Source organism: Perognathus longimembris, chromosome 1 (assembly GCF_023159225.1).
Source record: "Perognathus longimembris pacificus isolate PPM17 chromosome 1, ASM2315922v1, whole genome shotgun sequence".
Classification (NCBI taxonomy): domain Eukaryota; kingdom Metazoa; phylum Chordata; class Mammalia; order Rodentia; family Heteromyidae; genus Perognathus; species Perognathus longimembris.
The window spans coordinates 79,293,783-79,363,777 of record NC_063161.1 but is presented as its reverse complement, the minus strand read 5'-3'; the positions used below and the strand labels follow the sequence as shown (position 1 = coordinate 79,363,777).

Sequence of the window (69,995 nt, the reverse complement as noted above, 5' to 3'; positions counted from 1 at the left end):
TCAGAATTGATCAATTCCCTCCTGGATATCTGAGCCATCTTGGTTCAAGATAGCCCTGGCTGGGCAATAGAGACAGGCAGGCCTGTCCTGACATCTGTTTCCTTTCTAGGTCATTCCACCCAAGGGGCCCAGGATGCCCCCTTCGGGAGGCTCTGAAACCCAGGGAGTGGTCACAAGGAGAAAGAGGGAAGTGAAGGCTAAAGCCGGTGGCTGCCTGTATGTGAAAAGGCTCCATTTCCACGTCAAGCTTGGCCCCACCTGGTGGCTACCTAAGGCACATGTGTGTACCTCTGAAGGCCTGGGCTGGGCTTAGGGGACTCCTGCACCCAGAAAGATGCAGGACTGGCCAGGGGCTTCTCCGGGGTCTTCTTGGTGCAGGTGTTGGTGGCTGAGGGTGGGTAGGGCAAGTTCTGAGCTTGTTCCGGGATCTGCTCCACTTTTTCCCACCCCAAAGCTACATTTCCAGCATAGGTGAACCCTACTTTCCTTCCAAGACCCCAGTTCCTATTCATATGGGGGTCTGGGAACCAGGGGCCTTGGGAACCTGGCTCCTTGCCCAGCTTTCCCTCCACTGAGCCTTCCTGTAGGACTCCTACACATTCTTCAGGATCCTCTTCCTATTCCCCCATGCTTGCAAGTGCTCCTTGGTGGGGGCCCAGCACTGGGCCAGCTAGCTAGCTAGCTTCCTGCTGGTCAGAGAGCCTTGAGGGGTGGGAATGGCTCTTCCCTATCGCCCTCTGCCCCCCCCCCCCGACCAGGCAGTCCACCATGGGTCCAGGGTCCTGCACAAAACTGGACCTCAGTATAAGCTCTGGTGGGATCCTCATCTCCCACAGCTGGCCCCTTGCCTCTGAATATGTGCATATCTCTGTGCCTACTTGCTGTCTGGGGTGTGCCCTCAAGGTTTCCTGCTTCCACCCCTTGCTTGGTTCATGGAGGTCCAGCTGTTGGGGCCTCTGGTCACCTTGTAACTCCCATGGAATGTCAGTTTGGAGAAATGACCTTTTGTCCCAACCAAATGAGATTGTGGAGAGCCACCCACCTGCCACTTCCTGCTGTTGTGGCATTTGTGGGGACAGAAGTCACAGAAGCAGCCAGAGCCTGCAGTCTCCCCCTGGGGGGGGGGGTGCGGAGAGGTCACTCTGAGTAGGCGTGGAGAGCTCAGTTCCAGTTCTTCCTCAGAACGGGCCATGTGCCACACTCTTAGCCTGGTAACTCAGCTGTAACAGGATTTCTGACTTCCACCAGGACCTAGGCATGGCAAGCGCTCCCACTGGGCCATCACTGCAGTGCCCTGAAGTGCTGGCCCAGCAGGGGGATGGCCTGGCCAGTGGGACCCTTCCACCTTGGTGTTGCTCTCATCTGCAGGGTGTCAGATCCCAGCTACAGAAGATTGGAGCTCCAGCTATCCCTGAATCCTGTCCGGGGGGGGGGGGGTTGGGGGCTAGCTTTTACCCTGGGACCCCTCTCTGGGGTCCACACAAAGTGTCTGACATTGTGCTGGGCACCAGTGGTTTGTGCCTATAACCCTAGCTCCTCAGGAGGCTGAGATTTGAGGGCCATGGTTCAAAGTCACCCTGGAAAGACAAATCCAAGAGATGCCTATCTCCAGTTAGCCAGCAAAAAGCCATAAGTAGAGCTGTGGCTCAAGAGGTAGAACACCAGCCTTGAGAGAGAAAGCTAAGGGGCAGTGCCCAAGTTCAAGTCCCAGTATGGATACATACATACACATATAAAAACAAGTGACTACTGATTGTCAGCTGTCTGTGGGTGCTGAGGTACAAGGTGACCCCAGGGCCTGTCACCTCTTTGTGTGATGAACCTTGATGACCCTAGGAGAAGGCAGCCAACAACATGACCTGGATCACCATGGAGGCTGGCCTTCAAGGAGGGGATGGACAGGGGATACAGCCTTCCTTTGTAAAGGAGGAGCCTTTGTAAAGGAGGAACCCTGTGGGGTTTCTGCCCATTGTTCAAATCCACTGTGGTACTGTCTCCCCAACTCATGCTCCTGTGGATCCCTACTTCTCCCCAGCCCTCCGGGACCCTGGCACCCTCTCTCTCTTTCTCAATACCTTGTATCAAGGTAGACCCTGCCTGCACCTAGCACTGCCACGCTGGCCAAGCAACAGAGGGACAGGCTGAGTTCTCAGGGCACATGGTCTGGGCTGAGAAGGAGTCACAGCTGCTAGGTGCAGAGTGAGGCTGTTTCAGGGAGTCAGGGCTAAGGAAAGATGGCTTCTTGCAGCCCCTGACAAAGTGGAGAGAAGATGTTAGAAGTGCTGCTGGAGCGAAGTACCAAACCAGGAGCTTGTGCCTTTCATACTAACTTCTCAGAAAACTGACATCTGAGGATCCTGTTTCAAAGCCAGCCAGGCAGGGCTGTTCATCTGCAATTAACCAGCAAAGAAAAGCCAGAAGTAGAGTAGGCTTGAGTGAAAAGGACAATACACAGGCCCTGAGTTCAAGTCCCAGTACTGGCGCGCGCGCACACACACACACACACACACACACACACACACACACACACGTGATATTTGGGTTGTCAATCAGCTGTGGGATCTCAGGTAGGGCCACTCTGTGAGTTGGTCACTAGCACACTGAGGGGAGGGGACAATGCTAAGTGTGTCCATCACAGAAGCACTGTGATAGCCGGGGGCGGCCAGTATGAGCCACAGTGTTGGCCACTTGGGCCTCCAGCGCCATCACGCAGGCCTGGGTGGCCTGATGGTCTGTGATGGAGACCAGAATGCCTGCTTCCTGCCCTGGTGATGCCCCAGAGGAACAAGGCCCAGGACTCTGTATGCCACCTAATTCCTGGATGTTCCGGGGTGGGTTCTTCCCAGCCCTGGGCTTATCTCTCCCCATTCTGCCCCTCCCCATGAGGGTCACTCACTCTTGTGCACAGGGTGGTGTATGCAGCTTCTAGCAGAGCATGCTACACAAAGAAGCAGAGCGTGTCCAAACCTCTGGCCTGCAGCCTTCCCCCTGTCCTCTAGTCCCCTCTCTCCCTGACCCATATGGCTGCTGGGTTTCTACTGGCTGTCACATGCGTCTCTGTGTGGGGGGCCACCTGGAGGCTGCACAAGGCGGGTGCAGATCTGAGCTCTGATTATCCTGAGCACAAAGGAGGCTGGCGGCCATCCAGCCAGTGTCAAGTGAGCAGAAAGCAGGGACTGCCACCTCCACTGCCCATGCAGATCTGATGGGGGCAAGCTCAGGCTTTTGCCAAAGGAGAACTTTACTTCTCCTCCTCCTCCTCCTCCTCCTCCTCCTCCTCCTCCTCCTCCTCCTCCTCCTCCTCCTCCTCCTCCTCCTCCTCCTCCTCCTCCTTCTTTTAGGCCAGTCCTGGGGCTTGAACTCAGGGCTTGAGCACTGTCCCTGGCTTCTTTTTGCTCAAGGCTAGCACTCTACCACTTGAGCCACAGTGCCACTTCTGGCCGTTTTCTATATATGTGGTGCTGGGGAATTGAACCCAGGGCTACATGCATGCTTGGTAAGCACTGTACCAATAAGCCACATTCCCAGTCACTTTACTTATCTTCTAGTAAAGGTATAAAGTGTGACTGAGAAGCTCACACCTGTCATCCTAGCAACTCAGGAGGCTGAGATCTGAGGATCCTTGTTCAAAGCCATCTGGGGCAGGAAAGTCTGTGAGACACTTTTCTTCAATTAACCACTAAAAAGCTGGAAGTGGAGCTGTGGCTCAAGTGGTAGAGCACCAACCTTGAAGAAAAAAAATGCTAAGGGACAGTGCCTAGGCCCTGAGTTCAAGTCCCAGTAATGCGCACATGCACATACAGACACACATACACAGACACACACACACACAGAGCAGCTCTAAATGGGCACTCCCTTCCCTGCACCCCTTTGCCCACTTGGGCTCTGCTCATTGGGCTGCCCAGTCCCATTACCTTGAGTGATGGAGCAAGGTGTGTTAAAAACCATCTGTTATTCACACAGTGCCAAGTTGCTTTCCTACAAAGCCATAAGTCACCCTGGGGCTGAGCCACGAAATGGCCTATAAAATCCTAAGTAATGACCTCAGTGTAGGCTCTTTCCAACATAGCAAAGCTTCCTGGCAGCTGTTTCCAGGATTTATTTGTGTGCAATAATTTGACACTCATCATTATTTCTGTGTCAGTGTCTGGTCCCCTCTTGCTTTGGCACTAAAGTGTCTGTGACATGCTGGTGGGCTCTGGGATCTGCTCTCTGGAGACAAGCGACCCATTGTGCTCAAGGAGGCCTTTAATATCAGACCAGTGCAGGTGGCCAGGAGGTCCCGCCCACCCTCTGGGTGCCAGAGAGGATAATCTCTGTTGTTGAGCTGCTTTTTTTCTTCCCTTTCCTATTCTTTATTTCCCTCCCCTTCCCTTCCATTTCCTTTCATTTCCTTCTTATATCAGTCCTAGGGCTTGAACTTAGGATCTAGGTGCTGCCCCCTGAGATTTTTCACTCAAGGCCAGCTCTCTACCACTTGAGCCCCAGCACCACTTCTTGGTTTTCTGGTGGTTAATCGGAAATAAGAGTCTCATGGACTTTCATGCCCAGGCCGGCTTTGAACCTTGATCCTCAGATCACAACCTGCCAAGTAGCTAGGATTATAGGTGTGACCACCAGTGCCCAGCTGAGCTCCTTTGTTTCTATGGGGGAAGGTTGGCAGTGGCAGGTTTACTCAGGCTCCAAGAGCAGTGTCCTATGCTCTACAACAGCAGCTCTGTCAGAGGGTCCCTCTGCTTATAACCTCTGGGCCCAGGCAGAGGGTGGTATGCAGGAGCTTAGTGTGGAGGAGCAGGCCGGTCCACCTAGACTCACCCCACCCCAAGAAGATGGTGCAACTTTGGTGGTTTGGCAGAAGAGGAAACTAGGCAGGGTGGTTGGCTGGCTGGATGGTGCCTGTCCTCTCACTCCCAGCCCCACTCAGCACGGCCACTCCTGGGGTGAGGGGAGCAGAGCCTGAGGCTCCTATTCTAGACCCCCTCAAATTGAGAGCTGGAATCCATTTCCCTATAAGCTATTCTTTCACTTGGCTTTTGCACCAGTCTCTTAAATATCTCATCTTAATTTATCTGGTATTTGCATGCTCATCTATAGTCATCTAACCTGTGGGTGGCGTTTCTGCAGGATGTAATATGGATTAAATGCCTTTGAATTTGCCTCAATGTCTTCTCCTGAAGTGTCTCCCCAGGCCCTGAAAAGAAGGGAAAGATGTCACTGGCAACTGAGAAGTGAAAGTACTACAAAAGTTTCAGCCAGGCCGGGAGCTGCTGGCTCACACCTGTAATCCCAGCTACACAAGAGGCTGAGATCTGAGGATCACAGCTCTAAGTGACCCAGGCAGGAAAGTCTGTGAGACCCTTATCTCCAGTGAACCACAAGAAAAGCTGGAAGTAGAGCTGTGGCTCAAAAGCTAGTGTATCAGCTCAGGGACAGTACCCAGACCCTGAGTTCAAGCCCCATGACCAGCACCAAAAAAAAAAAAAAAAAAAAAAAAAGTAAGAAAAAGAAAAAAGTCTCAACCACTCACTGGTGGCTCAAATCTATAATCCCAGCTACTCAAGAGGCTGAAATCTGGAGTAATGCAGTTCAAAGCTAGATAGGGCAGAAAAGTCCAAGAGACTCCATCTTCAAGCAACCAACAAAATGCCAGTTTGGAAGCATGGCTCAAGTGGTAAAGCACCATCCATGAATGATAGAGCTGAATACCTAAATTCAAGCACTGGTACTGGCATGTGCACGCACGCACACACACACACACACACACACACACACACACACACACAGTAGTTTGCACATTCTAATAGTTCTGGGGGTTTTTAGTTGATGTTGTTTGGTTTTAGGCTTGTTTTTTGTTTGTTTGTTTTTGGTCAGTCATGGGACTTGAACTCTGAGCATGGGCATTGCCCCTGATCTCTTCAGCTCAATGCTAGCACCCTACCACTTGAGCCACAGTGCCTCTTCCTGTTTCCTGATGGCTAATTGGAGATAAGTGTCTCACATACTTTCCTGCCAAGGCTGGCTTTGAACCGTGATCCGCAGATCTCAGCCTTCTGAGTAGCTAGGATGACAGGTGTGAGCCGCCAACTCCCGGCTGGTTTTAGTTTTTGAGATAAGGTCTTGTATGGTCCGTGCTAGCCTTGAATTTCTGCTCCTTGGGCCTCAGTCTCCTGAGCACTGGGATTACAGGTGTGCACCACCACACGTGGCCAAATCCTACCCATTTTGCTTCTGCACTGCCACTGTTGAAGACTTCAAGATCATATTGTTACTATTGAGGGAGACCGTTTAAGCAATGACATCTTCCATCTCTGTCTGTCGTCCTCCAAGTTCCCTCTGTGTTCTGTAGCCACAGAAGCAACATCCTCACTGCCCTCCCAAATACTCCTCACACACCTTTGTATTTGCAACTGGAGGTGCTTTCCCATAAACATCCATGTGTTCATAAGAAAGCATACACTCCAGAGCAAAGACCAGACTCCAGACAGCACTGGGAGCCAGGGCAACTGCCAGAGACAGTGTGGCTGATGGTGTCCATGAGGCACTCTGCACCCCAACTGCCCAGTGATAAGGCAGGTGCAGAAGAGACGGGCATCCTGGCATCTCCCAGGTAGGATATGCAGGAGGAGGAGGGAGCCTGGCACCTCCCATGCCAGCCCTGCCCCTGGTCAGGGGTGGGGAGACCTAGCCAGAGAGCTGGGCTGAGTGATTTATCCTGGTTCAACTTCACTTAGCTGGCAAGGAAGGAAGCTAGCCCTCCCCCAGGTGTGCTGGACCCCTGAGACTGTCCCAGGGGCTTCCTCATGACCACAGGGAAGGGTTACACCTTGTCTGGGCTGTCCACATACACTGCCATCTCCTTGTCCACCTGTACCTCTGTCAGCCCACAGGAGGCTGTTCTTGGTGGAAACCCACCTGCTTCTCCAACAAGCATTAAACCAAGCATAGGGCTGTGGCCCTGAAGCTGGTCCTGGCTCCCTTCTTCCTGGGAGGCCCCTGGCCTGCCTCTCTATCATTCTGGTCAGTCCAGACCCACCCAGTTTGCCCTGCCTCCTCTCAGAGGGCTTCCTGGTGTAGACTGGGAGATCTAGTCTATTCCAGCAAGCCAAGAGGAGGGGTGCCGGCTGGTGAGCTGACCTTTATCTCAAATGTTTTGTAAAGGGTGAATTCCCCCTCTGAGAACTCTAACCAGCCCAGAGACACTCATATCTGTCCATTCATTCGATGAGTGTTGAGTGAGCCTGGCTCTATGCCAGGTGGGCACTCTTCTAGGTTTGAGGGGGTCATCCGTGTTGGAATTCACCTCCAATGGAGAGTGAAGCTTCCAGGAGCCACAAGGAAGGTCACCAGGACTGGGAGGCCAGGAGCCTGAGGCCAGCTGGTCCTCCTGGCCACTCTGAACTCCATGGTTCCTCCCTTTGAGCCCAGCCCCCTTCTCCAGGAATAGCGCCCACAGACTGGGCCTTGCACAGGAATGGCCCACAGGGGCCCCAGTTTCCCGACAGCTCCTGGGCCCCATGGTTGGCAATGAAGCCAGTGCGTTGCTGGGCTATGCTGGCAAAGCCAAACTGGGGGCCACAGCCCCTGCCCTGAGCACCTGCCACAATAGCTCTGCCATCCGGGCAGTCCAGGCATCGGTGTGGGACTTTGTGCCCACTGCTTCCATCTTAGCCGGCTGAGGTCATTTTGTTTAACCTGCCAGTCAGCAAGCAGTCATATTTTTACCCCTTTGACCTATATTTAATATTCCTGTGGTGTGTGTGTGTGCGCGCGCGCACGTGTGCACACACACACATGTGCCAGTCCTGGGGTTTGAACTCAGTGCATGGACACTGTTTCTGAGCTTTTGTGCTCAAGACTGGCACTCTACAACTTTAATCACAGCTCTTTTTGTGTGCTTCATTGACAAGAAGACTCTTACTGACTTTTCTGCCAAGGCTGTCTTAGAACCGCGATCCTCAGGTCTCAGCCTACTGAATAGCTTGGACTATAGCCATGAGCCACTGGCGTCCAGCAGCAACTTCTTTGTATATGTGTATGCAGGCACCAGGACTTGAACTCAGGGCCTCATGCTCTTGCTTAGCCTCCTTGCACACAGTGTTCTGCTACTTGAACCAATGTCAACCATCCAGATTTCTACTAGTTAATTGGAGATGGAGTCCCAGGGACTTTTCTCCCCAGGCTGGCTTCAAATCTTGATCCTCAGATCTCCGTCTCCTGAGTAAGCAGGGATTACAGGTGTGAGTCACAGCACTGGTTTTTAATGACTCATTTTAAAGACCTAGATATTGTCTGAAATATGAATTCCCTTTCCATGTAAAGGAGGGCCGCGGCCCATGTGATCCTGTGATCAAGGCCCACTGCTCTACTCTTCTTAAAGATTGTTTCCTTTCTCCATTAAGCAGAGTGGTTATTTTGTGGCTTCTAGGACACCATTTTAGTACACCAAATTTCAAATTCACTTTCCTCCATGACAGAGAGGAAACATAGTATCGAAGCTGGCCTCTCAGAAAGGCTGAAATCTACCCATTCTGTGCAGGGTGGATCCTGGAAAACTGGAGTGCTCATAAGCTCTGCTCAGTGCTCCTGCATGGAGTTGGATGCAATGATAAATATATATAAATAGATCAAACCAGGCATGGTGGCTCACACCTGTAATCTCAGCTTGAGAGGCTAAATCAGGAAGAGTTCAAGGCAGCCTGGACTACAGACACAACTCTAGGCCAGGCTGGAATTCAGTCTCTATACAGCCTGACCCTGTCTCAAAACAAACACCTCAGGCTCCTGCCTTCCTACCTGTTCCTGCTACCTCCTTTCCTCCCTGTGGGCACCATGTTCTGTTAAATCGAAAGTAGAGTACCCCAACTGTGGCTTTCCCTGTGGCAGGCAGGCTGAGAAAGCTCAGGTTTCTGTGATGCCCCAGCTGGGAGCAAGAGTGCAGCTGTACTTCTTCATACTAAGGTGGGAGCCATGCTTTAAAAATGGTGTTCATGTGCTGGTGCTAGTGGCTCATGCCTGTAAGCCTAGCTACTGAGGAGGCTGAGGCCTGGAGGATTGCAATTCGAGGCTAGCCTGGACAAAAAGGTCTGAGAGATTTCATCTCCAATCAACCAGCACAATGCTTGCTTAGTGGTGTGACTCAAGTGGTAGATCACCATCCATAACACCAAGTGAGATCTTGAGCCCCTGAATCCAAACTGCAGAAGAAAAAGAAAGAAAGAAAATGGTGGGGTGTTAGGGGCTCATGCCTGTAATCCTACCTACTTGGGAGGCTAAGATCTGAGGACTGCAGTTCAAAGCCAGCCCAGGCAGGAAAGTCTGTGAGTTTCTTACCTCCAATTAACCACAAAAAGCTGGAAGTAGAGCTGTGGCTCAAGTGGCAGAACACTAGCTTTGAGCTATAGGACAGTACTCAAGCTCTGAGTTCAAACCCCAGGACCAGCACATGAGAGAGAGAGAGAGAGAGAGAGAGAGAGAGAGAGAGAGAGAGAGAGAACACAAGGGAGGGCAGAAGCAAGCAAGCAAGGAAGGGAAAAAAGAAAATGATGTTAGTGGAATATGTCAGTTCTGGGGTCCGTGATATCATGGTTGGGGCCTAAGTAATTCCACACAGAATTAATACTGGGAGATTTCAGTCTTGGACACAAGGGTGTAGCTTATCAGTCATGTAACCAAAGTTCTGAGGCTCATAGGAGGTCTACCTTGACACAAAAATGTGGGGTGCTCAATTCACAAACCATATCAGCTAGGACAAGGGGCGCCAATGGGGGGGCCAGGGAGATAGAGCTGGTTTTCCCAGGGGCAGGAGGTGGTGAAAGAAGTGAGCAAAGAGCTTCTAAAGGAGGTTTAAGGACCAGCAAACAAGCCTTAAGGAAAATCAGGAGCAGGGTTGCTCCCCTGTAATCCCAGCTCTCAGGAAGTTGAGACAAGAGGATTATGAGTTCCAGGCCAGCCTGGGCTACATAACAAAACGTCTATCTCCACAAAATATTTTTAAATGAGGTGTGGTGGCTCACATCCATCCCAGCTATGAAGGTGGTGGAAATTGGAGGACCACAGTTGGAGGCTAGTCTGCACAAAAAGTTCATGAAGTATCCCTCTCAACCACCAAGCAGGGCATGATGGTGCACATGAGTCATCTCAGCCACAAGGCAGGCAGAGGTAGGATCTCAGCTTAAGGCTGCCCCCTGTCGAATGCAGATGAGCCTGAGGTGTAGCTCAAATACAGCAGGTACAGTACATACTTAGCGAGCATGAGGCTGTAAGTTCAAATCCCAGTATCATCAATTTGTATCTGTGTGTGTGTCCATGTGAGTGTGAGACTGGCACCTACTACTTGAGCCACAGCACCACTCTGGGCCTTTTGGTGACTGATTGGAGATAAGAGTCTTATGGACTTTCCTGCCAGGCTGGATTAAAACCCTGACCCTCATATCTCAGCTTCCTGAATAGCGAGGATTGCAGGTGTGAGTTGTCCAGTACCTGGTGAAGTTCCGCCTTTTCGTTGTTATATCTGTATAGTTTTTGGCTCCTTGACCTATTGCTTCTACCAAAAGCAGAGCATCTCTGCCAGTGGTGGCCATGTTGGTCCCCAGTATGCACCCCCCTCCCCCCGCCAAGCTGTCTCCTATGGGCCCCTCAGATTCAGCCCACCAGTCTCAGCTCATGTCAGCTTCCTTTCCCTTGAGCACTATGTCACTTGCAGAGTGAATCTCAATAACCAGGAAAGGTAAGTGTTGGGGGATGGGGTGCCTCTGTCTTGTTCCCCCAGGGTAAGATCACTGGGACATTAGAGTACATGAGACCACACAGGGCACTAGGCAGAGGTGGCACCATGCTGCCCTCCCTGCTGCTGCCTGGGCACCAGCCCTGCCCACTGCAGCCAGCTGCCCACTCCCAGCTCCCAGAATAGTCTGTGGCCAGCGCTGGCCTGTGGTCAGCAGCTCTGGAGCCTCCTGGGGCTCGTGGGCGAGGAAACCTCAGAAAAAAACACCACAGATCCGGACAGGACAGCAGCCAGCAAGAGCCTGGGATGGGGGGGTGCCTTCTCCACCCAGCCCTGCCTCCCAGGCTGAGCAGCTCTCAGCCTAGCTGGGGTGGCAGAGCACAGGGACTCTCAACCACACTGCTTTGGTCTCACACCCAGGAAGGAAGTGGTGAGCCCTTCTGGAATGTTCCTCAGCCATTGAGGCAGGAAAGCTGAGCTTAGGGGGACAGGAGATAGGCAAAGTCCCTGTGTGCCTATGAACCATTTTCTCTTTAACATGTAGCTCCAGGAAGCCTTCCTCTAGATCCTTCCATACCCCCCCCCCATGTACCCTCAACATCCCCTCAAGTCTCCTTCCTATCTTGTTACACCCTCGGGTTCAGCTCTCTTCCACTCAACCTGGATACAGCCATCCACAAACAAGCTCCTCTCCCCGCCCCCCCCCCCCCCCGCCTCCTCTCTCTCTTATTGCTGTGTGTGTGTCCCTGTCCACCTTGTTATTGAGGTCAGAGTGGTTCTTAGCCAAGGCTAGCTGAGGCTTCACACATGCAGGGGCTCTCACCTTGAGTCTCTCTTGCTTCAGCCATGACATGAAAGAGCAATGGAACTGGGCACCAGTGGCTCACACCTATAATCCTAGCTACTCAGAAGGCTGAGATCTGAGGATCATAGTTCAAAGCCAGTCCAGGCAGGAAAGACTGTGAGACTCTTACTTCCAATTACTAGAAGTGGCACTGTGGCTCAAAGTGGTAAAACGCTACCTTTAAGCACAAAGAAGCTAAGGGACAGCACCCAGGCCCTGAGTTCAAGCCCCAAGACCAGCAAAAGAGAGAGAGAGACAGAGACAGAGACAGAGAGAGAAAGAAAGAAAGAAAGAAAGAGAGAGAGAGGGAAGGAAGGAGGGAAGGAAGGAGGGAAGGAAGGAAGGAAGAGAAAGAAGGAAAGAAAGGAAGAAAGAAAGAAAGAAAGAGAGAGAGAGAGGGAGGGAAGGAGGGAAGGAAGGAGGGAAGGAAGGAAGGAAGAGAAAGAAGGAAAGAAAGGAAGGAAGGAAGAAAGAAAGAAAGAAAGAAAGAAAGAAAGAAAGAAAGAAAGAAAGAAAGAAAGAAAGAAAAGAAGGAAGGAAGGGCGAACAATGGGCAGAACTGGGTAGATGACTTCTCATCACCAGCCCATGCTGCCACCCCCAGCTGCCCACAGTCCAGGGGAAGGGGTGTTCCTCATTAGCCCCACATTTCTCCATGATCTGGTCACCTTCCTGTTCCTAAGGGCCACTTCTCAGCCCAGTGAGGTGGACCCCCATCCCTAGGTGGGTCCCTTCACAGGAGCTGACAGTGAAATCAGGATCTTCAGAGAACTTGGGCCAGCCCCCACTTCCCATACACCTTCCGGAACTGAAGGCCCACACTGCCCCTGCCCTGCCCCCAGCCTCCTCCTGGCTCCCTCCCCGCTCTCACATCCCAGAGATCAGAAGTCTCTAAATGTGAGCACAGGAGTCCCAGATGTTTCCCTCAAATGTAACTGCAAATGGCCAAAGTATGTTTGCAAAGGTGCACTCTCCACACAGGCAGATTGTTTTGAGGGGTTCATTGTTGAAGCAGGAGCCATCTGCAAAGTTTTGAAAGCCATAGGAATCTGAGCTCTAGCAAGGAGAGTTACATCTTTCAAAAGAAGTAGAAAAAAAAAAAAGAGCCAGGCACTGGTGTGGCCCCTGGGGTCTAAATAACACCATCCAGGTGGGCGAGGGTCTCCCATGAGCTTCAGGATGACCAAAGACCTCACAGGATGAACCCAAGAAGGCCAAACACAGCCGGATGCTGGGGGCTCATGCGTGTCATCCTAGCTACTCAGGGAGCTGAGATCTGAGGTTCACAGTTTGAAGCCAACCTGGACAGGAAAAGTCTGTGAGACTTATCTTCAGTACAGTTGGAGCTGTGGCTCCAAGTGGTAGAGTGCTAGCCTTGAGCAAAAGAGCTCAATGACAGCACCCAGGCCCTAAGGACAGCCTTCTCTAGCTGTGGTTCCTCCTCCATGACACTGCATGGGGATCTGCAATCAAGTTCACCTCCTCACCTCCCTGTGTCTTCTGTCCTGGACAATATTTACAGCTGAAAGCAGCAGCCAGCCCGGCATCCTCAGTGCCCTGAATGGTGCCCTGACGTGTCCATATTAAATATCTCATTACTAGCTTTGCTTTGGGGTCACTCCCAGCAGACTGAAGAGAGGTTAAGGAATTTAATCCCATTGCTCCACAGCCTCCCATTCAATGCTCCCCATTCATCTCCAGACTCTCAGCTCTCCTCAAGCTTCCTGGAATAGCTCTCAAATTCTGCCCCAAGGCCTTTACACCTATATCTCCTGCCTGGACCATTTCTGGAACTCCCAGAAGTACCCATAGTTTTCATTAAAATGTCACTCGGGTCATCCCTGACCATCCAGCAGAAGTGTCATCCCTCTGCTGAGTCCCAAACTCCTGTCATTCCCTGTTCTACAAGGGCTTACTGGAACTCAGGCTTTGGTGACAAAAGCCACAGAGCCATCCTGCAGTCTCTGATGAAGTAAGTGTCACCAGCAGGTATCTGTATTCTTCCCTTGGATATTGGTGGTATGTCTAATTCGTGTCTGTGTGGACCTCGGTGTGTGTATCTGTGTGTGTGTGTGTCTTTGTGTCCTGTGTGTACATGGCCTGTATCTACATCCTCCTGTTTCTCCTGCCTGTGATTCCCATGAAAGGATTAAATCACATCAAGACACTCCAGATCAAAACAGAAAGAAAGCAGGGCCTTTGTTGCTCTGTTGGCATCTGACCTGATTAGATGTGGCCCCATTCATGAGCACCCGGTCTGACTCAAGCTCCTTTCCCTCCAGCCAAGTGAAGTCAGGAGGAACCTTGTGGAGGCCTTCCTGGGGGACCCGACCCTTCCCTGGAGGGGTGCATCCATATGGGAGGAGAGGAGGAGAACCCATGGTCCTCCAGTGTGGGGGTGAGCGTGTCTGGGAAAACTAGACAGACTAGGCAGGGAGGAAGGGGCTCCCCATTGCCTGGCTATCAAAGTATTCCTAGGGTGGGAACTATGGAGGCAAGAACTACACAAGGGAGCCATCCAGTGGTGGCCAGGAGGCATGATGGCACCCTGAGACTCCAGCAAGTCCCAGAGTGCAGCCCCATTCCTCCTCAGGACCAGCGGCCCCAGGTGTCTGCCATAGCTCTAAGGTTCCAGAACCGGGAGGCTGTGGAAGGCATGAAGCTGAGGGAGAGGCTAGCTAGTTGGGGGGGGGGGGGGGGTGTTAGCTCCTACCCCTGCTCATCCTGCCACAGGATACTTGTCTCTGCTCACCCCCCCCCCCAGGCCTGGAAGGTCAATCTCCCCGCCCCCCCCCCCCCACGGCCACCTCAGTGTTAACCTGGCTTTCTGGAATCTTTGAGCACACAAATGCACTCTGTGTGGCTGGAAGGACACTTCCTCCCTGACCGGTGACTTCCCAAGGATCCCCCCTCCAGGCTCCACCTACCTTCACCCTGGGGGTGGCAGATTCCTTCCCCAATAGAACCTCCAGCTCCTGCTCCAGGGAGGCTGAATTTGGGGCCCCCTTTCCCTTTCCAAATGACCTAAGAGACAGGTCAAACTGACCAGCCCCTCACCTTCTCATTCAGCAAAAAGCTAGTGGACGCCGGGCTCCAGACTCGGTGGGAAATAAACAGAAAGAACTGCTCAATGTGCTTGATTCAAGTGAGAAAAATCAGTCCCAAAGAGAGCAACACGAGGCCCAAGTGGCACAGATAAGGGCTCCATAACAAAGAGAGGGCTCCCCCTCCCCACCCCCAGACTTTCCATCCCTCCATCCCACTAAGAGAGGCTACTGAGCAGACTCCTTCTGAGACCTGCGTGGGAAATCTGCAGGTGCACGGGGGAAGGAGGGCTCTCGCTTGGTGGTGGAGCTGTGCCTCTCCTCCACTTACCTTCCTACAATTAGGGGCGCAAAGGCATATTGATTCCTAATCCCTACGGGGGCGCCCTGGGGCAGCCAGGGAGGCCCCGATGTAGAAGCAGAGTTTCTTTCCCAGGGTGTGTGCATCCCGACTTGGCACGGGGAAAGGAGGAAAGGCGCACCCAGCCCGCCCCCACTCCCGCCCCAGCAAGGACCGCCCGCCTCCCGCACGTCGGCGCGGGGGAGCCCGGCAGGGCGCGGCGCCGTCGGGGTTAAGGCGCAGGCGTGGCCCCTCGGGGCGGGGTGGGCCCGGCCTCGGCGCGTTCCGGGCATCCATCGCCTAAGCCTGGGGCCCAGCGCGCTCTCCGCCTTCCTCTCTGTCTGCGGCGTGGCGGCCTCGTCGTCCCTTCGTCCTCCTCCTCGCAGACCCAGGCGCAAGGCACAAGGTCGCTGCCCGGCGGGGAGCTCGTCCGGCGGCGCAGACGCCCAGCGGCCCCGGGGAGGGACTTGGCCTGCGCGCGGCCCCGGCTCTTCTGGGAGGAGTCCGGGAGGCTGCAGCCGGCGCCGGGCGCCGGGCTCGGCGGCGGGTGGAGGTCCCGGAGAGGTGGCCAGGCCGAGAGCCCGCTGGACTGGGCAGCTGCCGGAGCCCAGGCCACCCCCTCTCCAAGCCGGGCCCCACGGAGGAAGGCGGCCTCTCTCTCTTCGGTGGCCCCGAGAGCCGTGGCGGCATCGCTGGGCGCGGCCGAGGGGAGGAGAAAGCGGCCGAGCGAGCGCGCAGCTGGGCCCAGCCGTGCCTCGCGGGGCTGCGGCTCCGCCAATCTGCGGGCGCTGACGCGGGGGGCGGCTCCGGGCCGCTCGGATATCAGCCGGCCGGGCGTGGGGCGCCGGGAGCTTGGTCGAAGCGGGCGGGCTGCGCTCCCTGGGACCAAGCTGCACCTGCCCGGCCCCGCCGCCGTCCTGTACAACCCTCTCCCGCCCCTGCCCCGAGGCCTGGATCTCCGGGACCGCGCGGCCTGTGCAAAACTGAGCAAAACCAAGCCGTGCGCCAAGCACCCGCGCGTTCTGGCGCGCTGCGCCTAGCGTGGCCCAGCGGGAGAACCGTGTGGTGGAACGGATCGCCGGGTCCCAGCCGGGCTGGGCAGCTGCATCGCGGCCCTGAGGGTCAGATGAGTACCGGCTGCACCCCCTGCCATCCGCCGCTGGGCGCTCCCGAGAGACCAAAAGGGACCAGCCCGGAGATGGCCCGGAGAACCGGTGCATTGGCGGCGGGTCCTCTCTCTCCACGTCGTCCTTGCCTGGGAACAACCCGGGAGCTGGTAGCTTAGCTGCACTGGCTCCGGATGGACCTTGACCTGCCAGGCGGCGCCGCATTTGTGCCCAGCTCCAGCTGAGGGGAGAAGGGGGGAGCGCGACTCTCGGTGGCGGGGAGAGGGGGCTCCCAGAGTCCTAGACCCCCCGCTTTCCCAAAGCGCGTCCGGCCATGAAGATGATACTGGTGCGCAGGTTCCGCGTGCTCATCCTGATGGTTTTTCTGCTGGCCTGCGCGCTGCACATCGTGCTGGACCTGCTGCCCAAGCTGGAGAGGCGCGCCGCGCGGCCCTCCGGGGAGCCCGGCTGCTCCTGCGCACAGCCCGGGGCCGAGGCAGCGGCGCCCGGCTGGGCCCCAGCACGGGGAAGCCGGGCCGGGGAGCCTCCGGCTGCCGCCTCGGCTGCCGGCGATGCAGGCTGGCCGAACAAGCACACGCTACGCATCCTACAGGACTTCAGCTCCGACCCGGCCTCCAACCTCACGTCCCACTCGTTGGAGAAGCTGCCACCCGCAGCCGAGGCGGCCGAGCGCACCCCACGGGGCGGGCAGGAGCCTGGCGCCCCGCGACCCCGCGACCCTGCGCACAGGCCACTGCTGCGAGACCCGGGCATCCGGAGGCCCGCGCCGACCCTCTCCCCCAGCGCTGAAGGCTCGCTCCTGGCCAGGCTGTTTGAGCATCCGCTCTACCAGGGGGCCATCCCACCCCTGACGGAGGACGACGTCCTGTTTAATGTGAACAGCGACCTCAGGTTCAACCCCAAGGCAGCAGAGAACCAGGACTGGTGAGCATGGTTTTGGGAGGTGGGCAGGGATGGGCTAGAGCCTCTAGAAGGATCAGGCACACCCTTCCACAGTAGAGGTGTTCCACCTTCTGGGCACTGGCATTGTGTACGCATGTTGGGGCACCCCTTGGAAAGGTCTCCCCATAGAGACATTGGGTGGGCGGGGCAGAGGTGCCTCTACTCTTTGTCTAGAGTGCCCATGGTGACTTCTTGCTGGAGAAGGGCTGCTGGCTTGGGCTCTGGTGTGAGAGGCAGGCTGTACCCCCAGGGTCCCCAGAGCTCCTCATTAAAAAAATTTTTTTGAGTGCCAGTACTGGGGCATGAACTCAGGGCCTGGACACTGTCCCTTAGCGTTTCCTCTCAAGGCTGGTGCTCTGTCACTAAAGCCACACCTCCACTTTTAGCTTTTTGGTGGTCAGTTGAAGATAAGAGCCTCCTGGCCTTTCCTTCTTGGGTTGGCTTCAAACTTCCATTTTCAGATCTTAGCCTCCTGCGTAGCTGAAATGACAGGCATGAGCCACCAACTCCAGGTGAGCTTGGCCAACCCTGGCCTGGGAGGTCAATAGTAAATGCATTCATTGGAGAGCCTAGAGCTAGCCAAGGAGAAAGGGAGTTGGAGCCATCTTCCCAGGACAGGAGCTGGGCCATCAGCTTTGAGAGACACCGTGAGTTGTTCCTGGGTAGCACTTTCAGAAGGCTTGGATGCACCTATTAGTCATGAGAACTCACTCACAGAACATGAACTCACATACATCTTTCCAGCAGCCCTGCTTCAAAACCCACCCCCCCTCCCAGGTCCTTCTCTCTCAGTCACTCAGATCCAAATAAGCAGATGCTCGGGCCCAGGGCAGTGAAATATTAACTACCAGCAAGGCCAGAACAAATAACTACCTGCAAAGGTTACCCAGCCACAGAGAGAAGGCCAGGATTCTGAAAACATCCACAAAACCCTTTCTCCTCTCAAATCCGATGGGGGTGAATGCTCTGCTGTACCTGAGGCCATTTAGTAGCCTCTGAGCTTTGCTGGCCAGAGTCGAGAAAATGCTTAGAAATCTAGGTCAGAACAGGAGATCCATGCATGGGGAATGGAACAGTCCAGCCCAGGTCCAGGGGTCAAGGCACAGCTCTGGGGGAGGGAAAGCATCCAGCCTGCCCTTTCTATCCATGATAGGACAGGATTTGAGCAAGAAATTGCTCACCTACCAGTTGAATCTGTTAAGCAAGTTCCTCTTTTTCCTCTTGCTCAGTGAGCAGACAGACAGAAAGGCTGTCAGACTGTCCCAGGACCACAGAAGAGAAGGACAGGCCATGTGGCTGGCAGGGTCTGCTTTTGAAGCCTGAGTTGGAGTGAAGGACTGCCTCCATTGTTGGTTCCTCACCTAAGACTGCTTTCATTAAAATCCAGTGTAGCTCTGCCTCTGGCTCTTGGAACAGAAGCAGTGACCTGGAGAGATTGCTGGCAAACTACAGGATGTCTGTGACTTTCAGGCTGTCTGATTCAGAGATCCTCCCGACCTCTGCTCTGGGGAAGGGCTAACATTTCAGCTGTACCCCCCCCCTCGCCCCACCATCTCCCTCCCAACACCTGACAGGCACTTTCTGTAACCCCAGGAAGACTCGACACAGATAGCGCTGACGGCTTGTTGTAGTCTAGGCTTGCTGTCTGTGGTGTCTCTTACGGATGAATAGGAATTACAGGCCTTCAGGTCTATGATTAGGGGGTAGAACCTTAGGTCTGGACGAAAGTGCAAACTCTGCAGGCCCCCTTTTTGAGCAGAACCCTTTCACAAACCTGCACTTTGAACCCCGGCTCCCAACTCTGGCATCCACACCAGGTCCTTGGACATTTTTTTAAAATTTGACTCTGATGCATTTCTCTTCCTTCTAGGCCCCATGAAGGTGCTCAAGGTGCAGAATTTCTACCCACCGGGGATGGGGCAGTGGATTTCTACCCCAACTGGCTCAAATTCCACATCGGTATTAACCGATACGAGCTATACTCCAGACACAACCCAGCCATAGAGTCCCTACTGCAGGATCTCGGCTCCCAGAAGATCACCAGTGTGGGTAAGTCACCTACCTATGTGTTGGGGACACACATGGGACCGACTAGCTGGGACGTGGTAGAGTTGCACAGGGCCAGCTTCCTGGACAGATCTGGACAGTCCTGCTCCCTGGCTATCAAGCCACACTTAGGGGAAGTGCCTTTGAGGTCTGATGGGGGTGCCCTGGATGCTTCTAGCAATGCAGGCTGTAAGGTGCGACTACAAGAGGGGCATTCACAGCCCTCAGCAAGGGCCTGGTCACACCTCACCCACAGGAAAGATCCAAGGGGACATCCCCAGTGGCCATGGCTGGCCTCTCCTCCAGGACTCTCTGCTTTTCTTCTGATTGGTACCAGGTATAATTTGGTTAGAGCCTGGTGGTTCTGAGTTCTACTCTTCTCATAGCACAAATACACAGGGGTCTCCCATTGATGGGGAACCATGGAGCCCGGATCTCCAGGATGTAGCTATGGTGACATGGCTAAGGGCTTTGCAATCTGATTGGTCCAAAAAAGAAAAAAAGAAAAGAAAAAGGGAAAATAAAAATAACAGCATCCAGTTTCTGATTTCAGGAAAATGTGTCAGGGGTGGTTTCTGAGAACAAAGTTTGGTCTCAGCTGGGCTTTGGGCGATTGTTTGTTTGTTCTGGTCCTGTGAGTCACCCATGCTGGAGAGGCTTGTTGTGGGGAGCCAGCTGAGGGCCTGGGCTCTGCATTGCACTCGGGACAAGCCTCCATCCGTGCCTGGACACGGCCCGAAGCCTATCTTCTTTCAGGTGTCTGCATCCAGGTTCTGCACAAAAGGCTCTCTCCTGTTGCGGGCTTAGATCTAGCTGCTGACACAGAGTGCTTAGGAGCAGCCTGAAGGTCCGCAATGTTTCTTTCGAGGTGTCTGTGGTTCCGCTGAGCTATTTACAGGATGTCACTGGGCTGAGGAAGTTCAGATAGGAGGCTTCCTGCGCCCCCCCCCCAACCCCAGGGTGGATCAGAACATGGCCTGAAAGCTCTCTTCCTCTCACCACGCTCACTGGCAGGGGACATTTGCATGCTGCCAGCCAGGTCCCCTCCTGCCCCTTGAGGGGAAGAATAGAGGCTCTGGGCTGAGAGGGAGAAGATTCTGTGGATGTGGGGACTGTGTCACAGACAGTCCCCAGAGGGTGTCCCTTTTACTGCGTGTGTGTGTGCATGTGCGTGCGTGTGTGTACATATGAGTGTGTATGTGTGCATGCATGCCAGTATTGGAGATTGAACTCATAGCCTGAATTCACAGCACATTCTTCATCATTTTTACTCATGGATGGCACTCTACCACTTGAGTCACAGCTCTACTCCCAGGGTGTTTTTTGCTGGTTAATTGGAGATAGGTGTCTCACAGACTTTCCTGCCCAGGCCAGGTTCACACTGTGATCCTCAGAGCTCAGCCTCCTGAGTAGCTAGGATGATGGGTGTGAGCCACCAATGTGGCCTCCCCCTTCCACTCTCAAGTATGTAGACATGGATCCCTAAGAAATATCAAGTCAAGGATATCGAGCGACTTTGTGATTTTTTTTCCCCAGAAGATTTTGTTGGGTACTTCCTGTATCGCAAACACCTTGAGAAAAGCCTGGGTGGCCTCAGACATGTGCAGAGGCAGGCTAAGTGGGAAGGAGGGAAGCTGCATGACCCCCAAGGCCACTCGGCTCCTGGTGGGTACTGCCACCCACCATGGCCCTTCCGCCATGGGCACTTGCTGGGTTGTAATGTGGGGATTCGTCTCAGGAGCTCAAAAAGCAGGAGAGATGGGGGCCTCCAGGACCTCATTGGCCCCACTGAGGGGCTCTCTACTCCTCTTGACAGGCCTGGCTTTGGGGCCCCTATTGGATCTGACTCTCTGGGGAGGGCAGTGGGTACTTGACATCACAGCACAGTGGACGGCACCCCTTGTCTATGGCCAGAAAATCTCAGCTATGCCTCAGCCTCCAGTTCAGTGCTCCTAGGGTCAGTCCAGTACCAGTACCCATCTCTGCCTGAGCAGGTGCCACACCGCTCCCTGGATCATTGTGGTCCCCTGGTTCTAATCCCTCCCTTCTGGGTAGGGGCCCATCCCTGCACAGGCAGGGGCCTTCATTATGCAGATGCCCAGGAGGTGTTGGGAAGTGGATTTTTAGATAGGCCAGGCAGCCGTGCCAGCTCTATCTACCCAGCTGCTGGCCAAGGTGACTTCAGGCAGCCCAATGCCTCTGGCTGTCACCTGCAGAGGGAACAATGATAATCTAATCTCTACCTGCCACCCACCAGAAGCCCAGACCCACACAACAGCAAATCTTGGCCCAACCTAGATGCCTCTGGGAGCCTTAGTGACTGGCTCTGGCCCTTGTTGCTAGGGCAATACATGTGCACAAGGCAAACCTCCAAATACCACTGGGTCTGAAGACATGTCCCTGTGACCCCTACCAAAGGGACCCCTAGATCCTTGGTTGAGTAAACACATCTGAGGGGTGAGGGCAGAACCTGCCGGATAGTCTCCGTGTAGCATCTGCATTTTGGGGCAGGCCGAGCCCCCTGATCCCAGGAGCCAGGCTGCAGCAGATGTCTCAGTCTTCCCAGGGCTTGCCTCAGCCTGCTACTGTGGGGCCTGATGACCGCAGAATTGAGTTCACACTCGTGGAAATCCTTTCCACCTAAGGAAGCAAGAGAGAGACCCCAGGGGCATAGCAGACCACAGCAGCCGTGCTGGGTACCCAGACCCAGCTGTCTTTGCTCTGCAGGGCTGTCTCCCAGCCACACCACAGTGTCCCAGAGAGCGCACCCCCTTCTGGAGGTGCCCATGTCCCCCTTCTCAGCTGCCTGTGCTGACTAACTCAGCCCCAGGCAGAGGCCTTGGATGGACGCTTAAAATACAATTGCCTTTGGCCGGTCACCGATGGCTCACCCCTGTTGTAACCCTGGCTACTCAGGAGGCTGAGATTTGAGGAGCACAGTATCAAAGCCAGCCTGGGTAGAAAAGTCCATGAGATTATCATCTCCAATAAAACCACCATAAAGCTGGAAGTGGAGCTGTGTAGAGTGCCAGCCTTGAGTGAAAATACTAAGGGACAGCATCCAGGCTGTGACTCAAGCCCTGGTACTGGCAACACACATACACACACACACACACACACACACACACACACACAGACACACTCACATGGTCTTCATCCACAGTCAGCTGGTGGTACTGGGGCATCACACCAGCAACCCTCTTGACAAAGCCTGCCTACTGCCCAGATCCTACACAACTGTGACCCACACAGAGTGAAAACTTTGAAGGCTAACCCTGCCTTCCAACCCCCAAGCCACAGCTAGCTAAACTGAGGCCCCAGGAGAGAGGAGATTCGCCCACTTCTTTGCTTCTAGCCTGTGGGTGATGACTTTAATCTTCAAGTTATTCATCTCGATATTAAACCTGAGCCTGGAAAATGTAGTAATGTAACCCGAGAGATTCTGAGTGCTCTCTCTCTCTCTCTCTCTCTGTCTCTCTCTCTCTCTCTCAATAGTTCCATTAAATCTCCCCTGTTCAGAACCACTCGATCCAATTCACGAGGCTCTGTGTGGCCTACAGCACAGCTGGCTTCTGTAACAGAGATTTATTTATAGCCAGGCTGCAGACTGCCTGGTAACCGGCCTCGGCCGCCTTTAAAGAGGCTCCACACTCTCTCCACCTCGGCTCAGCTTGAAGGCAGGCCTGACAGTGGCTTCTGCTAGAGCCGGTGAGAATTCCACCGCTATCATGCACAATTAACAACGCGAAAGAAGAAATGATGCAATTAGCGGCTCAGCACTTCCGAATTTACTTTGAACCAGAAGGAGGAGGAGGAGAAAGGAGAAGGAATCCCACCGTGCAACCTCTAGCCAGAGGGTCAAAATTCAGAATTGTTCCCTTCGGGTCAGGAGGAAAAGTGTATCTGAGAGAAAGGCGAACAAAAGGGGGCATGTGATGACTCCACAGGACAAAAGAACCAACTAGGCTGGAATCTAGGATAACTGGCCAGGAACCTTCAAAGAAATAGAGTCCTTGGCTAGGGGCAGCCCAGGGAGGCAGTGCCAGAGGGTGGGGCATGGTGCCCCATCTTATTCTTGGAAGCAGACAATGAGATAGGAGCTAGAACAGGCCCCTCCCTCCATGCTCCCCCCTCCACAACTCCCGCCCTCCATGCTCCCCCCTGACCCAGACAGGGAGAAAGAAACCCAAATGCTGGACCCCCAGGGGCCTGGTCTCCTCCAGGACTCCAGCGCAGGCCAGCTGCAGGGTGTCAGGACCCGCCAGTCTATCGATGAGCCTCAGAGGCAGCAGTGATGGGGGACACTTGGAATGCACCTCGAGGAAGGGGCCGCTGGTGTTCCTGTTCTCGCTGCGGGGGGGTGGGGGGGGTGACAGGGCTCTACCAGACCTGAGCCATGCTGGGAGCATCTGGTAACTGCCACTCTCAAAATAAAAGTGAGCCGCCTGGCAGACAGGGACATAAATAATCCCAGGCTGCCCCTCCACCTGCAGGGCTGGAGGCCTCCCGGGGGGCGGGGGTGTCTCACAGCAGGTTGGGGTGGAAGACTCCCCTCCTCCCTTTCTAGAGCAGACAGTGGAGATGCCCACAGCTCCAGCCTGTGGGGTGCCTGTCCCTTGGGTATGGGCCACTGGCAGGTGGACACACCCCATGCCCTCTTCTGTGAGCTGCGGGTCAGTGGGCATAGGGACTGTGTGTGTCTGCATCACCTAGCCTAACATGAGCCCCCCCTAAGGGAGGCCCTCCACGCCCACACCAACACCTGCTCCCATTCATCCCCCTCAACAAGCTTCACGCAGACCCTTAAAAAAAAAAAAGACATTGGAGGCTGTGTGTGGTAGCACACACCTATAACCCCAGCTACTCAGGAGGATTGTGGGACCGTGGACCTATGCCAGCCCCAGGCCAAAAACAAAAACAAAAACAAAAACACAAGATACATTCCAAAAAATAACAGCAAAAAAAAAAAAAAAAAAAAAAAAGAGCTAGGGGCATCGTTCCAAAACATGAGACTCTTGAGTTCAAATCCAAGTATCAAATCCAAAATATTTCCTCAAAGTTTGTGCCTACACTCATAGCCAAGGCAGTAGTGTACAAGGCCCTTTGGGATGTGTGTGTGTGTGTGTGTGTGTGTGTGTGTGTGTGTATTGGTAGTGGGACTTGAACTCAGGACCTGAGTGGTATCCCTTAGGTTTTCATTCAAGGTTAACTTTCTACCACTTGAGCCACAACTCCACTTCAGCTTTTTTTTTTTCCTGGTAAATTGGAAATAAGAGTCTTCCTAGCTTTTCTGCCCAAGGTTGGCTTTGAACCCCAACCTCAGATCTTTGCCTCCTGAGGATTACAGGCGTGAGCCACCAGTGGCTGGCTAGCCCACAGGTCTTTAAAAATAAAAAGGAATTTATTTACATAAAAATGCCTCTCCTGTTCCATGGCCTCCTTCTCCCCACCCTCCCCCCCCCAAGTGGCAGGGCTAGGACCCTAGCCCTGCCCACATTGTTCTCCTTCAAGTGCTCACCTCTCCTCCCACAGGTGCCTTGCTTTCTAGGAGTCCCTGGTAGGTTGCCAGAGCTTTCTAGAAGCCTCCCAAGGCTCTTTACTGTGTAAGAAATATTTCCTCACTTTGTGCTGTGTTTTGGGGGACCGAGATGGGCAAAGCCCATCTCTGATAAAGGTTATGAGATGATAAAGATATCGCTCTGTTGTTTAAAAACACGGTAAACTTTTGAGAGACAATCCGTGTTCATGAACAGCCTCTATTGGCGCATGTCTGGGCTGCAGTGGGTACGGCGGTGCGGTCCTGGTGGCTTTGGAGTCGATGGGGTTGGTCAGTGGGAGGGGGCTGGGTACGGGGCCTGGCTGTGGAGGCCCAGTGGGGTCTGCTTTGGATGATGGGATGGTGAGCTGGGAAATGGCCACAGATGGAGGTGGTTTAGAAGGCGGGAGGCAGAGTCAAGCAAGACGGGTTTGGGGTACCGCAGTTCCATGAGGTTGTTGTAACATCTTTTGTTGGTTTCTCTTGTGATGGTACTGGGATTTGAACTCAGGACCTTGTGCTCTGGCTTAGCTTTTTCCACACAGAAGTGTGGCTTTGCTACTTTAGCTACTTCTGGCTTCCCCCCCCCCCCCCCGCCCCAGGTTTATTGAAGATAAGTGTCTCTGAGTTGTTTTCCTAGGCCTTGGATCTCAGCTTCTAAAATAGCTAGGGTTATAGGCATGAGCAGCTGGTGCCCAGCTCTGCTTGGTAATATTGCATCTCTTGTTTGCCCCATGGGGAGGGTCAGAGAAGCAATGAGAATCTACTTAGAACAAGAATGATTGGACTACAGGCATGGTGGCTCATGACTGTGATCCCTGATAGGAGGCAGAGGTGAGAAGATTTGTAGTGGAAGGCCAGACTGAGCAAAACCTTAGCAAGACCCCATCTCAACTAATAAGCTGGGCTTGGTGGTGCTTTCTGTGATTCTGCAGGAAGGTTGCAGGCTGAGGCTGGCCCCTGCCCTTCCCCCCCCCCAAAAAAAACAAGAAAAACGTAAGACACCATGTGAAAAAATAACGTATAAGAGCCTAGAAAACGCCAGGCTCTGCGTGCTTACCCAGTACCACCCATAAATGATTACACTGACCAGATTTGAATCATAGTGTGCCATTCTCAAGACCCACCCAGGAAAGAATAATTAAATCCAAGAGACCCTCCCCTCCCCATTGATTAAACACAAACGGGGCCATCCAATAGAGTTGAGTGGACTTAGTAATTGTCAAGCCATCGTACCCCCTAAGTGTCATAAGTGTTCGTTGCAGAAATCTAAAAAGTCCTGACAAAGAAAAGTAGAGGATGAAAGTCATCAGCAGGTTTTCTCCCGAGAAGTTAGTCGGAGTTCTGAGGGGCTTGAAAAAGTCTGTGCTTTGCATTCCTGCCTTTTCAGAAGACAAAGTCTCCGGAAGTAGAATCATTTCCTAATGCCGCTTGTTTAATGCTTGATGCATGGCCTCCAAAAGCCCTCACTCCTTTTTTGTTGTTGTTGTTTTTGGTGCTGGTCCTGGGGCTTGAACTCAGGACCTGGGTGCTGTCCCTACACTTTTCCTCTCAAGACTAGCTCTACCACTTCAGCCACAGCTTCATTTTCAGCTGCTCTGTGGTTCACTGGCAATAAGAGTTTCACACTTTCCTGGCCAGGCTGGCTTTGAACTACTCTCCTCAGATCTCAGCCTCCTCAGTACAGTAGCTAGAGTTGCACGTGTGAGCCACCAGGCTCTAAGAGCCCTTGCTTGATCTGTGCAGAAGGCGAGAGGCAGCCCCACTTCCCCTTGAATGGCGCCGCCCCTCCTCCAGGTCCCTCCTCCTCCCATCCCCTCGGGCCATGCCCTCCCTTGCTACACACCCTCCAGGCCCCTGCCAGCCAGCCAGCAATGCACCATCCTCCTTCCTTGCCCCCCTAACACCGTAAGCCTTCTTTTGGGGGGTCCTGGAGACCCACAGACCACTCTGCCATCTCCTGGTCCAGCCTCCTTCTCCACACTGCCCTCCCCCCATACCTGTGCCCTAGGCTTTCCCTAAATGTGGGATGGACTTAGCACCTCAGGCCTACCTGCACACCTGGCAGACATCACCCCAAGGCCGCAGTGCATCTCATCCTGTCTCCTAGCTACTGTTCCCCTGGCAACCAACCTCTCCAGCTGTCACTCAAGGGTGGCCCCGGTCCCTCGGTCCTCCGCAGCCCACAGCACCCCGCCAGGTCTTCCCTGGCATCGGCCATGTCCCTCTTATCCTAACTGCCATCACCAGGCACCCCTGCACCTGCCCTGTGTCCCCCACTTCTGGCTTCCAACTTCAGGGCTCAGCCATCCAGGTTGGCACTCGGGGGCCCAGCTGTGTTTCTCTGTGCACAGCCTGCCCTCCGCGCAGCTGTGCCTGGCCTTGGCCAGCTCGCACCTGCCCCTCCACATCCCTGCCCCTCGCTGTGTCCATGCCCCAGCGTGGGCCATGCTCCCAGAGTTCCTTCTCTACTGGCAGAAAGGAAAACCCAAGCCAGCGCTGATGGTTCCCGCCAGTCATCCTACCTACTTTACTCAGGAGGCCAAGATGCAGAGGGTCACACTGAAAGATAGCCTGAGCAGAAAACTTCTTTGAGACTCTATCTCTAAAAGAATAACCACCCCCACCCCCGAAAAAAGAAAAACTGGGCAAGGGGTATGACTGGAGAGGTAGAGTGCCAGCCAAGCAATGAAACCTACCAAGTATGAGGCCATGAGTTCGAGCCCTACTGCCACAAAGGAAAAGTCCAAAAGAGAGGTGTCCTTTTAGGAAATTCTTCAGTCTTCTCAGCTGGTGAGGGGTTACAATACTATGCTTTCTGGAAGCTTCCATCTATTACATCCCCATGAGCAGTGCTTTAGCCTAGGATCCCTCCAGAACTTTGCTCAAGCTTCCTGTGAACCCCAGAACCAGCTAGGGGGGTGGGTGGGGGGAGCTCTGCCTTCCTAAGCACACAGCCCACCCTCAGGGTCTTCTGTCCTCTCCTTTCTTGGGCTGGCCCTGGCCCTGTAGGTACCAAGTGTGAGGGGAGGGGGGAGCACGTTTGTACACATGTGCAAACATGCATGTGTGTGCGCCTGTCTCTTCTAGCTGCCTGGTCCTCTCTCTGTGGGTCCACCCTGCCGTTTCAACTGCTGTGACAACAGGATGGCACCATTGTGGGGAAGGGGGGAGGCATCACTGCTAGGATTCCCCCCCCCCAAATAACTCTCTCTCTTGCAGCCATGAAGTCAGGGGGCACGCAGCTGAAGCTCATTATGACGTTCCAGAATTACGGGCAAGCGCTGTTCAAGCCCATGAAGTAAGTGTCGTGGGTGCTGGGTGCGGGGTGAGATGGGGGTATAGGCACAGAACAGAGGCCCAGACAGGAAGGGGAGTGTCTCCTCCCAGGAGAGTTGACCCATGTGTGACAAGTGTCTGGCCTGCCCCCCTTTCCTGCCTGACTCCCATGTTGACTCTGGTCACCCTGGGTAGGTAGGTCCATGAGTGGGGGGGGGGCGGGGGGCTTCTGGGCTGAGTGGAGTTCGTGGCTGAAGGCCGGGTGTGGGTGGGTGGAGGAGCCCCACTACAGGAGGGGCCCACCGTCAGCTTGCCAGCTTGCATTTGTCTGGGATGGTTTTCAGTTTCCAAGACTGAACATAATGGGATCGAATGAAGGTTGGTGCCATTGGCTGTGATGTGGGCCGCAGCAGCTCTCCATTTCCCCGCGCCGCCCCCCCCCCCCCCAAAGAACTGAGCCTGTTCAGTATGGCAGACCAGGTGCGTGCGGGGCCACCTGTGTCTGTGTGACTGTGGGGGTCTGTCCTCTGAGCCTGGGCTCTGTCTGTCCTGCGTGGAGAATCCAGGTGGACACCACGGGAGGGGAGCGCAGCCTGGGGCTGGGCTGGGGGCCTTCTGGGGGTGTTCTGGAGGGCGGAATGGAGCTGATCGGGGAGCAGCTGTGAGGGATCCCAGCCCTGCACAGGGAGCCTCTTAGACCTCTGGTTCTCTCAATGTTAAAGGAGGCCATGGAGGAAAGGGACAGGGCCGGACCAGCAGCTGTCAGCCAGGGTCTTCGCACAGCAGCAGAGAGACTCAAGATCCCAGGCCTCCCCTGTCCCTGCTGGGCCCCTGAGGCTTCTTCTGGGGGTGCAGGGCTGTCCTGTGCCGCCCTGTGGGCCTCCTCAGCCAGCCTCAGGGTGCCATGGGCGCTGTGCTGAGCATCAGTTTAATCCCATGACACCGCCCCGCCCAGACAAGAAGTCCAGGGGACCCGGAGCCCCCCAACACCCCTCCCACCCCATCCCTCTGTGGTGACGGGCAGGGGTGAGCTCAGAGCTCCGATGACCTGCCTCTGGTGACACCAGCTGCCTGGCTCCCTCGGGGAGCCCTTCAGTGGGCTCAGAACCTCCCCGCTCTCCCAGCATTTCCGTGGCCAGGCCTGGGAGTGGCCCCTGGGCACAAGTGGATTGTTTAGGGTTCAGGGGAAGACTGATGAGGAGGTAGTGGCCAGCTCAGGATGCAGCTGTGGAGAGGATGTGCTGAAAGATGGTGAGAGGTAGAGCAAGGCATGGGGAGGCCAGCCTGGGCTGCCCCCCCACCCCCACAGAGAGGGGGCGTGGTGAGGGGCGGGGCCCAAGCAGTAGAGGATCTGCCTAGTAATTGCCAGGCTCTGGCCTCCAATGGGGGCCCCAGCTGACCCCTTCTTGCTGTTTCTAGACCCAGTTGGGTCCTGGGACTCCCCTCAGCCCACCTACAGCCCAGTCTAACCGATGACTGGTCATCACAGCCTAGGCTCAAGCCTGGGCTACTGCCCACACACTCTTACTCCCAGGTGGCTGTGGTTTGAGGGAAAAACGGCTGTGGTTCATGGCCATCTACATTAAGAAATTAAAAATCTATAATTAACAGTTCTCTGTGAGCAGGGGCTGTCTCCGGTGGGTTCATACTAAATTCTCAGTGTAGCATCATTGATTAATTGGGTGGATACAGAACTTGACCTCTGGGATCTGAGTGGGTGTGAATGGAGAAAGGGGGCCCAGAGGGGCAGCGTCCTGCGGGGGGGGGGGGGGCAGGTGGGAACACAGGACACGGTGGATGAGACACAAGGGAGACCATCTGAGACGTGTGCGGTCACTTGTTTTAACAATTTTTTTTTTTTTAAGCCCACATGACTTTGCTGGGCGTGCGCCACCAGCGCCCAGCTTCTCTCTTCCAATTAGGCTATTTGTCCTCTCATCATCAAGTAGCAAGAGTTCTTTACATATCCTGGAAATGGGACAGCTGTAATTGGTGCCATTTGAAGCACAGGGTGTATCATATGTTTATTTGTTGTTGTTGCTGTTGTTTGGGCTTTTGTTGCAGTGTTTTGTTGCAGTTGCTTGTTTTGGGCCGGTTTTGTGGCTTGAACTCAGGGCCTGGCTTTTTTGCTTGAGGCTAGCACTCTACCTCTTCAGCCACAGCTCCACTTCTGGCTTTTTTGATGGTTCACTGGAGATAAGAGTCTCACAGGTTTTCCTCCCTGGGCTGGCTTTGAGCCACGATCCTCAGATCTTAGCCTCCTGAGCAGCTAGGATGACAGGCATGAGGTCTCAAGACCCTTGTGGGGCTCAGTAATCCTCTCTGAAGGAGTCTGGTTGAAGCTGGGTGGGGCTGGAGCATGCATCACTAGCACAAATTCTAACCTGCATCTTTGAAAAGAACCTTCCAGGCGTGCCCGTGGCTGCCCCAGACACAGCCGTGACCGCTGCCTGGCACATCCTCATTTAGTAAACTCTACAGACACCCACGGAGCCCCCAGGCTAGGCCTGTTGCCAAGCGCTGGGAACACAGACATGACTCAGACCCGTCTGACCCCGGAATTCGGGTCCACTCCAGCTGCTCCCTAAACAGCCCTGCTGCTGGAGGGTGTGGGGGGTGGGGGGGAAACAGCTGAGCTCGCTGCCTATAGGGAAGCCACATATCAAGAAAAAAACAGGCTCTCCAGGAAGACCAAAAGGGAAGCTAGGATCGCCCAGGGTGGGAATACTTGCTTCTGGGCCACACCAGCAGCCTGTGCAAAGTCCCTGTGGTCAGGATTGTGCAGTTTCTGTGGGCTGTGCCAATGAGTGGATGCTCTGTGCTGGTGACAATCCTCAGAGGTGGCTGTAGGCAGTCAGGTCATGACAGTTCTCTAGCACAGCCTTCTTCTCGGAGGAAAGCATTGACTTCAGGAAGGTGAAGTGTAACCACTAAGCCAGCCACCAGCTGTACTGTGTTTCTTGAGTCCCTAGCTCTGAGCAGTGTCTCCAGATGTCACAGCCTATGTGTTGCAGGCCCTTACCTGTGTCGCCCACGTCTCTTGCCTTCTATAAAGAATGCAAGCAGGGGGCTGGGAATATGGCCTAGTGGCAAGAGTGCTTGCCTCATATACATGAAGCCCTGGGTTCGATTCCTCAGCACCACATATATAGAAAATGGCCAGAAGTGGCACCATGGCTCAAGTGGTAGAGTGCTACCCTTGAGCAAAAAGAAGCCAGGGACAGTGCTCAGGCCCTGAGATCAAGACCCAGGACTGGCCAAAAAATAAAGAAGAAAGAATGCAAGCATATATATGAGCCTGGTGTCGTGGCTCAGGCCTGCAATCCCAGCTACCCAAGGAGGCTGAGACCTGTGCTCAGGAAAACAGTGGGCACATAGTATCATATGCAGATCTACACAAACTTTTCTAAAGAATGATATAAAATATGGATTGCTCCTTTGAACAGCTAATTAACGTTTAAGGAAAATTAATACTGGGGAGCTAGAACTTGTGGGTTTTGGGGGGGGAGTAGGAATAAGGTAAAGGGGAGGGGAGCAGACAAATGGAGAGAGGAAGGGTGGGCAAAGGCATTCATAATAATCAACGCACGTGTGTGGCAATGGATCCAAGTAACGTGAGGGAATGGGTGGGGTTGGGAGAGCTGAGGGAGAATGATGGATCCAGACACACTGTGCTGATAAATCAGTTTGTTGAATGGAGCCCCCCCCCCTTTGTATAACTACATGAAGATAATTTAATCGATAAATGGAGGTTCAGATCTGAGGGCGGTGATGCAAGGCCATCCTGGACAGGAAAGTCTGGGCGACTCTTATCTCCATTGAAACCATCAAAAGCCGGACGCAGCAGAGGTCTGGTTCAGGTGATCCAGCCCCAGCTTTGAGTGAAAAAGCCAAGAGAGCACCTGAGCCCCCCGAGTTCAAGTCCCAGGATGGGCACACAAAGAAAAAGGACCACATGTGTCAGCATCACCCCAGCAGCTGTCCCCAGGCACCCAAATCCTCGGGGTCCTGTCACATAAACAGCAGCAGCTGCCGGGACACTCGCCGGCCGCAGAACATTCAGGGATGCGTGAGCAAGCAGAGGAGGCCAGAGGCCAGGCCCGCCATCACCACCTGCACCTCCACTGGCTTGCCAGTTGGAGATGTCACCCTTGGCCAGCTCTCGTGACCCAGCGAAGCGCTAGGTCCCTGGCCAGGTGCCTCCCTATGGAGCCCTGGGTCCCCCATGGGTGTGGGGGAGCCCCCTGGAAGCTGGCGATGCCCATAACCTCAGCCCTGGGCCCATGCTGACCCCACTTAGTGCAGGCCCCCTATCCAGTCAGGAGCTGGGGTGTAGGTCAGCAGATGGGAAAGCCATGGGCATGGCCCTTGGTCCTGTGGGTTGGTGACACTGTGACCCTCCCAGTGAACCTCTTCTCTCCAAAATGGGGCGTCCGTGTGAGCAATGGTGGGGGGCATGCACCAAACCTGCAGAACCCCCAAACCTTGCTGCTGCTCCGGGGCTGTCAGCATGGAGCCCAGAGAGATGGCAGAATCCCTGGCCAGGCTTTTGCTGCAGCTGGTATGGGGACGCCTGAGGAAGACAGCCTGCAGCCCGGCCTGCTGCCCGTGCATGGCAGCTAGGAAGAGGCAGCTGGCCACACCCTCCAGTAACAGATGAATGGGCTTCTATTCTCCTCATTCTCTCCATTCCTCCACCTCCTCTTCCCCCTTTTCCTCTTACTTCTCTTCCTCCTCCCCCCCCTCTCTCCTCCTTCCCCAGGCTACAGGGCCCCCCTGGGCCGCTGACTTTCCTTTAGACTTGTGGGCAGCACAGCACGAGCCTTTCACGCTTGGCTCTGTCTCCCACACGCCGTGTTCTTCTGTCCCTCGCCTGTTTCTGTGTCTTGCCGCCTTTCTCTGCCTTGTCTCTACTGGGACCAGCCAGGGTTTGTGGATTTGATCCTGGGGCTGAGTTTTAAACAGAAGAGGAAGAAAAGAATCCAGACAATGGTCTGGCATTTGGGCAGGGTTGGGGCGGGGGGGGGGGGGGCAGGCGTCTTTTCTCTCCTTGTCTCCCTCGTGGGGTCCATATCCATTTCCCAATTACAGTGTTCCATTCTCTTCCTGTCTGTCTCAGCCTCCTGAGTGCTGGGACTATAGGCTGCACCACTGTGCTCAGCTGCTCTGGGGCTTTGTCCAACTCTGGGTCACAAGCCGGGGACTCATTTGGTGGGTTCGTGGAGGAGCCAGGGGCTTGGTAGGGACTCAGTAGGGGCTCGGTGGGTTCTTGGGGGCTCAGTGGGTTCTTGGAGGAGCTGGGCACATGTGACTTCCTGACACTATTGACCTGAGTGTCCTCTGGGAGCTTAGGGCCAAACTGAGGATATGTAAACTGTGAGCCTGGTCCCCGGGGATGGCAGGGGCCGAATGGACGAGTGCTTGGACAGCAGTAGCCTCTCCCACACTTCCATCTCTGCCCTGGGCTGGGTTCACCAAGGTCCTCCTGTCTGGCCTCCCCGATCCCACTGGGAAATAGGTGAGGTGTGCTGGGGGCCAAGCCAGAGCTCCGCGGTGGGGGGTGGGGGGTGGGGGGTGGGGGAGGGCGCAGGCAGCCGGCCTGCAACAGGAAGGCACAGGTGGGGTCACAGCGGGGGCGGGGGGGGCTTGCCCAAGATTTGCAATGAAGGTTTCTGACACAGCGGCCAGGCCTGGACCTCCCGCCTCTGGGGGCAGGGGGTCGATGTGGGCCTGGGAGCCCAGTCACCAGCAGGGGTGAGGAGGGAGGAACTGGCAGGGGTGTGAGGGGCCATGTGAACTGAGAACAGAGGACTACGGCCTGTGCTTTCACGATGCTGCAGACACAGACTGAAATTGACCAAGCAAGCAAACAGCAGAGTGAATCGGGGAAATGAAGGGCGCTAGCCAGGTGCCAGGGGCTCACACTTGTAATCTCAACTGCTCCGGAAGCTGAGATCAGAGGATCACAGCTCAAAGCCAGCCAGGGCAGGAAAGCTCATGAGAAAAATAAGCCAGAAGTACAGCTGTGGTCCAAGTGGTAGAATGCCAGCCTTGTGACAAAGCCAAGAATATACAGCTAGGCACTCACGGCTCACTCCTGTAACCCTAGCTACTCGGAAGGCTGACATCTGAGGTGAAGCCAGTGTGAAGCCAGCCCAGGCAGGAAAGTCCCTGAGACTCATACCTTCAATTAACTACCCAAAAAGCTGGAAGGGAGGGGTGGTTCAAGTGGTGGAGCACTAACCTTGAGTGAAAAAGCTCAGAGACAGTGCCCAGGCCCTGAGTTCAAGCCCCAGCACCAACACACACACACACACACACACACACACACACACACACGAGTGTGAGGTCCTGAGTTCAAAACCAAGTATAGACACACATGCACATGAAAGAAAGAGAGAGAAAGGGAGAGGGAGAAGGTGGGAAAGAAGGAGAGAAGGAAGGCAGGAAGGAAGGAAGGGAGGGAGAGAAGGAAGGAAAAGGAAAGGAAAGAGAAAGAGGAAAGGAAAGAAGAGAAAGAGGGAAGGAAGGAAGGGAGGGAGGGAAGGAGGGAGGGAGGAAGGAAAAAGGGAGGGAGGAAGGAAAGAAGGAAGAAAGGATGGAAGGACACGGGAGATGGTCAGGATCATTGGCTATGGCTAGGGCATTCTCCCTCCCCAGCACAGAGCCTGCATGGGCTGTGACCAGGGCTGCAAGGTTTGGCGGGGGGCGGAGGGGAGTGTGGGAGGGGGAGACTTGGATTCTGGACAGCCCTGATAAAGAACTTTGTGGGGCTGGGAATATGGCCTAGTGGTAAAGTATACGTGAAGCCCTGGGTTCGATTCCCCAGCACCACATATACAGAAAACGGCCAGAAGTGGCGCTGTGGCACAAGTAGCAGAGTGCTAGCCTTGAGCAAAAAGAAGCCAGGGACAGTGCTCAGGCCCTGAGTCCAAGGCCCAGGACTGGCAAAAAAAAAAAGAACTTTGTGTGGCCTTGGGGTGAGCAGAAGGCCCCTGTGTGTGGCCTTGGGGTGAAGAGGGCACCTCTGCATGGTCTTGGGATGAGCCGGAAACCCCTGCTTGGTTCTGGGATAAACAGGAGACCCCCTGTGTGGTCTTGGGGTGAACAGCGGTGCTCTGTTGGGCGTTGCGGGCTGGGCAGTGTGTCCAGGGACACCCTGGCAGGGACCTTCTAGGCATGGGCCCCACTCTGAGAAACAGAGGGCAAGGTTCGGAATTTCCAAGGATTTGCTGTTGGGCTCATAAATAATTCATGTTTTGCCTGTGCCATGCCCTCACCAGTCCGGGGAGGCAAACAGATTGCCCAACGCCTTGCGGCGGGTACGGAGCCAGCAGAGGCCTGGGCCTGACTGGCAGTGGACAAGGACCCTTTTGTGCCCACACTGGGCTGGGCCCACCTCCCAGCCTGCTCCCCACCCTGCCGTGGGCTGTGATGCTGCCTCCTCCTCCCTGACAGGGGGCAGGGGCAGGGCGGAGATCGGGGGACACCAAGCCAAGATCCCCAGTCAGACCCGGGTATACTGGGCAGAGAGGGGCCTGACCCCTCCAGCCCTCTGGGCTGCTAGGTGTGTGTGTGGGGGGGGGGTGGGTCTCTCATACTTAGAGCCACCGGACACCAGCTCACCAGCCTCAAGGTGTCCCTTGTGAATTCCTCGTCCCAAGGCCAAGTGCAATCTCTCTCGTGTCTCCAGCCCCCATCTGGCAATTCCCATCCATCCAGCTCACCCTGAGCAGTGCGTGAGCATGCACACACACACACACATGCACGCACACGCACTCACCTTGCAAGGAGCGTGTATCAATCACAGCGGGAGACAAGCCGACGACGAAGGAAGCCCTGGGGGGGGGGGGGGGTGAGGGCCGGATTTGGGTGGAGACGGGTTCAGGGACAGGCAAGGTCGTTCCAGAGATGCCCACTGCTTCCTCCTATGAGACACACAAAAGCACCCACTGTGGTTCAGACCTCAGTATTTACGTGGAAACCTGAGCTTCAAGACCAAAGCAGGCAGCAATCAAAAGAACCTCCACAGCATGACTGTAGGCCTGGCACAATCTGGCTGCTTCAGGGAGACATCCTGAGGCTCTGAGCAGGGGCGGGCAGTGCCTCTGATGAGAAGTTGGGCCTGTGGCAGCCCTTTTGTTTGCTGTGGCATTTCTCCCTGGCACCCACCAAAGGCCACATCACATACAAGGTACTAGCCTGAGCAGGTGGGCCTGGAGGTATTGGTGACAAAGCTGTTGTGGGACATAGCCTCCAGAGCAGCATCTTGGGCAAGAAAGGGAACTAGCTGCGTGGTTCTTCCCATCTGGGCTTTCACAGGTGAAGAGGAGTTGGCCCAGGGAGGCACTGTGGGGGGCTCAGCACTTTCAGAACCATACAAGGACGTCAGCAGCAAGGACAGGCTGGATGGCTGGAGCCCAAGGATTAAGGGAAGCCTGGAGGCTGTGCAGAGCCCCGGGGCCATGCTGGTGTCTGGTCTAGAGGGCCAGGGGCCACCCTGTGATATAATCTGCTTCCTGCTGAGCTCTGGGCAGAGCTGCTTGGGGACCACAGCGTTCTCAGGAGAGGCCAAGCAAGCTCTGTCCATGGCACTGACCACAGAGCAGAGAGACTCAGAGTCCAGGGTGGCCTGGCACCAAAGGCCATCTTATGAGCCTGGGGCAGATCGTTCTAGGCCTCCCACCAAGGCCGTGAGCCCTGGGAAAATGAACCTGCTCCTCCATGCCGGAGCAGGAAGCGGAAGGCCAGTCAGGAAAGACCCGAGAGTGGATGCGGTGCTGGTGGCTCAGGCCTGTAATCCTAGCTACTCAGGAGGCTGAGCTTGGCGGATCGTGATTCCAAGCCAGCTTGGGCAAGAAATCCTTTGAAGCTTTTTATCCCAAATGGACCAGCAGAGAGCCAAAGTGGAGGTGTGTCTCAAGTGGTAGAGTGCCAGCTTTGGGCAGTAGTCAGGCCCAGTATACACACACACACACACACATACACACACACACACACACACACACACACACACACACACACACGATAAAAGGGAAGGGGAATTGTGGAACCAACGGCCAGCTGCTGCAGGAATCTCACAGGAAAATAACCTAAGTTGTCTCACCCAGGAAAGTCCTCAGAGAACACAGCCCCAGGCCGTACCTACTGAGCCCCAGTGCACGGTGGGGAAAGCTGCTGGGGCTGAACAAAAATAGCCCATGCACCCCAAGCCTCCCTTCTTACCCTCCTGGGAGCATTCATTTCCTGGGGGCTCCTAGAAATGAGACCCCTTTAGTGGAAAATCGAAGTCAACCATTAGCCACACACCCCCCTCCTGTGTTTTTTCCTGATGGTTGTTGTAGTCACTGGCCAGTCTGCTTGTGTGGAGGCCACACTTCTGTCAAGCAAGAGAAAGAAAATATGATCTTCATTTTTCCCCCATTCTGAGAGTGGCAATCAGGGAATCTCATTCTAAAGCATTTCCATCGAGCCTGCTTGTTTTCTTCTTTGTTTTGTTTTTAATATCCCTAAAGGATATCTAGCCGAGTTCAGATCGTTCACAGCCTAGAGAGCAGGCGGAGGCTCAGAGCCCCTCTCCTTGCATTTAGCTTATTTCTCCTATTGATATTTTTCTAAAGGTTCAGGGCTCCTAGGAGAGAAGATTTAAATGATGGCAGTAACCTTATACTAAATATTTAATCCCAGACTTCGTCCTTAAGTGTCATCTCATCTTTTTTATTACCGTTAAATAAAATGCGGCACCAGAGCACAGAGAGAAACAGGCACCTGTATTTCTAGGTCATAGGAAAGAGCATTCACCTGTAACCCATATCCTCTTCACCATGGCTGAGAACCCCAGACGAACAGCAGGAAAAGTTAATATATATATGTATAGTAGGTCTGAGCTGAGGCTGGTGGCTTCACACTTATAATCCTAATGACTCCGGAGGCTGAGATCAGGAGGTTCACTGTTCAAAGCCAGCCCAGGCAGAAAAGTCCTCAAGATTTTATCTCCAATTAACTAGGAAAAAGCCAGGCTGGAGCCGTGACTCAGACATTAGAGTGCCAGCTTAGCAAGCAAGGCCATGAGCTAAGCCGCAGTACAGGCCTTAAAAAATATAAATACATTAGATCCATACTCTCTAGCCTTTTATTTTTTTTTAACTTTTTAAAAATTATGTTTAGGTAGTTGCACAAAGGAGTTGCCATCTAACAAAGCAATTTATGAGTACAGTGCCTCTTGATCAGACCCGTCAACATTCTCACTCCCTTGAACCCACCCCTTCCCTTGCTTGCCTTAATTTTGTGTCTGCAGTCTCCCTCCCCTCCTCCTTCATTCATCTCCCTCTCCCCTCTCCCCTTGACACTCCCCACCCCCGTGTGTACCCATTTCCTGGTACTGATTTTGCCCTATTCTTTTTCTTATAGAAATATGTACTATTTGAGCTCTCTATAGATGTCACCCAGTGCATGTACTTACAGGTTTATAGGCACGTTCTATCTACCAGAAGTGAGGGAAACCATGCAACCTTTGTTTCTCTGGATCTGACTTATACTTCACTTAACATAACTTTTTCCAAGTCCTTCCATTTCCTTACAAATGGTACAATATCATTCTTTCTAATGGATGAGTAGAATTCCATTATGTATATCATATTTTCCCATTGAAGGGCATCTGGGCTGATTCCATATCTTGGGTATGGTGACTTGTTCTGCAACAAACATGGTTGTGCTAGTGGCTTTACTGTGGCCTTGTTTGTGTTCTATTGGATAAATGCTCAGGAGTGGGGTTGCTAGGTTATAGGGTAGTTCTATATTTAGTTTTTTGAGGAACCTAAATCACAGTCTTACCCCATCACAGGTTGGTTCGGGGGGGTGCTAGTTTGGGGACTTAAACTCAGTCTAGGCACTGTCTCTGAGCTTTTTCACTCAAGGCTAGAGCTCTCCGACTTGAGCCACACCTACACTGCTAGTATTTTGCGTGTTAGAGAAAGGACTTTCCTGCCCAGGCTAGCTTTGAACCTCAGCCCTCAGATCTCATGAGTAGCTAGGATTCCAAGCATCAGATACTGGCTCCCAGCCACAATTAGTTTTAAGTGAGTTCAGACTTTCCTTAGTTTTAAATGTTTGACTCACTGTTAAGTTGCTGTCACTAAAGTGATGCCCCTCTGAGTTTGGGGAGGGAGAGAGAGGCTCATCAAACCGGCTTGTAGGGCCCATCTGACTGCTCGATTCTGCATTTCTGGCTGCACACGATGCCGGACAGAGACCACAGGGAGGCTGAGTGAGGATGGGTGCCCAGGTCTTGCCTGGGTAACAGATCACCAGTTGGCAGACCCATGCCCACCTCTGTAGGGTGCTCCCCAGTGTGGACACCCCCAGCTGTGCAGAGAACACCCAAGAGCCAGCGCCACTACACAGCATGAGGCCAACCAGCCAGGCCTGTACCCAGTCAGCCCTAAGAGGCTGATCCTTCACTCTGGAGAGGGTAAGGACAGGGCCAACTAGCAGGCTGTCCCCAACCGCCCTTCCCCCCAGAACCTGTCCCCTCTGGGTCACAAGGGCTAACACCTGGGGACAATCCCACTTCAGTGCCAAGCACACCCCTCTTGTAGACATGTTTTTCCTCTCCCCTTCCCATGTAGACTCAAATTTCTGGGGGAGTTTGGGGCAGAAGCTTCTAGATGATGTAAGAATGCTCCAGACACATGGCTGACCTTCCTGATCTTCCTAGCACCACCCCCCGCCCCCGTCCCCCCTTCCCGGCTTCTTTCCTCAGTTAAGTTCCCCATGACCTGCACCCAAAATAGGAGAGGGGTATGGTGTCCAGGCCACTCCTGATTGGCTGTCATGATTGTGCCCCAGCCAGGAGATTGGGGGACTAAAGGAGGTACCATGAGGCTCTGAGTAAGAGACATTGGTATACGATGGCTCCCCTGCGGGGTCTGAATCAGATTTAGCTCCAAGTGTCTCATCTCTGGCACTCCAAGACTAAAGACCATGCCAAGCACCTGCCAGGGAGAAGCCCCCTCACCTTCCAGAACATTCACCCCACCGAAAACCTGGTATTAAACAGCTTAATATATCTCGTTAATGACAAGGTGGCTGTTTTCTCCTGCATGAGTGATGGGAAGATTACCCAAGACACAAAGTCTAATTTTTGCCTTCAGGGCTTTCATTTGGTGAGTCAGGGATCCGCCCAGCTCCCGGCAAGAAAGGCGAAACTTCTGTTTTCTGTGAGGTTTTGCTTCCTTGAGATTAGCCCTGGGGGTGGGGGAATCCCAGAATATAGATCCTAATTCCAAGAACCTGTAAAGGTCACCGGATTTCCAAGCGGTGTCTTTTCTTTGGAGATGTGATTGCATTCGAGATTTCTCTTGGCCCTACTGGAGTTTGAGCTCAGCGCCTCCTGCTGGCTTCAGTTTGCTTGCTCGTGGCTGGTGTTCCACCACTTGAGCCATACCTCTAGTGTGGCTTTTTATGGAGTTTTTTTTTGTTTTGTTTTGTCTAGTTAATTGAAGATAAGAGTCTCAAGGACTTTTCTGTCCCCACTGGTTCTGAACCTCGAATCTTCCAATCTCAGCTTCCTGTGGAGCAAAGATTATAGGCGTGAGCCACTTGTGCCCAGCCTCATTGGGGACTTGGAGATGCACTGAGCACTTGGATTGTCCAGGCTCTGAATGCAACTGTGTGCCTGTGGAAGGGGAAACCTGAGGGGGATGCGACACCCACACAGGAGACACCAGGTGAAGACGGGTAGGAAGAGAAAGATAGGGCCAGGAGCCAGGAACACTGGAGCCTCTTGAAGTTGGTAGGGTCAGGAAGAGCCCTCATGGAGCCCCAGAGGGAACATGGTTCTGTCACAATTTGACAGCATATGCCAGGCTGACACAGGATATATTTCTGCCATCTTTAACCACTGGCGTGTGCTCCTCTGCTGAAGCCAGTCCAGGAACTTAAAGATGGACCTTCTGCATCCTCACACCCAGGTCAGGCTTGCGTGGATGAGAGGATGCGGCTGGGCAGGTGGCTCATAGAGCAGAGAGGACAGAGCCTGCTATGTACAAGGTTCTCTGCAGTCGCTACTCGGGGTGAGATCGCAGGATTGGGGCAGTCAAGGGCCATGGTGCTTGAAGACCCAGGTCTGGAGAGCCCTAGAATGAGGGGCCTAGAGAGGTTCGGCAGTACATCCTAGTACATCCTGGGCTGACGCAGGCAGCCCACAGGTGCTGCTTGGTTGGGGACACCTCTCTGTGGGAAAGCTAGTGTATCTGGGGGGGTCCAGACTTGGGTGACATCAGCTGTGGGCATATCTGACTGAGCAGATCCAGCGTCCCCTCCCTCCTGTGGCCCCTTCTTTAAGTGACATTTTTCTTTTAGTGTCATTTTTCTTCCCCTGCCTGATAAACTTTCCCCACAGTGCATCCTGAAGGGGTCCGTCCAAAGAGGTGCCCACTCTCTCCAGGCCTCAGTTTCATATTTATGATCAGGCTCCACTGGGACATCTGTGCCCAGGGCCTTTGGAAATGCCATCGGGCAAGTGTTTCCTGAATTGAATCAGCTGTGGGTCTGTGTGCAGTGGCCTCCACTGTGGTTCTCGTTCATCAAGTGGGGAACAGCCTGGCCCTGCAGGCATCTATCTGGCTCCCCTCCACATTAAGCCACCTTCCTCTTGCCTGGCCATGCCAGCTGGAAGAGGGAGGACAGCCCACCTCTTCTCCACTTGAGGTGACCCCTGGAGCCACCCCCACCTGGGGGAACACCTATGACAGCTCCTATGTAGTCCACTGAGAAGGTGGGATCTGGGACCCTGTCCTCAGCTGGCATCCCACCGATGCCACCAAAGGCCATCCCTGGGATAGCCTAGGCTTCCAACTAGGAAGTAGTCTGAGGCAGATACTCTTGGACCCACACAAATGGCCCTGAGCTGGGTCCTCTCAGACTGGCCCTGTCTCTAATGAGTTCTCACAAGCTCACAGCGAGAGACAGAGGTGGCTGTGTAGTGACCTGTGTCCACTCCTGTTTAATGGGAAGAAACATTTGCTGCAGATGGAGGATGGTGGGTGAGTGGGCCTGTTCTCTTGGTGAGCACCCGGGGTCATGATAGATGTGGTGAGCGGAGAGGGCCCAGTGTCTCCCCAGCATGTGTCAGCTTCCGGAACAACTGAGTAAGTGGATTACAAAGAACGGAGGGTGGGTGTTCAAGGCTCCTCCAGCCCATCCTGCTCTGAGCTGCACTTCAGGATCCCAGGTTCAGAAAGAGCCCAGCCCCTCCCCCATGGAGGGAGGCTGTGGAAGCTGGAACCCTCCCCCAAGAGGGGGCTACCACAGCACCCCCATCCTGAAGTCCCCATCAGCACAGGTTCAGGGCCCAGTGAAGCCCCACTTGGGTGGGCAGGGCCACAGGAAAGGTAGACCACAAGGAGGCTGGACCACAGGGAGGATGGACCATAGGAAGGATAGGCTACTGGATGATGGGCAACAGGAATGATGGACCACAGGGAGGATGGACCACAGAGAAGATGGGCCACAGGGAGGATGGACCACAGGGAGGATAGACCATAGGGAGGACAGGGAGGAGAGACCACAGGGAGGAAGGACCACAGGGAGGATGGACCACAGAAGGATGGACCACGGGGAGGATGGACCATAGGAAGGACAGGCAGGATGGACCATAGGGAGGATGGACCATAGGGAGGATGGACCACAGGGAGGATGGACCATGGGGAGGATGGACCACAGGCCACTTATTTCTTAGAGCTTCTCAGGGAGTTGCAGATAAGAAAAGTATCAGTAGGTTAACAAAAACTGAGGCACATTTCAGCCACGGGGGGGGCCACTGGAGTCCCCCACCCACCCCAATTCTGCACCCTCACCCCTCTCCCACCCACCAGCGCCCCATCCCTCACTTGCCCCAGTTCTGCACACCCACCCCTCTCAAGCTCTTCCCTGCAGCCTGCGGGCTGGGGACCGTGTGGAGGGGGTGATGGCCATGTGCAAAGCCCGCTTTCAGGACGAACGCCCCTTTCTCTGGAAGGGGGTTTCCAGGTAGTTATTTCATTCTTATTTTTCCCCCTACTTACTTCTGGGAACTTGGTGCTTTTCTTCTCCCACGACCAGTAAAGCAAAGCTGGACCTCCCTCCCTGACCCTGCCGGCCAGCCTGGCTGGGGACAGCGCCCTTGTCCTCCTGTGTGGGCATGGGCAGCTGGCCTGGACTGAGCTGTGGCGCTGCCAGGGCTGGCCGGATGCCTGGCGGCTGCTGTGAAACCCCCATCTGGACCTAGGTTACGAGGGTACCAGTGTCGGGTGGGGAGGGTGAGGGGTTCACCTCCTCCGTCTCCTGTGACCTGATCAGGCTGGGGAGAGCATGGCATGATGTTGGGGCTTCCAGGGTGCTTGGAGCCAGGACTCTCCTGTCCTAGGAAACATGGGTCAGATGCCCGGCCAGCCAAGCATCTGAGAACCGCTTCCCAGTCCAGGAGACAAGGCCATGCCCTCTCCTGCCCTCCACACCTGGCTGCACCTGCTCTCCAGACCCTGCCAGGTGAGGTCACCAGCTCCATCCCCTGCCTGGTGAGACAGGTCCAGTACTTTTCCAAAGTGCAGCTAGAGGCCTCGGGTGAAAGAGAGGCTAAGAACCAACCCCCCCCCCCACACGCCCCATGCACAAAGGTGTAAGTAATGTCACAGGTGTGTCTGGTTGTCCCCACTCAACAGCCTGGCACTAAGATGCCCAGTCACCTCCCACCCACAGTGATCTGTGTCCTCTAGGCCTCCTTTTGGCTGCCCAGGACCCCAGTAAGAGTGATATCAGTGGCCCTGTGGAGTTGTCAGAGGGGTCGGGGGGGGGGGACCCTGCACCCACCCTGGCCCTGTTGGGGTGGAGATCGTAATGGTGAACCTCACAGGGGAGCCACCCCATGCTCAGCCCTTATACCGCTCCTTCCCTGGGCATGGCCTCCAGCCTTCCTCTCTCTTCCTCTCCTCTCCCCCTTCCCTTCCCCTTTCCCTTCCCCTTCTCTCCTCTCCTGCTCTACCCTACGTACCTGACAGAGGCGTCAAGGCCAGCTCTACCTGAGGTCTGACTGGACTTCGAGCCTGAGGCCCAGGGTGGTGAGCACAGGACAGCTGTCTGGAGGAACTACCTAGAGCTTCCCTCCAACATTGCTCCAAAGGTGGATCTCAGCCAGGTGCTGGTAGGCCAGCCTGTAGTCCTAATTATTCAGCAGGCTGAGATCTGAGGATCGAGGTTCGAGGTCAGCCGGGGACAGGAAAGTCCATGAGCCCCTTATCTTCAGTTACCTACCAAATAAACAGAAAGTGGAGCTGTGGCTCAAATGGTAGCATGCCAGCATTGAGTGAAAAAGGTAAACGGCAGCACCCAGGCTCCTAGTTCAAGTCCCAGTACTGGTGCACATGCACACACGCGCGCGCACACACACTCACACACACACACAGAGCAGTGGCCAGTGTGACATCAGGACAGGATGTTCCCAGGGGGCTGACACCACCATGCACGCCCTCAGTCTACACCATCCCTGGCGGATGCTGAGCTCCCAGGGGCATTCTGTGCTCAGAGCGGATCAGTGACAGCCGTGCATGTTGGGAGGCAGGCCCAGGGCAGGAATAGAATGAACGTGTCTGTTTTCCAAACTCCCCAAGTGACAGCCCTGATTAGGGACAGCTCCCTGGGACACCTGGCAATGGAGCAGGTGACACAACAGGCCATTCATTGAGTCAGAGGGACCAGCCCCATGTCAGCAGCCCATCCTCAAAGATCCGCCTTGGGCTGGCATCCATCCCATCCATGGTCCATTGCTTCCTGGCTGCTTCCGTCCTGGGCGGTCTGTGATTCGCCACATGCCAGCCCCCATGCCCATTGCGTGCGACAGCAAGGCCTGGGGGATCCGTGGCTGCTTTGCTCTTGGCTCCGGGGGATTGTGCAGGGGTGGAGGGGCGTGCATTCAAGTCGAGACTCCTCATAGTATCATAGGCCCCGTGGGGGCCAGAGCCACCAAGAGATGTCCCTAAGCAGTGGCTATGGCGGCATAGAATTAGGGAGAGCTCGCTGAAGTCTAGCTCCAAGCCTCTGAGCCACAAGGCCTGGGGTGGGCCTGGCCTCATTCATAATCGATCACTCCTTTCCTCCTCTCCTTCCTCCCTTCCTCCTCTCCTTCCTTCCCTCCCTCCTCTTCCTGCCTTCCTCCTCTCCCTACCTCCTTCTCTCCTTCCCCCAATGCCTCCCTTCTTTTCTCCCTCTCTCCTCTTCCTCCTCTCCTCTATTTCCCTCCCTTCCTCCTTCCTTCCTTCCCTCCCTCTCTCCTTCCCTCCATCTCTCCCTCTCTTTCTATGGAAGTAACTTGCCTCTCCAGAGCCAAGGTTCTCTGCAGGCAGCAGATGAGGTCCCAGCCAGAGAGGCAGGGGTCCCCGTGCTCCTTTGTGGCCCTCTGCACATGTCCTGGGGTCTAGGAAAAGTGCCCCCCTCTGGGAAGGGGCACCCAGGGCGGAGCACAGATGTGTACAGACAGATTTAGGTCTGCTGGGCATGGGCTGGGGTCAGCTTCTTCCTCCCTTCCCCTCACCTCCCCCTGGGTAGCCCTTTAGGATCCTCTCCTTGTTCTCTTCTATCATGCAGAAAGGGAAACTGAGGCCACAGACCACCAGTAAGCACTCTTTCTGGGATCTTCATGGGCCTCAAAGCAGCCACAGAGCTGAGGTTGGATGTTTTGCAGGGCAGTACCCGGTGTCCAGGTGTGAGTGGGTATGGGGTGCATCAGGAAGCCTTGGAAGCGAGGTCCCCGCAGCACCGCAGAGGCCTTGGGGGAGGGCCACATGGATAGAGGGAGCACCCCTCTGCCCCTTGCCCCTTTCCTGAACTTCCTGGGCTGCAGCAGGGAACCCCGCAGGCTGTGTATGACCCGGCTCCAGGGGACCCGCACAACCACCCACTTCTGGGAAGGGTGGCGGTCTTTCTCAGAACCCAGGGGTACGGAAGCAGGAAGTGTTCTGGCTTCAAGGAAGTGTGGAGATGCCTGGAGCCCCAGGGCTTAGAGCCACCTGAATTGCAGGCATGTGAGTTGCTCAGAGAGCCAGGCAGGTCGAGGGAGAAGGGATGGGAAGGCCTACTCGTTGTTTAGCACCAAGCACGCTGTCTCTGCACACATGGGGCAATCGGCTGGATGCTGGCCCCAGGCCTGAGGAGGTGGCCGTGGGGATGGAGGGGAAGGGCTATGCTGCAGGTAGACCGAGCCCCCCCTCCCCTCCTCCCAAGCCACCCAGCCCATCCATTGCTCAGCTGCAACAGGCCCTTGGCTGTGCCCAGAATCCTTAGGACAGAACACTCCTGTCCCCAGGCCCTTCCCCATGAGCCTAGCAAACAAGGCTGCCCAGTGTGGCCAGTGCCAGGGGAGGAGGGCAGCTATGGGAAGGAGGAGCCACCTGTGCCAGGCAGAGAACCCTGAAGGGGGGGGCTCAAAAAAGTGTTCAGTTAGCCCAGCAGATGTGAGGGTCTCGGTTCAAAGCCAGCCTGGGCAAAAAAAAGTCCATGAGACTCTTTATCTCCAATGAGCCTTCAAGAAGAGCTGGAAGCAGAGGGCTAGCCTGGAGCAGAAAAGCTCAGGGACAGAGCCCAGGCTCTGAGTTCAAGCCCCAGGACTGGCACGTGCGTGTACACACACACACATGCCCACCTGGCACATGCACATACACACACATACACACACTCAGGTGTTGAATTTGTCAGAAGCCATCTCCTGCTGGCGTGCGGCACTGGGCTGGCCCATCCCCTGCCTGGGGCTGTCCATCCTGCTCATGGTGGACTGGAAAGCAGCCTGGCCCATAGCCAGGGCACAACTACCTCCAGATTACCCGCCCCCTGCCCTGCTGTCACCATACACATGGGGAATGATCGGAATGATCTGGGAGGGGGCTGCCTGGTGGGTTGTTTCAGTGACCAGATTTGTGTAGCTCACTCTGCCAAGCAGGCAACTCACTCTGTGGCAGCCAGGCTTAGAGGCTCCTTTTGTAGTGTGATTGGTTGACTACCATCATAGCTAGCCACTAGCTTGATTCCTATTCCCGACACACACACACACACACACACACACACACACACACACACACACACACACACACACACACACACCCAGCAGTCACACTTGGAGAAATCAGTGGAGCGTGCGTATGTGTATGGGCACATGTATGTGTGCCTAGAGTAGGTGGTCAGAACTGAACTTAACCACCCCTTATCCTGGCCCAGCCCTGAATGAACACTCATTGAACACCCCCTGGGTCTGCCTTGGTGGGAGCAGGGAGGGTGAACGCATGCATACACGCAGGCACGTGCATGCTGGATCTGGGGCTGGAACTCAGGGCCTGGTTGTTGTCCCTTACTGTCCAAGCTAGCACCCTACCACTGGAGCCAAAGCCCCACTTCTAGCTTTTCTCTGGTTACTTGAGGTAAAAGAGTCTCACAGACCTTTCTGCCTAGGCTGGCTTCAAACCTTGATCCTCAGAGCTCAGCTTCTAGAGTAGCTAGGATGACACGGGGGAGTCATGCTGCCCAGGTCTGCTGTGTTTTGATCGTTAAGAGGGTGGGCTGGGAGGCAGCCTGGCCTGCAAAATGTGCAGGGGACGTGGGTCAAACTCCAGCTCACACTGAGCTCCTGTTCCAAAGCCTCCTGCTCGGAAGAGGCAGCTGTTTGGGGCTCCCTACCCCTCATAGGGTTGGGACTCGGGATAGGGGAGGGCATCACACAGCTGATCCCTCGCAGAGCCTCGAGGAACCCATAGCCCTGAAATGACCTCTGTGTGTCTGTGGAAGCAGCCCTGTGTGCCCAGGACCTGGAGGGGGAGGGGGCGGTGAGGACAGTAAATTCCATCACAGGAGGGCTGTGCAGGGCAGGTAGGGCAGAGATTTGTGCCACACATGAAAAAGAGAGAGAGCTGATACCTCCAGAGGGGCCTGAAGGAGCAGGAGGAGGAAGGTATGAGGTGGGGGGTGGGGGGAGGGCACCAGCCAAGCAGTCTAAATGCTGGATTTCCCATGGCTTTGATCACATGCCACTGTCATGAGTGGTGCAGAGCAATGCATCCATCGCCACGGAAAGTTCCATGTTGGCCCTGGCTGGGCTGGGGATGGAGTAAGTGCTTGAAATCCAGGTTGCAGGCAGCGCTCACGCAAGCAGACAGCCAGCATCTGTGCCCCAGGTGAGGCGAGATGCGCTGGTCCCCCCCGAAAGTAGTCAGGGGACACCTTGCCAAAGTGAGCTGCTCATGCCCCAGGGGGAGCCCTGCCTGCCCCTGCATGAGTGGCCCCCACCGGTACTCTCCAGAGAAAATACCCCACTCTCTACAGCGTGCCAGGAAATCCAGGACGCCGGGTCTGGGAGGGGTATGTTTGCATTGGAGCACTTCTGGGTGCATGAGGTCAGCTGGGAGCACCGTGCCCACACCGAGCTCAAGAAAGCTTGAAGCCCGGAAGTCATGCCTTAATTATATCCCTTTTTCTGCTTTAACCCAACCGAAATCCAGTGGAACCGGTGTTCTGGCTTTATGAGAAGCCAGTATTTCCTTCTAAGCTGGGCACAATGGCCACTGTTCAACCTGCAGAACTCCAGAGCCGGGCTGGAGACAGTGGTCTGACATTCTTTGTTTGCGCCACAGTGATTTACTTGCCCACATACAAAAAACTACACTGAAGCTGGGTGCCGGTGGCTCACGCCTGTAATCCTAGCTAGTCAGAAGGCTGAGATCTGAGGATCATAGTTCGAAGCCAACCTGGGTAGAAAAGTCCATGAGGCTCTTAATCTCCAAGGAGCCAGTCAAGAAGCTGAAAGTGGAGCTGTGGCTCAAGTGGTAGAGCTCCAGCTTTGAGGGACAAAGCTGAGGGACAGAACCCAGGCCATGAGTTCAAGCCCAGGACACCCCCCCCCCCCGCCCCAACACACACACAATTAAGCTAATGTACAAAGTCAAGAACCTGCAGGGGGGACAGTGACACTGCTGGGCCGCTATCAGGCCCTGCTCGTGCTGTGTGCCCTCTGCTCCTCGTGGCTGCCCTGCCCCGCACACCAGCACCCTCTAGCACCCTCTGTTGTCAGCTGGGAAAAGGCATGTGGACAGCCATAACTATCACCTCCATGTGATTCTAAGGGAGCTAAGTTTGCAGCATACGTCAGCACTATTCGGGGTTTGAACTCAGGGCCTGGGCACTGTCCCTTAGCTTTTTTTTTTTTTTTTTGGCCAGTCCTGGGCCTTGGACTCAGGGCCTGAGCACTGTCCCTGGCTTCTTCCCGCTCAAGGCTAGCACTCCGCCACTTGAGCCACAGCGCCGCTTCTGGCCGTTTTCTGTATATGTGGTGCTGGGGAATCGAACCTAGGGCCTCGTGTATCCGAGGCAGGCACTCTTGCCACTAGGCTATAGCCCCAGCCCCCCTTAGCTTTTTTTGTTCAACGCTGGTGCTCTACTACTTGAGCCATACCTACTTCCACTCCCAGCATTTTGCTGGTTCATTGGCAATAGTCTCACAGACTTTCCTGCCTGGGCTGGCTTCGAACCCCGATCCTCAGATCTCAGCCTCTTGAGTAGCTAGGATGACAGGCGTGAGCCACCAGCTCCTACCAGCACTATATGCCTTTAACAGCTCCCGAAGTGGCCTCTGGCCTCACTGAGGACCCCGCCCGAAGCCCAGACCCTTTGAAGCCCAAATCCTGTGGACAGCCCCCTCCACCCCCCTACCCCCGCTCCTGGCCACCCACACTGCTTCCTGGAAAACCGAGGAATCCGTTCTTGGAGTGACATTTGGGGACTCACAGAGCACAGTTTTGGGGGGCACTTTAGGAGAAGGGGACCCTCCCCCCGCCAGCTGAGATGCAGCTGAACTCCATCCTCCACCACTGGAAGTGTCCCCCAGTGTTAGGTGGTGCTATTCCAGTGACCTCCAGTGACCTTGGCCTTGCGATGGTGCTGGCGGCCCGGAGGCTTGATGATGCCCACTGCACCCCCGGAGAGGAGGACCCAGCCAGACACGCGGCCAGCGCAGGGCAGTGCAGGGCTCCACCTGGCGCAAACCTGGCCAAGGCCAGGCTGGGCTTTCCCACCAGGACAGGTAGCCAGCGCGGATGGGAAAACCCCCCTGGAGTTCCCACCCTGGCTGCTGGCCGCCATTGAGGCAGGGACAGGGGAAGACACTGTTCTCAGATAGGCGATGAGAGAGGACCGTCTCCACACCGTCATGGTCACCTGTGCATGGTGACGGCTTCATGGCAGCCAGCCCCTCGCTCCCCTTAACCTTGTGTGCATCTCCCTCAGCCTGAGATGCTAGGCGCTTCGGTGCTTAGAACACCCTTGACCTTTCAGAGCCACCCTGCCATGGCCTTGTGTCCCTGCCAGAGGACAGACGGGAGAGGCTGTCACTCCTCCCGGGTGTGGCTGCTGCAGCCTGGGGGAGGTGTCCCCCAAGTCAAGAGGCTCCAACCCTGAGGGAAATGCAGACTCCCCAAAGGGCCACAGAGGGCTTGACCGCGGTTATGACTACGCGTGACACCAAATCATCTGCCTGAGGCAGGACAGCACCAGTCTGTGCTTGCAAATGCTAGCTGGGGATGTAGATGCAAGCATGGTGCATGGCAGCCTCGTTTCTCTAGTGAGAAGCAGATTCTGACCTCCCTGAACAACAGGCTAGTAATTTCTCAGTTTGTCTGCTCTGGCTGACCTGAGCTTTGACAACCCTCGAGGGCTTCCCACACCCTGTCCTCCAAAAGGAAGGGCCTAGCTTGATGGTGGGGCAGGAACGATGCCACGCACCAAGCCCCCAAGCTTGCTAAGTGAAGTCATAGACATAGGGACAGGCATACAGAGAGTCTCCTGTCTCTACCACCAGCACCTCCCAGGCCTCTGTGGAAGTCTCTCCTCTCCCTGACCTTAGTAGCTCTATCTTTGTAACGTGGGTCAGGTGTACTAGCTGTGTTTCTTTTATTCCAGAAGTGCCCCAGGGGTGGTTATTAGTCCGGGGGGGCTCCCCCCTCTGGACTCACTCTTGGAGGGGAGAGGACACCACCTGCCTGTAACAGGGACTCTAGGACCTGGGGTAGCAAAGTCCTGCAGCTAGCAAGGCCCCCAGCAGCCTGGAGGGTGATAGGCAAGTGGAGCCTAAGAGGAGCCTGAGCCAGATGATGATGTCACACCTCGCCCCTGGGGCGTGGCTCCCTCCCACAGCCCCAGGTGGCCTTGAACTTGACCTGGTCACTGGGGCTCTGAGGGGCCCCTGGGCCTGCCAGCACTCACTGCAGATGAGGCGGCCGGCATGGTACAGGGGCGCCCGGTGGCTCGGCTCTGCCTGTGCCAAGTGTCCCTGGGTGGACTGTGACTGAACATCCCTGTTGGCTCCCAGTAGAGGGGAACATCAGGTGGCACTGCGTCTCTGCTGTGGCATCAGGGGTGGCAGGTGGTGGGGTTCCCACACACGGAAAGGAAAGGGTAGGGGAAAGCCAGGGCTGGAGGACCCGGATCTGGGACAGGAAGCCACAGGCAGGCAGGACTCTGTCCAGGAGCTGGACAAGAGCAGGGAAACTGAGGCACAGACTCAGTGCCAGATGGCCTGATGAAAGAATAGCTTCAGATAGGGGACACTTCAGCCTCCCGTCAAGGGGCTGATGTATAGAACAGGCTGGCCCGGACCTCTCAGGTCACATACCCTGGGGAAGTCTGTAGCCTGTACAGTTTGGGGGTGAACCCATCTGTAGCCAGAACTTCTGTCTATCCAGGGCCACAAATGTCTGGCCTACAGGCAAGCATTGCCCTTGGCACTTTCCATAGAGGATAGATTTGGCTGCTGATGGATGGATAAGTACTTGACATCCAGCACCTGGGGTAGAGATGCTGATTTTGAGTTAACCAACTCCTACAGTATAAACACTCTGTCTAGAGCTGATTATTGAGCTGCTCTGGTAGGTCACAAAGTGTGGGCCAGGACTGGCTCAGTACCAGCATTTCCATCTGTAGTTATGGGCTATCAACCCCATAATAGTAAAATGCAGCAACTAATAAGCAATCCACCTCAGATATTTATGACTTTTAATTAATCTAATGTATTTAGTGGCAGAGCTCTTGCCTAGGATTTACAAAGCCCTGGGTTCCATCCCCAGAAGCTCAAGCAAGTAAATGCATTGTAGTCACTGTGCGTTTATGTCATTTAATTCTGTTTTATTTTGTGCTAGTTCTGGGGCTTGAACACAGGGCCTAGAGCTCTGGCTTGACTTTTTCTGCTCAAGGTTGGTGCTCTATCACTTGGGCCACAGCTCCACTAATGGTTTTTTGCTGATTGACTGGCGGTAAGAGTCTCATGGACGTTTCTGCCCAAGCTGGCTTTGAACTATGATCCTCAAATCTCAGCCTCTGGACTAGGTAGGATGACAGGCGGGAGCCACAGGTGCCTGGCTTTGTAGTTCAATGTTTAATGACTGTGTGAACTGGAGCTGGCCTGAACTGCATCCAGGATAAGGCAGCCTGTGGCCTTGAACCAGAGCTCATCCATGTAACAGAAACCCACCCCACCCCCCCACCCCCCGCCTCTGCCCCTTTCCTCCAGGCAGACGAGGGAGCAGGAGACACCCCCAGACTTCTTCTATTTCTCGGACTATGAGAGGCACAATGCAGAGATCGCGGCCTTCCACCTGGACAGGTGAGTCCCTCCCCTGCTCCTCCCCCAGAGGAACTGCCCAGCACTGGACCTGGAAATGACTGGCTTACACCTAGAAGGAGCCAGCAGGCCCAGGCTCAGGTATCTCCATCACCACAGCACCACAGGCCCTGTTCTCCATGCCTGGGGCTCTGTTCAGAGCACCGTGCTCTTAAGAGATGCATGGATGGAGAGGTCCATCACCAGCCCATCTTGCAGACTGGAATACTGAAGCCCCATGAGAACAATCGTCCCAGAACCCCATGTTCTTAACTAGAGGTTGGCGCTGCTTCGAGGCACATAATAATCCCAGTCAGACAGGTGGCAGCGGGTGGATGGTTAGAAGTAAAGAGGAGAGAGAGGAGGAAGACAGGGAAAGAGGGGGAAGTGTCCACTGCCGTGAAAAAAAAAATTAATTTTGAGCTAGCATCAGGATTTGAATGTGGGGCCTTCAACTACTAGGATCATAAGCGTGAGCCGCCACAGCTGGCTAACACTTAATTTTAATCAAGTTGCAGAGGGCAGATTCTCTGGAAGCCAGTGACACCCAGTGGTATGACACCATCTTGGTTTCTGTGCCATTCATGAGCCTGGGGGCAGCTCCGGAGTCTGGGTCACAGTGCACGGCCAGAGGCACGACCTTCGGTCCTCCAGACACCCTCCTGGCTGACCACAGACAGTCCCAGCTGGACACAGCATCGTAGCTGAGCTGTCCCCTTGGGTCAACTCTAGGAGAGATGGCAGGATGTGGGGCAGGGCCATCCCCTGCGCGGTCCTGGAGGCTTGGGTCCCTCTTCCCTTCCCCCCAGGTCACCTCTGCACGCGGCACAGCCAGGATGGCTGATGGCGATGTCCTGTGTCAGCAGAAAAGCCCCTTCCGCATCCCCATTTAATTAAGAAAGTGGCCGTGTGTGCAGTTCTGTTCAGAAAGAGTTCCATTAAGATGGGCTCATTTAATTTCGTTTTAAATTTAGCCCTAGAATGAGGGCAATATTTAGTTCCCCGGGCCCAGGCAGGACCGACATCAGGAACATGAAGTGGGGATGAGGATACCTCCTCCAGCTGGGTACCTTTGCTCTGGTACTAATGGACTCAGGTAGAGCCACAACCCCCCAAAGCCAGGTGCAGATGAAGATGGGAGAGGTCCGGCTCCCTAGCCACACACATCCCGCCCCGCCCTGCCCCGGCTCGCTACAGCCAGATGTGAGACACAGAAAATAAAGATGCTTTTTGTTGTTGTTGTTGTTGTTGTTTTTGGCCAGTCCTGGGCCTTGGACTCAGGGCCTGAGCACTGTCCCTGGCTTCTTTTTGCTCAAGGCTAGCACTCTGCCACTTGAGTCACAGCGCCACTTCTGGCCATTTTCTATATATGTGGTGCTGGGGAATTGAACCCAGGGCCTCATGTATACGGGGCAAGCACTCTTGCCACTAGGCCATATCCCCAGCCCCTTGTTGTTTTTTCCCTGACATTTTCTCCCCAGGATTCTGGACTTCCGCCGAGTCCCTCCTGTAGCCGGTAGGATGATCAACATGACGAAGGAAATTCGGGATGTCACCCGAGACAAGAAACTGTGGAGGACCTTCTTCGTCTCCCCAGGTAGGCTCCGCAGGCACTGCCCTCACAGGGCCTTGTCACATGACCTTGTCACCTAACCTTGGTTCCCTCTAAGGAAGAGTTGGATATCTTCCCACCATTCTTTCTGTCTCCTCCTACCGGCTTTGGGGTGTGGGGGTGATTCCATTCTGATCTGCTGTGGGGTTTTTTTCTTTTTTTTTTTATCAAAGAGTTTTCTTTATCAGTCAGTTATTTTCCAGTATTATTTTTGGAATACTGCTTTGTTTTAATTTATTGTTATTATGAAGGTGATGTACAAAGTTACATAAGCCAAGTAAAGAGTACATTTCTATTTGGATAGTCTCTCTCTCTCTCTCTCTCTCTCTCTCTCTCTCTCTCTCTCTCACTCTCTCTCTCTCACACACACACACACCCCAGTGTGTATTTTAAAAGCTCGTGTGTGTGTGTGTGTGTGTGTGTGTGTGTGTGTGTGTGTGTGTGTGTAACTTGAGGCCTCATGCTCTGGCTTGACTCTTGTGCTCAAGGCAAGGCTGATGCTTTACCACTTGAACCACATCTCCACTTCTGACTTTTTGGGGTGGTTAATTAGAGGTAACAGTCTTGTGGACTTTTCTGTTCTGGGCTGGCTACAATCGCAATCCTCATATCTCAGCCTCCTGAGTAGCTAGGATTATAGAGGTGAGCACCAGTGCTCAGCTGAAGCACTTCCTGAGCACCTGACTTCTCCAGGTAGCCCCCCAGGTCTGACAGCACTCACAGTAGGACTCTCCTGGTAAGGGGCACATGGCCTCCCTTCCTGGATAAAGCAGTGGTTCACACACTAGGGGTTTTCCAATGGCTGGTACTGCCCTGAGGTCCCCCAAGATTACCTACCTTGTAGGAAGATGTGTGTGTGGCTGAGATGGACAAGATTCCAAGCCCCTGAGGCCTTACCTTGTGAACCCCTGAAATCACACAGACTCAAGTGGTATCCCTTGGCTGTGCCCACATGCTTTGCCCTGCTTCCCCGGTCCCTGTTGACCCACTGATTCTCTGAGCTCTTCTGAGCTGAGCCGAGCTCTTTCCCATGAGCCCCTTCCACCTTTATGAAGGTTCTGCATGGTCAGGTGATGCAGGCAAAGCAGAGTTGGTTGGTGGGGCTGTGCAGAACTGAATTGTCCTGAGGCTGTACCCTCCCAGTATAGGCCATCCTTGGACCGTCCAGCTCTGCCATTCCTGCAGATACATCCAGTTATTTATAAGACCCTCTGCCAGCTAGGTCTTAAGGATTTGCTGGCACACAAAAGCTCAACCTGAAAGCTCATTTCTCAGTGTTTGAGATTGATACACTCCACACTTTTTCTTCCTTCCTTCCTTCCTTTCTTCCTTTCTCATTTGTTTGCTTTCTTCTTGAACTGGTACCAGTGCTTGATCTCAGGGCCTGGGTGCTGCCCCATCCCTTGGCTTTTTTGCTTAAGGCTAGCACTCTACCACTCGAGCCACTTCCAGCATTTTGGTGGTTAATTAGAGTTAAGTCTCATAGACTTTCCTTCCCAGTCAGGCTTCGAACCATGGTCCTATGATCTCAGCCCCCTGAGTAGCTAGGATGACAGGCATGAGCCACCATCATCCAGCAACTCCACCTTTTCTCTTATCTGCAATCATGGATTCATCAGAATCGAGGATCATGAATGCACACATTAATTAAGTGCCACTTCTATCTAAACTCACCCAGTTCTGACTCTTGCATGGCCACTTCCTCAGAGCCCATTAATAAAAGTTTTGTGTTTTTTTTTAAGAAAAAGAAAGAAGGAAAGCAAAGAAAAATGATCTCCTAACTGAAGAGGAGCCTCTGTTTGGGGAAGATCTTGGGGTTCGCCAGTACCGGGAGAGGATTGCTCATAGATAGCACAATCTCAGCTGTTAGAAGGGGTGGGGGAGTTCCTTCCCAAAGGGCTGGGCCCTGCCTCCAGCTGCACCCCACAACTTCATGATGGGTTCCTGATATCTGGGCTCCTGCCCCCTTCAGCCACTGGGACTTCAGCCTCGACTTCCTCCATTCTCAAGTCCCAGCCCCTCCCCCACCCAACCCCCACTTCCTACCCTCACCGCCCATGTGGCTGTCCACCCTCTCTGCCCAGCTGTGGACAAGCATGGGCATCATAACCGAGTGGCAGTTGTCTCTTGTGCCTCGGTCTCTTGTGGCTTGGGTGGTTTGGGGATGAAGAGAGGAATGCAGGAATTGCTGAGATTTGAATTCAGGACCTTGTGTGGTAAGCAGGGGTTCCACTGCTCAAGCTACCCCTTCAACCCTTCTCTGCATTGGTTATTTTTAAGGTAAGGACATCAACTTATGCTCAGGCCAGCCCAGGCTGTGACACACACCACTGTGCCCAACAAATTGTGCTTGCTCCTGTAGCTAGGGTGGCAGGCACACACTACCAGGCCCATCCATTTTTTTTTGGGGGGGGGGGCCTGGGCTGGCCTTGAACCAAGGTCCTTGTATCTCTGCCTCCCAAGTAGGTAGGATTACAAGCTTGAGCCACACACAGTGACCAGCCATTAGTTTGGGTATTTTTGGTTTTTTATAAACAAAGGCTTGAGCTAAGAGTCTAAGCAGATAAATTTATATAGTTCCCACTAGGCATCAGTTGCACATGCCTGTCATCCTAACTATTTAGGAAGCTGAGATCTGAGGATCGTGGTGCAAAACCAGCCTGGGTAGAACGGTCTGTGAGACTCTTATCTCCAGCTAACTAGCAAAAAAAAAAAGTGGAGGTGTGTCTCAAGTGGTAAAAGCTAAAGGACAGCACCCAGGCCCTGAGTTCAAGCCCCCGTACCCAGAACACACACACACACACACACACACACACACACACACACACTGCCAGGCTGTCCCCACCCACCTAACCATGGATCTGTGTCAGCAAGATTTTTTTTTCCCCCAAAAGCTCTTGGGAATGAACGTCTGGTTTCTCCGAAGTGTGGGGTCTCTGGAAGCAGCTTTGATCTCCTTTTAGAAAATGAAGCCTGCTTGAATTCATCTGAGTCGGGTTTCTGCTTAGCTTGTACTTCTCGACCTTTCTCTCGCTCTCTTTAATGCCAGATTTGCCTTCATTGCTTTTCAGCAGCCACGTTCAGGGGAAGCTTTGATTCCTCTGCCCCTGAGTAGCTCTGCCCTGTGAGGGTCAAAGAGAAAACACTGTCCTGCTGGGGGAGAGCTGGAGGGTAGCGAGGGGCAAGCAGGGCGCCAGCCCCATCTCCCAGGGCCCTTCGGCAAGCCCAGCCTGGCCCAGGCCCTCGCCCTGGCCCCAAGAGGAAACTCCAGAAATGAGTCCAGAGATGGCAGTTAAGTGGCCCAACACAGCACAGCAGTGAGAAGCAGGGCCAGGTCAGAGACCCTGCTGCTGCTGCTTCTACTACTGCTTCCTCCTCCTCCTCCTCCACCTCCTCTTTCTTCTCCTTCTCCCTCCTCCCCCTCCTCTTCTTCCTCTTCCCCCCTCCTCCTTCTCCTCCTCCTCTTCCTCTTCCTTCTCCCTCTTCCTCCCCTCCTCCTCCTCCTCCTCCTCCTCCCCCTCCTCCTCCTCCTCCTCTTCTGTACTAGGGCTTGAGCTCAAGGCCTCACACTTGTTAGGCAGGCTCTTAACCAGTTAGTTCAGCCCTGCCCCCAGCCTTGCTCTGAGTTTTTCCAGACCTTTGACATTCGCCCTGGTCACCTGGGGCAGCCTGTGTGCTTCTGTGGGGTGAACGGGGCTCTGTGGCTTCTCCAGAGCCCAACACCCTTCCTGGACAGCCACCCCCTGCCCCCCCAGCCTCGGCCTTACACCGCACCTTTGGGCTCTGCCCCGTGCTGTCTGTTGTAAACTGTTTTTCCTGCTGTGCTGCCTGGGGAATCGTGGGTCCTCCAGACAGTCTGCACCATGCCCAGTTCAAATGCGTGCAGAGGGGAGCAAGGTCCACCTGCCCCTCCGCTGGCGGTGGCTGGAGCGCCACCCTGTGCAAGGTGAGCTGACCAGTGTAACAGGGCGGGCACAACGTGCAGCCTCCTCATTGGTGACCGTGAGTGGGCTCTGGGACATTTCACACAAGCCCTTTCTGGGTGCTCAAGGTCTCTGGGGTCAGGGACCTGAGGATTTCAGAAGAAAGATGTGAATTCACTGTTCCCTGGGTCCTAGGAAGAGATGAGCATAAATAGAGCCCCAGCTCCATCCTCGCTGGACAGGTGAGCTGAGCACAGAAAGGTGTTGGCCTGACTCAGGTCACACAGTGGGGAAGGGACCCCTCCCCCACGCTCCAGCTCCACCTCTCCACCCCCCTCCACCGCCCCCCTCCCGCCCCCCACAGCTTTAAACCGAGATTGTGATCTGGAGAGAAAGGGACTGGAGCTGAGAAATGCTTTTTTCCTTTCAGCACGATAGCATCTAAACCCAGCTTACCAGGGCCAGGAAACCCGACAGAGCCGTCCAGCCTCACCGCTCCGGCCAGTGAGAGCAGGAGATAGAGATTTTTGTTTGCATCTGAAAATAGAGCTACTGCCTGGGCTGAGCCTGGGATTTTCTTTGTTTCTTTTTTCAAACCTCCGGGTTGCTGATTAAACTCTATCAGCACCCAGGCCACCCACAGGCTGATCTCTCTCAGATCCTTCCTAACCACCGTAATTATCCAGACCTGGTTTGGAGGGGCTGAGGCCTAGGGAGGGCTGGGGCGTGGGGGGTGGGGCACACAGGGAGCTGGTCCTGATTTGCTGTGCCTGGGGCAAGGTGGGTATGCCACCGAGGCCCACACAGGCCACTCGGGACCCTCTTCCCCCAGGGGCCTCCGCTTGCAGATGGGTGGCACATGGATGTACCTGGCAGAGCTATGCCGGCATCTGTAGAGCCCCCAGGACCAAGCCCTACCCCCTGAGGCTCCAGGTTCCTTGGGAGATCCTGGGAACGTTCTGGACACGTGCTTCAGGGAAGAAGTCACATGACTGAACCTCCATAGCCCCAAGTTTTCAAGGGTCTCCTGGTCAGGCAAATAAATCAGAGTACATGAATAGGCCAGTGCACCATCTGTGGGGCTGTGATCTGCTCAGATGACCACGGAGGGGGACGACACCCTCCTGAGCACACAACCAAACCCCTATACCTGGGCTGGGAATATGGCCTAATGGTAAAGTACTCGCCTCGTATACATGAAGCCCTGGGTTTGATTCCTCAGCACCACATATAGAGAAAAAAGCCAGAAATGGCGCTGTGGCTCAAGTGGCAGAGTGCTAGCCTTGAGCAAAAAGAAGCCAGGGACAGAGCTCAGGCCCTGAGTCCATGCCCCAGGACTGGCAATAAAAACAAAACAAAACAAACAAATCCCCATACCTGTCACAGAGCCCCAAGAGTTTCCCCCAGTCCTCAGCAACCCTGGCCCACCATCCCCGTGGAATCTGCCTGCTCTGGGCAGTTTGTGTAAGTGGAGTCATGTGTGTGACTTAGCCTGGCTTCTCTCACTGAGCATGCAGTCCTTAGCGGCACATCGGAGCTACAGCTTGTATCTGAGCCACATCCCTTTTCGAGGGCAAATAATATTTCACCACATGCAAACTTGAGAGTGTTTCCCCACCCATCAGCTGGTGGGCACTTTCTCTGCTATCACCACTGCCTTCAGCATTCTTAAGCTTCTTGGCAGAAATAGGTTTCTTCTTCTCTTTGTGTACCTAGATGGGGAGTGTCTGGGAGCCCCGTGGTGATTCTGTGTTTGAACACGTTAAAAAAAGGCCAGGTTTTGTAAGGGGTTTTGTTTTTTCTCCTTCAGCATCTGTACCCAGGTCCCAAAGCTCCAACCCTCCTGGTACTTGGTCACAATTATCCCAGTGGGTTTGATTTGCATTGCCTGATAGCCCAGTGGTCTTATCATGAGCTTCTGGACCATTTGTGTTTCTTCTTCAAGAAGATGGAGCTGGGTGCTGGTGGCTCACTCCTGTCATCCCAGCTACTCAGGAGGCTGAGATCTGAGGATCGCAGTTCAAAGCCAGCCCAGGCAGGAAAGGCCGTGAGACTCTTATCTCCAATTAAACACACACACACACACACACACACAAAAGGGAAGTAGAGCTGCGGCTCAAGTGGTAGAGCACTAGCCTTAAGCAAAAGAAGCTCAAGGACAGCACCCAGGTCCTGAGTTCAAGCCCCAAGACCGACACAAAAACAGATGTGCCCCTCCAATTCCATCTAACTCATTTGCCAATATATCAGTTAGGTTGTCTTTTTTATTACTGAGTTTTAAATGTTCTCTCTCTCTCTCTCTCTCTCTCTCTCTCTGTGTGTGTGTGTGTGTGTGTGTGTGTGTGTGTGTGTGTGTGTCTGATCTCAAGGCCTTCCTTGAACTTGCTAAGCAGGTGCTCTTCCTCTTATACCATCCCACCCCCACCCCCAGCCCCTTTGCTTTTAGTCTGTTTTGCAGGCAACCTCAGGCAGTGCTTGTGGACCAGGATCCTCCTACCTCTGCCTTCCAAGGAGCTGGGGTGATAGGGGTGCACCACCTTGCCCGACCCAAAAGTGTTTCACATATTCTGAATACCAGAAGATTCTTGCCAAATGTATTCTTTGCAAACATAGCCCTCCCCACCCCCCCGTTCTGTGAAGCATTTCTTGGCTTTCTTGGTGCAGTGAACCATGTTGGGGGTGAAGGGGTGCTATTGGACATTGCTTGTTCTGAGAGAGAAGGGAGTCAGGTGGATTGTAGCTCCAATTCCATACCCCGTGGCTCTAGAGGTTCGATCTCTAGGGCTGGAGGTGGCTGTGGAGGCGGAGAGAGGATGGTGATGATTTCTGCCCAGGAAAATCAGGGCAGAAGCCTGAGAAGGCCACAGGATAGCACGTGGGACTAAGCCTGGCTGGGACCACAATGAAGGAGCGGCTACAGGTGACCGGCTTTGTCTCTCCATCAGCCAACAACATCTGCTTCTACGGAGAGTGCTCGTACTACTGCTCCACGGAGCACGCCCTGTGTGGGAGGCCGGACCAGATAGAAGGGTCCCTGGCTGCGTTCCTGCCAGACCTGTCCCTGGCCAAGCGCAAGACCTGGCGGAACCCTTGGCGCCGCTCCTACCACAAGCGCAAGAAGGCCGAGTGAGTGTCGGGCCCCAGGCTGCAGCTGAGCAGAATCTGGAGGATCGGGGTGCCCACAGCTGGGGGGGGGGGAGTCGGATTATCCTTATCCCAGGGCACAAAGGGGCCAACAAGGACATGTACAGACCCAGAATATGTGTGACAACAGCAGCTGAGCTATTGGCTAGCCAGCAGGACTCTGACCTGAGCGTTAGAAACCCCTAGAGGTAGCCCAGCGCTGGTGGCTCACGCCTGTCATCCTAGCTACGTGGGAAGCTGAGATCTGAGGATCACAGTTCAAAGCCAGCCTGAAGAGGAAAAGTCCGTGAGGGTCTTACCTCCAAGTAACCACCAGGAAACCAGAAGTGACGCTGTGGCTCAAAGTGGTACAGTGCTAACCTTGAGCAAAAGAGCTCAGGGTCAGTGGCCAGGCCCTGAGTTCAAGCCCCACGTCCAGACAAAAAGCCTCTAGAGGTGCTTAGCCTGCCCTCCCTTGGAGTCCCTTCCAAATACAGCCCCTGGGGGCTTGAGCTCCATTTGCCCCCTCCTCATCCCATACTTTCACCAATGCCCTGTGGCTAGCGCTATTCCTCCACAGACAGTCGGAGGGATCAGCTCCAGACCTTGCCTGACCTCACCCCACTAGCTCCACGACCTCCTGACCTGCGCCCCCTGACCTGCTCAGAGGAGGGGCCCCGGCTCACGCTGGCTCTCCGCAGGTGGGAGGTGGACCCCGATTACTGTGAAGAGGTGAAGCAGACCCCACCCTATGACCGTGGCCACCGCATCCTGGACATCATCGACATGACCATTTTTGACTTCCTCATGGGTATGTCCCTCAAAGTGTCCCACCCAATGGGAAGGCAGGGCCCAGACTCAGGTCCCACCCACCAGGCACTCACTGGGCAATGCCCATAGTCAGCAGTGGGAACCCTGGGGACTTGGGGAGCTGCTGCTGCTGCTCCACTGGGTGGGGCCTGAGGCTGCATTTGGGTGGGAGGAGGGGAAGGAACAGGGGCCTCTGAGCACTCTTCGTGCCCCTAGGGAACATGGATCGTCACCACTACGAGACCTTCGAGAAGTTCGGAAATGAGACGTTCATCATTCACCTGGACAACGGGCGAGGGTGAGGCCTCCTGCCCTGAAGACCCCAGACGGCTGCCCACCTCTCCTGCCCATGGGGGTCCAGCCCAACCCTAAAGAGAGCAGCCCCTGGTGGGGAGGGGTACCCCCTCCCACCGAGAAAGGCAGGGACAGGAGCACAGGGCAAGGGAATGGCCTGCCAGCTACAGTCAGTCCCCCTATGGAGTGCATTTTGTTCACCTAGGGAAACTGAGGCTAAAGGCTGCTGTCCCCCCTTCCCCAAGAACAGGGCTGACTGGCAGACACCTGGGAAAAGGTGCCTTGGAATTATCAAAGCCCATTCTGAAATGACAACAAAAACGGCCCACCCTGGAAGCCAGGAGGGTCCACTTGATGCCCGGCTGGCCCACCCGTGGCCTGGAACCCCTGGAGAGACATCATTTAGGCTGCGCCAAGCCGGGGCCTGGGACTAGGACAATGCAATGCCCAGCTCCCGTAGCCGTCCAAGGGTCCTCACTGCTCTCCCTTCCTCCCACAGCTTTGGGAAGTACTCTCACGACGAGCTGTCCATCCTGGCACCTTTACAGCAATGCTGCAGGTATGGCCACCCCCAGCAGCCCGTAATCGCATGCTCACCCCCCCACCCCCCCCAGCGACCTCCGCCCATCCCCCTCCCAAGCTGTCCCAGGCAGGCCCCTCTCATCCCTAGGCCCCCCCCCATTGTGAGTGTATGGGCCCAGCCAGCCCCCCCACTGGTGTGGCTGGGACACAGGCTTGCAGGGGAAAAAGGGGTTGAACTATCCTTAGAAATCAGTGTCCACCTGCCCAGACAGACAGCCAAGATGTGTTAGGGACAGTCCCCTTAGCGAGCTGCCTGCCACCTGCCCACTGTCCCCTGTGTCTACCCTGGGGATACAGGACACCAGCAGGACACCAGCTCTGCCACCAAGCCCTGCGCACAAGAATACATCAGCCAGGAGGCCTTTGAGCTTGGGCCTCTCTCTCTCTCTCTCTCTCTCTCTCTCTCTCTCTCTCTCTCTCTCTCTCTCTCTCCCCCCTCCCCTCCCCCCTCCAGCCAAGGTGCCAGCGTGCCTTGAGCACTGTCTTTACGCGGCAGGCCCCTCCAACCCTCTTTCTCCCCTCCCCAGGATCCGGAAGTCCACCTACCTGCGGCTGCAGCTGCTGGCCAAGGAAGAGCACAAGCTGAGCCTGCTGATGGCCGAGTCCCTGCGGAGGGACCGCGTGGCACCCGTGCTGTACCGGCTGCACCTGGACGCCCTGGACCGGCGGCTGCGCATCGCGCTGCAGGCCGTGCGGGACTGCGTGGACAAGCACGGTCTGGGCAGCGTGGTGGACGACGACCTGGGCGCCCCGCACAGAGCCACCACCGAGAGGTAGTGACCTGTGCCCACCTGGACTGACCTCCAGGGAGGAGGAGGAGGAGGAGGGCGCGGCCACGCAGGAATCCAGAGACCATGTGGGGTTATCCCCATGCCACGCGTGTGACCTGCGACCCTGGAGGCCGGGACCTTCTGAGCAACTGCAACAGCGACTGGAGGAGTCGCCTGCAACTCACCACCCAGCGGCCGCAGTGGGGACCCAGTGTCTCCTTTGTAAGAAGGACGCCATGCCTTTACTTACTGTTTTGTATTTATATAAGGTGTACACGACACAACAAACAGCCACCCACAGAGACCAAGCATTGTGTCCGGGATTAAACGAGGGCACACCATAGCTCCTACGGGACCCCCATCTCCTTGGCTCACTCTCGAACTCTGAACCTCGATGGGAATGAAAACTCTTATTGCTCTTCCCGGGGCCTCCGACCTGGGGCTGCAGAGTCACACTGCTGTGGTGAAGAAGGAGCTGGGCCCAACTGACCTGTGAGTGGACAGACAGGCTCCTGCACACGGCTTCCGGTGGGTCCATGGCTAGTTCATGTACTTGCCCACCGCTTGGCAGTGGCCCGGCCTCCCCTGTGGGCAGGGGTACCGCCCACCCTCGGCTTTGATGGGGACAGTTGGCGTAGCTGCGTTGCCCACGGCCCGCGGGCCCCAGCCGCAGTAGGCCAACCTTGCAGCATTTCTTTGGATTGTTTTCAGTATGGTTCAGTCTTAATAAAGATACAGCAAGCGTGGGTCCTGGCTGTGTCTCGGGTGGGGTCCCACAGCCCAGGCTGGTTGGCTGGATGTGTTGCCATCACCTTCCCAGACTGTGAGACCTGGGCATGGACATGGCTGAACCCCAGCCTCTGGTGCCCAGGTCATCCCTACTAATTCTGCAGAGGGAACTACTTGCTGAGCCCCGAGAGAGACAGGCTGGGGAGCCCTTCGCTTCTAAGAAGCAGCAGAAGGGACAAGAGTGGCCATTTCTCTCCTATGAGGGACAAAGTGACAGCAGGTCCAGGGGGCAGTGCCTCACCTGCACTGCTTGGCATGGGGTGGAAGGTGGAGCCCAGCAGGAGCCCCTGGGGCAGAGGGGGCCTGCCCAGTAACACCTGAGCCCCTCACTGCTAGCCTAAACTGAGCCTATAAGTTCCGGTTCCTTCCATCTCATGGAGTCCCCTGCCCGGGTCAAATGTCTAGAGCAGGGCCCAGGGGCAAGATGGCGGTGGCCTCTATACTCTGGGTTGGTTGGCTGGCTTATTATTATTCATGGTTAAAGGTGATGTACAGAGAGGAGGTTACAGTTACATAAGTCAGGTAATGAATACATTACTTTTTGGACACTGTCACCCCTTCCCTCACTGTCTCCCAGTTTTTTTCTCTCCCATTCCTACACAGTTGTGTAGTTCATTTTCAATATATTCTCTAGTGAATACCTCTGTAATTCTTGTGTCACAAGAATCCTGGCTGGGCATTGGTGACTCAGAACTGTAATCCTAGCTATGCGGGAGACTGAGATCTGAGGATCGTGATTTGAAGCCAGCCAAGGCAGGAAAGTCCATGAACTCTTAATTTCAATTAACCACGAAAAGCCACAGTTCCTCTTCAGGCTTTTTGGTGATTAATTCAAGGCAAGAGTCTCACGGGCTGGCTTCAAGCTGCAATCCTCAAATCTCAGCCCCCTGACTAGCTAGGATTGATTACAGGTGTGAGCCACTGGTGTCCATCAATGCTAGGTATTCTTAATGCAGAAGTGGAGCTGTGGCTCAAGTTGTAATATGCCAGTCTTGAGCAAGAAAGCTTAAGGACAGGACCTAGGCTCTAAGTTCGAGTCCCACTACATGGACGTGCCCTGCCACATCCGGCCCAGGGGCCCAGCCCTGTGAGAACAGAGTCCTGGGGTTCACTACTTTGGTTTGGGGCCCCTGGCACTGAGCCTCCTGCTGCCCAGAGCTTGGATGAGGAGGCTGGGACATCTATGTCAGGACCAAGGATGCCCATGGCAGAGAGAGATGTGGATGGTGGGGGGTGGGGAGACAGGACAAGAAGGCCAGGGTCCCTGAGACACTGACTCCGAAACAGCGGAAGGGGAATATGAATATTCTGTGTGTGTGTGTGTGTGTGTGTGTGTGTGTGTGTGTGTGTGTGCGTGCCAATCTTTGAGCTTGAATTCAGGGCCTGGGAACATTGTCCCTGACCTTTTTTGCTCAAGACTGGCACTCTACCACTTGAGCCACAGCTCCTCTCCAGGCTTTTTGGTGATTAATTCAAGGTAAGTCTCACGGACTGGCTTCAAACTGCAATCCTCCTGACTAGCTAGGATTGCAGGCGTGAGCCACCGGTGTCCATCCATGCTAGGTATTCTTTTTTTTTTTTTTGCCAGTCCTGGGCCTTGGACTCAGTAGGTATTCTTAATGCAGCCCTGATATAACAAACCTGGGGGCCGGAAGGATGGAGGCACGTGCTCAAAGCAGGGGGAGCAGAGGTTGGTGTGTCATAGCCCTCCACGGCCTGGTCTGGTTGGGGCTGTGACAGAGGTCCAGTCACATGAGTGGCAGGATCTTCTGATGAGCTGGGTAGAGGGAAAGGAGGAAAGGAGGAGAAAGGGACATTTCCAGAATTTTGCTGGAGTCCTCAGGGAGGGGAGGGGTTGGCGAGGGGCAAGAGGCAGCAAGGACGAAGACACAACCTCCACCTGCAGGCCTCAACTGTACATATGAGCTGCAGGTTGGCTCCAGTCACCCAGGCTGATACAAAACCCAGGGCTGCAGCCTCAGGCACAGGTGAGAAAATGACCAAGGGGGTGACTGGAAAGTCAGTGAGAAGGGCCAGGCACCATGACACACACCCGTAATCCTAGTCACTCAGGAGGCTGAGGTCTGAGGATTGAAGTCTGAAGCCAGCCTGGGCAGGAAAGTCCATGGGACTCTTACTTCCAGTTAACCAGCAAAAAGCATGAGTGGAGGTATGGCTCAAGTGGTAGAACACCAGTCTTGAGAGAAGAAGCCAAGTGAGAATGCAAGGCCCTGAGTTGAAACCCCAGTGCCAGCATGAAAGACAAAAAGACGAGGAAGGAAGGGAAGGAAGGAGGAAGGAAGGGAGGGAGGAAGGGAGAGGGAGGGAGTAGAGAGAGAGGGGAGAGAGAGAGCAGAGGGGAGAGGAGGGAAGGGGAGAAGGAGGAGAGGAGAGGCATTCCTTGCCCAGAGCAGCTGCGAGGACCACAGGCCTTTCTTCAGGGCTGGCTGCAGCACACAGGTGAGGCCAGCATCCTGGGAGCACCTGCTCCGCCTGGTCCCTTGCGCCATCTAGAGGAGAATCAGAGAAAAGCAAGACCCAGGCCTCAGCCAGCCTTGGTACCAAGCCGGCCTGGCCCTACCTGTGTCCAGGACTTCAGGGTCCCCCACCCACCCACCTACCCAACTCTCACAGTCAGGCCTAAAGGTGGTCAGAATTCAGCTTATAGCTACATCATCCTCAGGACCCCGTACAGACCTGATGTTCCAAAATTTCCTGTTTGGTCAATGGATTCCCTAAGTTATACATTCTTTTGTTAAGCTCCAGAAGTTGTGCTTGCTAGACATAGACAGGTACTCCTACTTGAGCCACATAACTTACTATTTTTGTTTCAGTTACTCTTCAGATAAGATCTCACGTTGTTTGCTGTTGTTGTTGTTTTGCCCTGGCTGGCCTAGAGGAGAGTCTCTTACCTCTAACCCCTACATAGCTGCCATTAAAAGCACATGTCACCACACACAGCTTTCTTGTTGAAATGAATATCACTGTAGCTTTTTACCCAGGTAGGCCTTAAACCCAGTCTCCTGATCTCTACCTTCTGGGTAGCTGGGATTGCAGGCCTGGGCCGCAGCACCTGGCTCTAATACATGTGTTCTTAACAAGTGGTGAAGATTAATCCTGTCCCTGCCCAGTGATAAAGACACTGAGGCACACAGTAAGAAGCTATGGATACATCTGGAAGGCAGTGGCATTGACACACTCTGGACTCCTGGAAGCTTCTGGAAGCCACCACTTCCATGGTACCACAGAGCCTTTGCATATCCAGGGATATCATCCTGTAGCTCATGTCCCTATGTCATCTCCTCACTTGGTTTATCTCTAGGCTGAGCATGACTCAAACCGTCCCCAGGCCTTGCCAGCCCCTCTGGCCTCTGTACCCTCTCTCGCAGCTTCTTGCTGCCTCCACTAACCCGCAGACTGGAAATCACACACTGTGTCTTGGATCCCTCCGCCAGCACTCCATTCCCTGCTAGGCTAGGCCTTCCACAGACACAATCTCTGCTTTGACAACACAACCTGCCCGTGCTGCAGCTCAGCAGCCCACACACCCACATGCTTGCCAAATACCACCATGAAGAGCTAGCTACCTGGCCCCTGATGTTCCATCACCTTCTCTTCTGATCTCTCTGTACTCCATCAAGGCACCAGGGCCCCCTCTCAGCCCCGCTCTTTGGCAGGCTTCAGGTCCCTGCTTGCTTCCACCATCCCAGGAGATCTACTGTCTGCCAATGTTCTTCCATGTTCCCTCAGCCCCTAGAACCAGCACTGCAGGCTCTTCTGTTCCCATGAGTGGGCCAGCAGCCCTCAGAGTCCCCAAAGAGTCTCACCTTCTGAAGTTCACACCCCAAGAGTCCCCCAGCATCACCCCAGAGGGTCTTCTAGACCAACAGCTGACACACTAGGCAAGGGCTCGTGGCTACCATCACTGGGCTCCAAGTTACTATGGCAGCTGAGCCCATTAGTGCATGCTGTAATCCCTGCTACTCAGAAAGCGGGTTCGAAGCCAGCACGAAGTAAGAGTGAGACACTGTCTCGGAAATAAACTTGAGCTGGGTACTGATGGCTCGTGCCTGTCATCCTAGCTACTCTGGAAGCTGAGATCTTTGGATTGTGGTTTGAAACCAGCCCAGGCAGGAAAGTCTGTGAGACTCTTATTAGTCACCAGAAAACCAGAAGTAATGCTGTGGCTCAGTGGTAGAGCACTAGCCTTGAGCAAAAGAGCTCAGGGACAGCGCTCAGATCCTAAATTCAAGCCCCATGACCAAAAAATAAAGTAAACTTGACCTAGCTAGTCAGGAGGCTGAGGTCTGAGAATTATTGTTCAACACCAGCTCAGGCAAGAAAGTCTGTGAGACTCTCATCTCCAACTAACCAGGTGAAAGAACAAAACAGAAGTGGCAGTGTGACTCAAGTAGTAGAGTGCTAGCTTTGAGTGAAAAAGTTAACAGACAGCATCTAGGTCCTGAGTTCAAGTCCCAGGACTAGTACAAAAAAAAACCCTGCTAGGTGGACCCTAGCACTGCAATCCAGTGGCTCAACATCTGTCATCCTAGCTGCTTAGGAGACTGAGATCTGAGGATCAAGGTTTGAAGACAGCCCAAGCAGGAAAGTCCCTGAGGCTATTATCTCCAATAAATGACTCAAAAAAAAAGCCAGAAGTGGTGCTGTGTCTCAAATGATAGAGCACTATCTTGAAGCCAAGGAGCCTCAGGGACAGAGTACAGGCCCTGAGTTCAAACCCCAGGACCAGTCCCTTCCCCCACCAAAAAAAAAAAAATCCCTGAAAACAGAAAGTTCAAGACAGGGCTTGAGTGGTAAAGCACTTGCTTAGCATGCACAGGGTCCTGGGTTTGATTCCCAGGACAGTAGCTTCTGTATACCCTCCCCTGGGCCTCCTCAGCAGGAGCAGCCTGTGGAAGCCCAGGGAGTGAGGCTACAACCACCAGCCATGGGAGAGGCCCACCCTCACTGCATTCCTGCCCCCATCCAGCTCACCTGAGCCAGCCTACTGGGTCCCACTCCTGCCTCAAGAGTCCCCAAGCCAGACCTCCAACTGAGCCCCCATAAAATCTAGACCTTCAGAAACCCTGGACGATGACAAGTCCTAAACTTGCTCTGCTATGTCACTCGGTGTTAGGTAACCAGTACACCGTGCCGAGGCTTTTCTATTAGCCACAAGCCTTCTCCAAGTTCACCCGCAAGGCACAGCTCATGAGCTACCACACAGCTCCATGCAATGGCCAAGATGGAGGTGAGCGTGCTGTCTGTCATGCTGGCCCCCTCAATCCAAGTCACACTCGTTACGTGAGTTTCCCAAGGTTGCCACAACCTCAGTGGGCAGTAGATGACAGAAATTCATCCTCTCGTACCTGGAGAGACTGAAGTCAGACATCAAGGTGTGCACAGGGTAGGTCTGTCCCAGGCCTCTCAGGGAGTGTCTGCTCCACGCCTGTCCCCTAGGATGCTCCTGGTGTGTGGCCTCTACACTTCAGCATCTGTCACCACATGGCCTCCTCTGTGTCTGTCTCTCCTGTGTTTCTGAGTGTC

The 69,995-nt window shown here is 54.6% G+C and overlaps 1 protein-coding gene across 1 annotated transcript; it reads left to right on the top strand.

The window, feature by feature from the left end:
• The first annotated feature begins 15,803 nt into the window (after positions 1–15,803).
• Fam20c (FAM20C golgi associated secretory pathway kinase) lies at positions 15,804–63,797 on the top strand. Its single transcript, XM_048330734.1, has 10 exons — positions 15,804–17,002; positions 18,891–19,069; positions 27,825–27,903; positions 52,456–52,548; positions 54,027–54,142; positions 61,026–61,206; positions 61,905–62,014; positions 62,230–62,311; positions 62,807–62,866; positions 63,417–63,797. Exons 1-10 carry the CDS (start codon positions 16,392–16,394, stop codon positions 63,664–63,666), a joined length of 1,761 nt encoding a protein of 586 aa, XP_048186691.1. The 5' UTR covers positions 15,804–16,391; the 3' UTR covers positions 63,667–63,797.
• Positions 63,798–69,995: the final 6,198 nt, after the last annotated feature.

Excerpts from the sequence above, each read along its gene's own strand:
- Fam20c (XM_048330734.1), top strand. The coding sequence starts at position 16,392 with ATGAAGATGATACTGGTGCGCAGGTTCCGCGTGCTCATCCTGATGGTT. Across the intron at positions 54,143-61,025 it reads GACCTTCTTCGTCTCCCCAG|CCAACAACATCTGCTTCTAC; the intron begins GTAGGCTCCGCA and ends TCTCTCCATCAG. Across the intron at positions 62,867-63,416 it reads CCTTTACAGCAATGCTGCAG|GATCCGGAAGTCCACCTACC; the intron begins GTATGGCCACCC and ends TCCCCTCCCCAG.